Source organism: Amblyraja radiata, chromosome 39 (genome assembly GCF_010909765.2).
Source record: "Amblyraja radiata isolate CabotCenter1 chromosome 39, sAmbRad1.1.pri, whole genome shotgun sequence".
Lineage (NCBI taxonomy): Eukaryota > Metazoa > Chordata > Chondrichthyes > Rajiformes > Rajidae > Amblyraja > Amblyraja radiata.
Window position 1 is genome coordinate 7,492,565 of NC_045994.1, and position 55,275 is coordinate 7,547,839.

At 46.4% G+C, this 55,275-nt stretch overlaps 1 protein-coding gene across 1 annotated transcript; it reads left to right on the plus strand.

Moving 5' to 3' along the window:
• The first annotated feature begins 23,580 nt into the window (after window positions 1-23,580).
• On the plus strand, window positions 23,581-49,026 carry rassf2 (Ras association domain family member 2). Its single transcript, XM_033014090.1, has 11 exons — window positions 23,581-23,713; window positions 29,625-29,698; window positions 34,353-34,428; window positions 36,678-36,829; window positions 37,321-37,415; window positions 37,985-38,145; window positions 42,997-43,098; window positions 45,113-45,164; window positions 45,780-45,898; window positions 46,094-46,191; window positions 46,731-49,026. The coding sequence occupies exons 2-11, from the start codon at window positions 29,637-29,639 to the stop codon at window positions 46,798-46,800; spliced, it is 987 nt and encodes a 328-aa protein (XP_032869981.1). The 5' UTR covers window positions 23,581-23,713; window positions 29,625-29,636; the 3' UTR covers window positions 46,801-49,026.
• Window positions 49,027-55,275: the final 6,249 nt, after the last annotated feature.

The following is a 55,275-nucleotide window of genomic DNA, read 5'->3' on the forward strand; positions in this document are numbered from 1 at the left end:
TCAATGCACCTATTGCGCACCCGGGGTTTGCCTCTGGCTGTTGGTGATAAACACAGCGGATGGTCAGTGTCCCATCAGGGAGTGGAGTGACCCGAGGACGTGGGAGGGAGAGGGTCTCTTGTGGTCGCTCAATACCAACGCACCCATGAAATGAGCCGTTCAAACGTGTAGGAGGAGCCAGCATCCAGCCTCTTGTGTACTGACCTGGACCTGCCACACGGTACCGTTTCACCCGGGTTCAGTCTGCAGCACCCCGGCTTAACACCCCCCTCACCCCCCCCCCCCCCCCCCCCCCCCCCCCCCCCCCCCCCCCCAGTCAATCCCCAACGGTGCCCAGCGCTCCTGGAACGCCACCTGCGTGTTATTTTTCAAGGGATAGCCGGGCGCCGTCGTAACCCCGGAAAACGGGCAGGCAGTCGGCTCGGGTGGAGCCCTCGTCTGCCTGGCGCCGGGACCTACTAATGGCTAATTTACACGGCACAGCAGCACAGCGGTAGAGTTGCTGCCTTACAGCACAAGAGACCCGGGTTCAACCTGGATTACGGCTGCTGTGTTTTAGGAGTTTGCGCATTCTCCCTGTGACCGCGTGGGTTTTCTCCGGGCGCTCCGGTTTCCTCCCACATTGCAAAGACCTGCAATGTAAATTTTCCCTAGTGTCTCGGGGTAGAATTCGTCTACTCGATTGTTGGTCAGCGCGGTCTCGGTGGGCCGAACTGCCAGATCTGAGAGAGATTCACATCGATAGATTACCTCTTGTGTTCTGTCGCTGAAAGAAGCAGGCGGATTCCGACAGCCGAGCAGCGAGAAGCAGCAGAGCGATGCACAGAAGGAGTTTCTGCGGAGGCAGGGAGGGAGGGAAATAAGGAGCTTGATGTTCGACGTGGTTAAGTCACTGAGACTGCAACATGTCCCTGTCACTGTCACCGCGGAAGGCGGCTGTACAGCGATCACCGAGCAACAGCCAGAAGCGCAAAGCTGATCTGTACATACCACGATCTCCCAACCAGGCTGCTTCTCCCTGGTGTCTGAGCGGACAACCTCTGTTGCACTGGCACCGCCTGCAGACTTTATTCTCCGCCTTGGAGAACCAGTCTTTCGGCTTTCATGAATAGAGGTGGAGTCTCGCTGGTCCCACCTTTCAACTCACTGGCCTCCGCAACCTCCATATCAGCGTTCGAGTCATAGAGTCATGCAGCAACGAAAATGCCCCTTAGCCCAACTTACCCGTGCCGACCAACATATCCCACTCATGCTAGTCCCCGCTCCTCCTCCTCCTTTTTCCTTTCATTTCCCCGCTCCCACCCCCCATCAGTATGAAGAAGGGTTTCGGCCCGAAACGTTGCCTATTTCCTTCGCTCCATAGATGCTGCTGCACCCGCTGAGTTTCTCCAGCATTTTTGTGTACCTTCGATTTTCCAGCATCGGCAGTTCCTTCGTAAACACCCCGCTACATGTGTTTGGTCCATGCCCCTTTCAACCTTTCCCATCCATGAGCCCGTCTAAATATATTTTAATGCCATGAGACTTTCTCTCACTGCTCCCCCAATGTGATTCACGCTGCTACACGCTAGGCTTTATCCTGTCCCTGATGTTTTCCAGTCTCCTCCACGCTCAGTCTGAAGTAGAGGCAGTTTCGGTGTTGCACGACTCTAAGTCTTTAAGGATGATATAATTGTTCACCGACATATTTCATCTCTCCATACGTTCTGACGCGCCCACGTGCTTCAAGAAGACCAGTGCCGTGTAAAAGCAACATGCCACTTTTCATTTCACTGCACATCTCGTATGTGTATGTGACGAATAAACTTGACTTGACTGTCCAATGGCCTTGCTATCACCATCATGAAATGCTGTAAGCGACTGGTTAAATCAGCTGTTATATTTTGTGTTACCTTGAGTCTATCTTCAAGACAAAGTCAGTACGGAGACAGTACAATGCGTGGTAGTTCCTTTTACTAATACAGGGTTCCACAAGCATCCCATTCTACGGTTCGCAGGATCTAGATTATCATTATTATCATTTTTTATTGTTATCTTGCAAGCAACAGTTGTACAGTGCAAAATGAGAAGACGTTTCCCAGGAAATACCGGAGCTTCGCACATAAAAACTTAAATATTTCACCATCAAATAAAAACGATTAAAATTTTTTTTTTTAAAGATCTCGACTTAACTGCGTAATACACTTAATTAGCATGTTCCAACCCAGTTTCAATTGTAACAATATTACATTCTCCCCTTCTTTTTAAACAAAATGTGTAACATTTATAACAATCAGTGTAAGATAACTGTTGCAAAACATGACAGTTCTGTTTGTTCTATACTGTGTATCCAGTGTTCGCTCTGCCTTTATTTGTAATCTGCATCACATTATCTGTCTCGTGGTCTTATATTCTTTCTGGTTCATGTAGATGTGGTATTTATGTCAGTTCTGTGTTCTTCGTATTTTAACTCGTTTGTCTTGACATCTGGTGACATTACAGATTGTGTGTTTTGTGGTGATGTTGGTGTTGTACTTGATGTTGTCGGTGTGGCTGTAGGTGTGTTGGTTGTTGGTGGTGTTGATGTCAAACTTCACCAGATCAGGTGTTGGTCGGATGTGACCCCTATTTCTTCTTAACTACGTCTCAATCCCCGTCACTCCACCACCTGCACCTTTTTTTGTTGTAAACCAGCATCTGCAGTTCATTGTGTCTACATAAGGGCGGCACATTTGCGCAACAATAGAGTTGCCACCTGTCCCACTTAGGAAACCTGAACGGAAACCTCTGGAGACTTTGCGCCCCACCAAGATTTCCGTGCGGTTCCCGGAGGTTTTTGTCTGTCTCCCTACCTGCTTCCACTACCTGCAACCTCCGGCAACCACCTGCAACCTCCGGGAACCGCACGGAAACCTTGGGTGGGGCGCAAAGTCTCCAGAGGTTTCCGTTCAGGTTTCCTAAGTGGGACAGGGGGCAAGTGCCAGAGACCTGGGTTCGATGCTCACTACGGGTACTCTCTGTACAGAGTTGTACGTTCTCCCTGTGACCGAGTCGCTTGACGCCGGATGCTCCGGTTTCCTACCACATTGCAAAGACGTGTAGGTTTGTAGGTAAATTGGCTTCAGACTGTGAACTGTGAACGGTGAACTGCAACTGCATGCAGAAAATAACTCATGTACGTGTAATCGCTGGTCAACGCGGACTGGGTGGGCCGAAGGGCCTGCCTCCACGCTATATCTCTCAAACTAAACTATATATTAGGAAAAATAAATGAGTCAGGGTCGGATTCGTGTAAAGGGGCAGTTGATGTTCGGCTTATACCCGGTGGACTGAACTGAAGAGCCCGTATCCGTGCGGCGTGAATCAATGGTTTGCTTCGACTGTACGGTGCCGTTCACCATCCATCCCCATCCCTATTCCCTTCCCTCCGCCAAGCCTCCCCAACTCAGAACCAGATCCAGACCAAGCTTCCCTGTGTCTCGGGTTTGGGACAAAGATGGGGAGAGCCGGTGTCCGGCCCATTCCGTCTACTCTGCCCAAATCCCAACCCACACGGCTCACTCCCTGGCATCGGCGTCACCCACCTGAGCCCTGCGTTGCCAGTTCAGCCGGCGAGGTCAGATACCCAGCTCTGAAGGCGGAGGATTACTTAACCGTCCACAGCATTCACAACCTCGGGGCGAACACACGCAGTGCTGGCGGTTGGAGTTCATCCAACTCTCTGGTAGTTGATGAACGGACCCGTCGACTGAGTCGACGCATTTGTGGGGACGCCAAGCTTTGCTATTTGCTGTTAATGATAAGGAGAACGGCTGCTCAGTATCCCACCTGGGAGTGAAGTGACCCGAGGGAGTGGAGTCCCTTGGTGTTGGTTCAATACCAATGCATCCTGGAAATGAGGCATTCAGACCTTTGGGAAGGGCCAGGGTCTTCCCCGGTGTGTACTGACCAGGACCCGGCACATGGCCGCACGGAGAGAACAAACAGAGTCTGGGGTAACTCAGCGGGATAGGCAGCATCTCTGGGGAGAAGGAATGGGTGACGTTTGGAGTCAAGATCCTTCTTCAGACTTGGCCGCTCGGTACCGTTTAACCCGGGTTCCGTCTACAGTGACCAGACCCACCCCCCATCTACTCAATCCCCCGCGGCGCCCAACGGTCCCGGAACTCCTCCATGGTGCCAGTGGACACTGAGTGTTCGTCCTCAAGGGACAGCCTGGCGCGAACGTAACCTCGGAAATCGGGCAGGCAGTCGGATCGGGTTGAGCGCTCGTCCACCTGGCGCCGCGACCAAACTAATGACCTGGTCCAGCAAAAAAACCATCCCAGGACATCCTCTGATCTACCCACCCCCCTTCTGCACTGGGTGCCCAAAGATTAGGATGATGGGCTTGCAGTGGAGCCAGAAAGCAAGAAGCAGCCCCTTCCTGTAGATCAATCCATAATTGGGTAGGTTTGGCCGTCACCCCTAGTTATTGTGTGAACCGCTGACCCAATGGGATCCCCAATACTCGTCCAGGCTGTGGGTGCCGGGACCAGTCACTGGTTTGGGAGGAACTCCTGGGGCACTAACGCTATTTTCAGGCGAAACGTATCTAACCCGGTGAGGTGTCCCCATTCTTACAGGGAAGCGTGGCTGCCATTGGGTACACAACACGATCCCACACAGCCCAGTGGTTAGCCTGTTCTATCAACACCAGTGGAGAGACAAATACTGGTCATGGATCAGGGGCAGCTCCAAATCATTCTGAGCAATCCATCCGTGGGCAAGGATTAGTGCCACCGCTGAAGTGCGGCATAGGAGCGCACCCTCAGTTAAGGATTGGTCGGGGCATCAACCTTCACTACCCTCAGACTCCAACCCGACCGAGGAACAGGCGGGGATCCCAGGGCGACCAGCTTTAGCTTAGCGCCATGAGTATGACGTCCTGCACAGTCCCCGCTGCCGGCCGGACATGAGAGTGAGATTCACATCGATAGATTACCGCTTGCGTCCTGTTGCTGCTTGAGGCAGGCGGATTCCGGTAGCTGAGCAGCGAGAAGCAGCAGAGCGATGCAGAGTAGGAATTACTGCGGAAAGACGGAGTGTGAGAGAGGGAGAGAGCGCTTTTGATGAGCGATGTAGTCAAGTAACTAACACTGAAATATGTCCCTGTCGGAAGGCGGCTCTGCAGCGACTCAAAGCTGCACCGGGTTGTTTATTGAACACACAGCAACAGCCAGATGCACAAAGCTGATCCGTACATACCATGATTTCCCTACCGGTCCGCTTCTCCTCGGTGTCTGAGTTGACAACCGCTGTTATTACGCTGGCACCGCCTGCAGACTGTATTCTCCGCCCTCCAGAACCGATTCCTTCGGCTGCCTATGTTCTGTCTATGCAGAATCGAGGTGGTGTTCCCCAGGTCCTACCTTCCACCCCACTGGTCTCCACAACCAGCTTATCATCCTGGAGTCATAGAGTCAAGCGGCACCGAAACTTGCGCTTAGCCCAGCTCTTCCATGCCAACCAAGATGCCCCATCGACGCTAGACTCACCTGCCTGCATTTGGCCCATGTCCCTCAAAACCTTTCTTATCCACTGACCCGTCCCGTTGTCTTCTAGTGCCATTGTGAGACCTTCTTTCGCTGCTCTCCGTCTGAGTTGGCATCTGATACATTCCATACTTTGAAGATGTTTTCCTCCTCACTCCGATGGGGGTTCTGTGAGACCCTCGCTCACTGCTCCCCCTCTATGTACACTGCTTCTACCTTCTACGTTTTATCCTGCCCCTTTCGTTCTGGTTATCCCCCACCCCACCCCACCCCCACCAAATTCAGTCTGGAATTCAGATAGTGTCCAATCTGAAACCGTACTTCATGTGCTTCAGAGATACTGCCTGACCTACCGAGTTATTGCCGCACTTTGTGTCTTTTTTGTATTTTATATGTTCTAGTAGAAACATTGAAAGATAGGTGCAGGAGAAGGCCATTCGGCCCTTCGAGCCAGCACCGCCATTCAACATGGTCATGGCTGATCATCTAAAATCACTATCCCGGCCCTGCTTTTTCCCCATATCCATTAATTAATTTAGCCCTAAGTGCTAAATCTAACTCCCTCTTGAAAACATCCAGTCTCCACTGCCTTCTGTGGCAGAGAATTCCACAGATTCACAACTCTCATGGCTGATCATCCAAAATCAGTACCTCGTTCCTGGGTGAAAGGGACATATTGCAGAGTGAGTAACATGACCACGTCGTTCATAATTGTATCTCCTTCTCGCCCTCCCTCCACAGAAACTCCTACCGTGCATCTCTCTGCTGCTTCTCGCCGTTCAGCTGTCGGAAAGTCCCTGCTTCATTCAGATAAATGACAAAGACCGGTGTGAATCTCACTCGCGCATCCGACAGTGATACTCGGCCGGCGGCAGGGCCTGGACAGTACCGTGGCGCAGCGGGTAGAGCTGCTGCCTATTAGCACCAGAGACCCAGGTCCGATTCTGACCTCAGATGCTGTCTGCGTGGTGTTTGCATGTTATCTCTGTGACCGCGAGGGTTTCGGCCGGGTGATCCGGTTTCCACCCACATCCCAAAGACAGGCGGGGTTGTGGGTTAATTGGCTTCTGAAAATTTCTCGCAGGGAGTGGCGACGAGGGTGGACCAATTCACTGGATTCAAGAGAGTGTTAGATTTAGCTCTTAGAGCTATCGGAATCAAGGGATATGGGGGGGGGGGGGAGCAGGAACGAGGTACTGCTTTTGGATGATCAGCCATGATCATATTGAAAGATGCTGTTGGCTCGAAGGGCCGAATGGCATACTGCTGCACCTACACACTCCGGCATCTCTACTTCTACGCCACTGTGTTGCCCTGCACGGCACGAACATAGGCCATTCAGTCGAGCGAGTGCATCACCCCCCCCCCCCCCCCCCATTTACACCCACCCTTCCCAAACCGACTTAATGTTCACAACACGCCCCTCAATTCCCTTCAAATTCTGCCAATCCATTGAACACTTTATAATGGCGAACTAACCCATCAACCTGCACGTCTTTGAAACCAGAGCACAATGGGCTGGAGTAGGTGAGGGATTGAGAAGGGTGGGGGAGGGGAGTGGGTGGGGTGGACGCAGAGAGATGGAGTGCATCGGGGGGAGGGATGGACGGGGAGGGTGGGATATTGATATTGATATAGGGTGGGATATTGAGAGGAAAGTATAGGAAAGAGGAAGGGTAGAGGGGATTGTGGAAACTGTCTGGGAGCAGCGCAGCTTCCATTCAACCAGGACGCACGGTTGCAGCACAATATTCCGCCGACAGGGGGAGGTGGGAGGGCCTGTCCAAGTTGTTCCTTCCTCTGGCCTTGCCGTTGCCCCTCTACAACTGGACCGTCTGGGGATTGTCAATGAGGAGTCGAGGAAGTTATGAATGGTTGTCAGTCAATTCGCGGGACCCATTGGGTCTTCAGCTCAACAGGAAATAACTCAGAGAAGCTAAGGAAGGCCATTTGGCTCCTCCATATGTTGGACCATTCAACGAAGTCGTGGTTGAACCTCTACCTCAAGGTCATTTACCTCTGTCAGAGTTAACTAGTACCTTGGTGACACCATCTCTGGAGAATTGTATCTACCTATTGTCTGATTACCTGAACAAGGGTATAATTGCTACTGTTGGCTTTCAGCAAAGATTCTACCAACTCATGAATCATATTTCATAGACACAGCACTGAAACAGGTCCCCACACCCATCAATTCCATGCCACGTATCAAGACAACCATTGTTATATTTATCCTCCACTAATCCCATTTAATTCTCATCATATTTGCTCCAACCTTCCCCCGAACCATACATCTTGGAGATGTGTGGACTGTCAGAGGTAACTCCACTTAGCAGAAACAGGACATCATTTTCATGCATGAATAAGCTTGCCTGTGTTCCAAAAATTAAAAAAAAAAACTAGGCACTGGAAACTCTTAGCAGACCAGGCAGCATCTACGAGAGAGAATCCACGTTAATGTTTCCACCAGTAGGCTTCATCAGAATGCTTTGGTTCAGTTTCACTCCCCATTCAATCCTCCAAAGGTCTTGGCATGGTGATTTCCTGTGGCTCCTTCCAGCAAGGCTTCAAAAATCAGAATGCTAAAGAACTCAACTGTGGAGGCAAGAATCACCACTTTGATCCTGATGCATGATCTTGACCTGAAGATTCAACATACAGCACTGCTTTTGCCTCTACTGAAGTTGCTTGATCTGCTGAGCTCCTCCAGCACACGCCCTTAGTTCCAACATCTACAATCTGTTTTGTCTTAAAGACAGGCTTCAGTTGGTAAATTTATAGAAGATATATCCATGTTTTATGATCAATAATAAAGTGACAGCAATAGACCATTAACAGTATTAATACCTCAAAACCTGAGAGAACCAAGACTCTCAGGAACCAAATGAGCAGGAAGGATCCACACACTGAGATATGATCTTTATGGAATATGTTTAATGTTTGAAGTAAATGAGACATCATTCACCACTTCGGCTAATCCAAGCGACAAATTTCTACATTGCAATCTTACTATATTGTCGTCCAACTGGCCACACTGCGCATTCAACAGAAGGGTTGTTTCTCTTGTGGACTCGATACCGACAGCTTTGGCGCTCAAAACTGGCCACGCAATCGGTTGGGTAATTGCTGGGCACGGAATAGCTGTAAAAGTAAGGATAATGATAACCAGCATGGAAGTTTAATATGCCGCAGTCCGTAAGAGTTAATGATGTATGGAATAAAATGTAGCAAATGCAGGAAATACTCAGCATAGCAGATGGCATAAGTGGTGGATGGTCATCCACTTGAAAAGTTAACATATTTTCTCTCTTCACAGATGTTGCCTGAGCTGCTGAGTTTTTTCCAGCAATCTCTGTATTTATTTCAGATTTCCAGCAACTGCAGTATTTTGGGTTTAAACAAGCACGGTTCTGGATTTTGAAGATTGTGTTGCCAATTCTCTCCATTACCTGAACTTCTATATTTTATTGCACATACATGACAGATTGGGCTGAGGTATTTGCGGCTGTAGAATGCACCAAAGGTGATGGAAAGGGGAGTATGTCACAGGCTCATCAGTTCTGCTCCACCATTTTGAAAGCCATTGTTCCACCTCATCCTCTCTGTCTTATCTGGTTATCACATCCCTTCAGTTTCTCACTGTCCGCCGAGTGTATTCTTCCTCTTGTGGACCCGATACTGACAATTCTGGTGTTCAACGATGCCAAGCAACCAGTGTGTTGGCTTTTCTAGCGATGTGACATGGGTATCGAGGTGCCTAGTCTTCACTGTTCAATAGGTCTTTGCATGTTTATCCGCCCTGAATCATCTGTTACAAGGATTAACCCAGTTTGGTATGCCTCAGATAAACCCATCATAGTGAATATATCTCACGTCGCAGCGGCCTCTGCAGTCCGTCTGTCTTTTTATTATTTTTTGTCTCGTTTGAATGTAGTTTTTATTATTATTTTTTGTGTATGTGTGTGGGTATGTGTGTGGGGGGCAGGGGGTGGGGAAACTTTTAAAATCTATCCCCTACGGAGAACCCGACCTTTTCTCTGTCAGGTCTCCATTGTCGTTGGGGCCGAGCACCGTGGAGCGGCCTCCAGCAGGAACGACCTGGGGCTCCAGTCACGGAGTTGCGGACCTACTCACCATCGTGGAGCTGGCCGAGTTCGGAGCGGGTGGATCTGTGGTGGCGCTCGGCTGCAACCTGACCCCGGAGTTTCGGAGGCTTACCGCAGGTCTGGTGGACAGTGACACCAGGAGCCCGCGGGTCCCTGCTGGGAGATCGCTTTTCGGGGCTTCCGCAACGGCGACTTCACCCGCCCGAGTTGTGGGGTTGAAGAGTACCTGGAGCGGGGCCTTACATCATCGCCCGGCACGACTTGGAACGGCTGTGGGACTTTGCTAGCGCACGCCCGGGGGCTCCAACAACAAGACCCGGAGCGCGGCCTTGCATCACCCGGCGCGGCGTTAATGGCCGCGGGACAATTACCATCGCCCGCCGGGGGCTTTGACTCTGACATCGGGAGGGGAATGGGGAGTGCAGGGGAGAGATAAGTTTTTGCCTTCCATCACAGCGAGGAGGAGATGCGCTGTGATGGATGTTTGTGTAAATTGTGTTGTGTCTTGGTTCTTTCTTGTGTGTATGACTGCAGAAACAACATTTCATTTGAACCTCAATGGGGTTCAAATGACAAATAAATTGTATTGTATTGTATTGTATGAATAAGAAGGAACTGCAGATGCTGGAAAATCGAAGGTACACAAAAAAGCTAGAGAAACTCAGCGGGTACAGCAGCATTTAAGGAGCGAAGGAAATAGGCAAAGCTTCGGGCCGAAACGTTGCCTATTTCCTTCGCTCCATAGATGCTGCTGTACCCGCTGAGTTTTTCCAACTTTTTTGTGTACCATCATAGTGAATGTCTGGGTCATACAAATGAGAAAAACCACATTCGTTCAACACCATCCAGTCAGCAAACTGTACACATTTTTTCTTTATTTGAATTCCCCTACTATATTAATTATTTCGAAGGTAGAGCATGGGAATAGGCCCTTCAGTCCACTGAGTCCAAGCCAACCGGCAATCACCCGTTTAAACTAAATCTATGTTATCCCACTTTTTCATCTACTCCCTACACATTAAGGACAATTTACAATGGCTACTTAACTTACAGACTTGTACATCTTTGGGATGTGCGATGAAACCGGAGCACCCAGAAAAAACCCATGCCGTCACAGGTAGAATGCGCAATCTACACACTGACAGCACCGGAGGTCAGGATTGAACCTGGGTCTGCGCTGCTGTGAGGCAGTAGCTATACTAACTGTAACACTGTGCTGCCCTGTAACTAACTATATGTGAATAAGACCAGAATTCTGCACTTCAATATGGGGCAATATGGATGCGTGTAAGGTCAAAGCTGTGCAGGAGTACAAAGAGAATTATGCAGAGTATTGCCCCTGTCCCACTTAGGAAACCTGAACGGAAACCTCTGGAGACTTTGCGCCACACCCAAAGTTTCCGTGCGGTTCCCGGAGGTTGCAGGTGGTTGCCGGAGGTTGCAGGTAGTGGAAGCTGGTAGGGAGACTGAAAAAAAAACTCCGGGAAACGCACGGAAACCTTGGGTGGGGCGCAAAGTCTCCAGAGGTTTCCATTCAGGTTTCCTAAGTGGGAAGAACAGAAACAAGACATTAGGACCATCTGATGTGTGCTCATACTCTGCTCTACCTTTGTGTTTCTTGTACACACTATAGGGTTCAGGCATCCAAAATAATGATGACCTGGAGGCCAACAAATGAGTGTTGGTGCTAGCAAGAATGGTACCAACCTATCCCAGCAGGCCACAACAGTATGGAAGCATTTACAGAGCTGGCAGTTAGAGTTTCTCCACTTTGATCCAATCTTGTGCATTGTTCGATCAATCACGTCCTTGCATCTACCTAGAGCAAGAAAATAAGGCTTCAATAATTTGGAAAGCTGGTGGACATCATCCAAGTGGATTCAAATTATCTGATGGTTAGACATGTAGAAACATAGAAACATAGAAACATAGAAAATAGGTGCAGGATTAGGCCTTTCGGCCCTTCGAGCCTGCACCGCCATTCAATATGATCATGGCTGATCATCCAACTCAGTATCCTGTACCTGCCTTCTCTCCATACCCCCTGATCCCTTTAGGCACAAGGGCCACATCTAACTCCCTCTTAAATATAGCCAATGAACTGGCCTCAACTACCTTCTGTGGCAGAGAGTTCAAGAGATTCACCACTCTCTGTGTGAAAAATGTTTTTCTCTACCCAATTATGACGCACCTCATAGTACTCTCTGATTACATTATACTGTAGCACAATGTATTGAGTTTTGAAAGCACTGTGAGCTACAAGCCCTTTCATCTTTAAAATACGTTTTTGTTCCATGATTAAAGGCATGTTGTGTCATTGCAAATTTATGTTTGTATTGCATCCACAGTTGAGAATTTGAGTAACTTTGCTCTTGGATATAGTATGTTTCATTTCTTGCTGCTGAACTCATTATGCTACCATTTAGTAGGTGACATTAAAGTACCATTGAACCATTGAGTTAGAAACTTTGCTCTGATTGAGGCTTGAAGTCCTCTCGCAGTCCTCAGTATTCATTGCAGTTTATAGCCCGAGAACAACCTACCTGAATCTTTCCTGTAGATTACGATCGATGATTCAATGTTTGTGAGGGATGTCAGGAGCAATGCAAGGCAGATGATGAACTTCTGAAACGGAAACACCATGTATTAAGGGCACTTGGTCATAACGGATATCAACGGAAGAAAGTTCTGCCCTGGTTTGACTATCCAATGTGTAACACTTCATACATACAGTATGCACATTAACTCCATAGGCCATTCCGCAACACAATTGCCCAGCTGATCAAGATCCTGCCATAATTCTCGATAACCATCTTCATCGTCCACTGTACCATCTACTTTAGTCTCATCTGCAAACTTACTAATCATGCCATGTACATTCCCAACCAAATCATTGATATATATCACAAACAGCAATGGGCCCAGAGGTGATCCCTGAGCAGCATCATTAGTCACAGGCCTCCAGTCCAAAACAACCTTCGACCACGACCCTCTGCTTCCCTCCATGAATCCAGTCAGCTAGCTCTCCCTGGATCCCATGTGATCTAAACTTCCAGAGCAGCATACCACGTGGAATCTTATCAAAGACCTTGCAGAAGTCCACATAGTCAACATCTGCAGCATTGCCCGCATCAAATTGGTTACTTCTTCAAAAAACTCAATCACATTCGTAGGACATAATCTTCCACAAACAAAACCATGCTGACCATCCCTAATCAACCCTTGTCTGTCCAGGTATTCTTCAGAATCCTCTCTAATAACTTAACTACCATAGATATTAGGCTCACTGATCTATAATTCCTAGTTTTTTTCAATGTGGTCCTTCTTAAACAGAGATATAACATTAGCCAACCTCCAGTTGGAATCTCATCAAAGACCTTGCAGAGGTCCACATAGTCAACATCTGAACCTCACCCACGTCGAATGATGATTCATATATCACAGCCAGGGGTCTTGTTATTTCTTCTCTAGCTTCCCACAGTGTCCTTGGAAATATCTGATCATGACCAGGATATTAATCTCATATGCCTTAGGACATCCAGCACCTCCTCGACTGTGATACGAATGTCCTCAAGACATCTCCATTAACTGCCACCGGTTCCCTGGTCTTCATGCCTTTTTCCGGAGGAAGAAAAGAAGATAAATAAAAAGAAGATAAATACTCATTGAGGAACTTGTCCATCTCCTGCGGCTCCACAGAGCTACTTGGGTTTCTGTGGGGTCCTGCTTTCTCACTAATTACCCCCTTGACCATAATGTACACAACATCTCAGGAATTTCCTCTATTATCTGCCAGAGCTATCTCCTGCTCCCTTTCTGCCCACCCGATTTCCTTCTTACGAATGTTCCTCAGTTCCTAAGGATATACTTAATGCCAGCTGCCTATCCCTGTCCCATGCCTTCTCTTTTTTAATGAGAGCCACTCATCATCCAAACTTCCTTACTCACACCTGCCTTTCCTTTCACTCTAACAGGAACTTGCATGCCTTGAAATCTTGCCATCACACTTTTAAAAGTATCCCACTTCCTGGAAGTCCCTTTGCCCCCAAACAACTTACTCCAATCAACTTTAGGAAGTTCCTGTCTAATACCATAAAAATTGGTCTTTACCAATTCAGTATTTCAACGTGGGCCAAGCCCTGTCTATTTCCATAACTATTTTAAAGCTAATAGAACAGTGGTCGCTGGTCCCAAAAGGCTCGCCCATTGATATTTCAGTCATTTGCTTTTCCCAATTTCCTAAGAGTAGACCAAACCTTGCCCCTCTCCCTTGTAAGGCCCTCTACAAATTGCCTGAGGAAACTTTCATGAACACATTTGAAAATTTCTACCCCATTTAAGCCCTTGGCAGTATGACAGTCTCAGTCTATATTGGCGAAGTTAAAATTCCCTTCTATGACAGCCCTGTTAGTTTTATCCCTCAGATTCTTCTACCGTAACACACCTACCACAGATGTAAGGCTCACAGGACTATGGTTCCAGGTTTTTCATTGCAGTTCTTCTTAAATAGAGGCACAACATTAGCCACCCTCCAGACATCCGGCACCTCATTTGTGTGCAACGATAGTTTATATATCTCAGCTAGGCTTTCTTATTCTGACAAATTGCCAGTGAATACCACTCTCAAATATTTAGATGACTGTGAAACATACAGAAATATTCTGAAAGGGATGCGGGGAGTGCTGTAGAGGAACAAATCCTCCTTTTTTCTTGCAAATAAAACTTCCTCCATCCATGACCAGGATCAATGGCAACATTGATGCAAGACATGGGTGGGAAATGGAAGTTTGGGGTGTTGTGATAAGTTTGGAAACCACGTCATCATTCTGTGGGAGGCGTGGTCATTGTGACCTTCCATTTGCATTGATGAAGACTTGAATATCTCCTGTGAAATGGACAGCTCAAGCCTGCCAGGAGTTCAATGATAGCAGGGAGGTTCACCCTTTGCAGCCTAGTGCACCTGGAACAGCAAGGGAAAGGACTTGGGGGGTCATGGGTTAGAGACCAGGACACCCAGAAGCAGAGTACGAAGGATGTGAATAGGATGTGATGGCAGCACAGTGCAGCAGCTGGTAGAGCAACTGCCTCACAGCACCAGAGACCCAGGTGCTGTCTGTGGGGAGTTTGCATGTTCTCCCTGTGACTCTTGCTGGTGTACCCGCCGATATTTCATCTCTCAATCACAAGCATGATGTGATCTTTCGCACGTTACTCTCTATGGGCTCCTGATGTGTATTGCACTCTCTACATGGCCCGTGCTTTAAACAGCCTCCCTTGGTTGAAAGGGGACCTTGTGAAAACTGCCTTAAAAAGCTATGTTCATGTCATAAGAGCAGAAAAGACCTTTTGGCCCATTGAGCCTACCCCGCCATTCAATCAAGACTGATCTATCTTTCCTTCAACCTTATTCTCCTGTCTTATTCCCATAACCCCTGACACCCTTACTAATCAAGAATCTATCAATCACCACTTTAAAAATACCCAATGACTTGGCCTCCACAACTGTTTCTGGCAATAGATTCCACAGATTCACCACCCTCTGAATGCAGAAATTCCTCCCTTTCTAAAGGTATGTCCTTTTATTCTGAGGCAGTGCCCTCTGGTCCTAGACTCTCCCACTAGTGGAAACATCCAGTCTATCAAGGTCTCAGCCAATCTCTCTGGAAAAGCTCCACAAAACCTGGAGCATGCCAAGAACGCAAATGGAAAAGTAATCACATTCTATAATTCCCAAGCAATTCAATTTAAATCAACACTGACAATTAAATTTGATGTACGTACCATAATTGCTGCAGGGTGTCCGGTGCTCAGTTGAAAGGAGAGCTGGTGCCTGGTGTGTGTGAACTGACCTCAGCTTCACTCCTGGCTGGTTTGGACGAGCAGGGGACTGTGTTCAGAGGAGGACAGGCAGCTGACTGATGGTTGATTAGCCGAACGCAATGACCATAAGTACCAGAAACATACACAGGATGTGATCTTCTAAACACTGAACCTGGTTCCCGCTTCCCACCACTCTATTTACCACAACAGCCACGGATGTAGAAAGGAGGTAGTCGCTGAGTGACTCGATCCATGTCCAAATTGATATGAATATTAGCGCTGTATAGAGCCAAGAAGCAAAGTTGCAATCAATCCCACCATCTTCCCTGGCCTTAGCCTGCCCTAGGTCCTGTTTGGAACACAGCCCACATTGCAATCTCTGCAGTAAGGTCAGTCAGGCAGAAATCTTTCCGAAGGTAGACATGAAATGCTGGGGTAACTCAACTCAATGGGTCAGGCAGCATCTCTCGAGAAAAGGAACAGGGGACGTTTCGGGTCAGGACCCTTCACCTTCAGACTGAGAGTGAGGGGAGAGAGAAACTACAGGCATGAAACGGTACAAAGAACAAATGAATGAAAGGTTTGAAAATAGGTGCAGGAGTAGGCCATTCGGCCCTTCGAGCCTGTACCGCCATTCAATATGATCATGGCTGATCATCCAACTCAGTATCCTGTACCTGCCTTCTCTCCATACCCCCTGATCCCTTTAGCCACAAGGGCCACATCTAACTCCCTCTTAAATATAGCCAATGAACTGGCCTCAACTACATTCTGTGGCAGTCTTCGATTTAAGCTAGCATCTGCAATTCTTCCCTAGACAATCAGAAATATCAGATAACAAATCAAAGGGTGCAACGTGATCAAGGAGAGCTGGAGTCCACAATGGTCCATTGTTGACTGTGGAAAAGTAGATAAAGACTAGATACAAACTGTTAAACTAAGCATGATAACGGAGAAACTATTAGGATGAATAGGGTGGGGGAGGGACATAGAGAGAGAGGGGATGCAAGGGTTAGTTGAAATTAGAAAAATCAAGACTCCTAATGCTAGGTTGTAAGCAGCCCAAGGAAAATATGAGATGCTGTTCCTTGATATTGTTGCTCACAGCAGTATCAAAGGTTTGAGCCCCTGACAACAGACTGAGAAAGGCTTTTTGGTGATGCTCTTCCCCTGGTGAATTGGCAGGGGGTAGAGATTGACGTCTCAACTCAGCTTAGTGCAAGGGTTTTTGTATTTGAATTAAATTCCTACATAAATCATCGTGTAGACGGAACTGTCTCTTCCAGGTTTCGGGTCGGGACCCTTCTTCAGACTTCAGTCTCAATCCAAAACGTCACCTCTCCAAAGATGCTGCCTGTCCCGCTGAGTAACTCCAGCATTTTGTGTCTATCTGCTCTTTCTGATGGTCTGAGCTGCTAAAACTGCTCTGTGCCTCCTTATCATTCTTCTGTTAACTTTGTAATGCGCCATATACAAACACAGCATGGGAATTAGTGACCATCTAGTGCTTCTACACTTACTGGGAGATCAGATATTTCTATCCACTCTGGGAGTGTCACGAGCTCTGAAGGAGAGTGGGACTTGAAAGCTGAATTAACAACCTGGTTCTTGTTAACTGCACTAAGGAAGACTGAAACTAAGATTTTGAGTGAAAGATACAGCATGGAAACAAGCCCTTCATCCCATCAAGCCCTCGCCGACTTGTGATCACCCATTCATGCCAATACTATCTTACCCCACTTTCTCATCCACTCCCCACAAATTCACGGGGAATTCTACTGAGACCAATTAGCCTTCAAACATGAAGAAGGGTCTGAAGAAGGGTTTCGGCCCGAAACGTTGCCTTTTTCCTTCGCTCCATAGATGCTGCTGCACCCGCTGAGTTACTCCAGCATTTTTGTGAGCCTTCAAACATACACAGTTGTTCAAACATACAAGGTTAATGTTCAAATATAATGTTTGAAAATTAACCTTCAAACATAACATGGAAAGTGGCCTGGAGTGCATGCGGAGAGGATGCTTCCATTGGAGGGAGAGTCTAGAACCATAGGGTGTGGCCTCAGAATAAAAGGGCATCTTTTAGTAAAGGAGATGAGGAGGAATTTATTTAGTTAGTGGGCGGTGAACTTGTGGAATTTATTGCCAAGGACAGTTGTGAAGGCCAGGTTTCAGGGTATTTTTAAAGCATAGATTGATAGGTTCCTGAATAGTAACAATGTCAAAGGTTATGCGAAGAAGGCAGGAGTATGGGTTTGAGAAGGAAAAATAGATCAACCATGATCCAAATGGCAGAGCAGACTTGATGTGCCGATTGGCATAATTCTCCTTCTATGTCTATGATTTTATGATATATCCGATTCAACCAACTTCATTTACAGATTATTTGATATTACTCATCACTCCTCCATGCTTTTGTCATTACACCAGTAAGTATTCCACAAACTTCACTCCGGTGGCTGTGTGAAATGAGCTTCCAGTGGAAGTGGTGGAGGCAGGTTCGATTTTATCATTTAAAAATAAATTGTATAGGTATATGGATGGGAAAGGAATGGAGGGTTATGGTCTGAGTGCAGGTAGATGGGACTAGATGAGAGTAAGTGTTCGGCACAGACTAGAAGGGCCGAGATGGCCTGTTTCCGTGCTGTAATTGTTATATGTTATATGTTATATGAAGGTTTTGACCTAAAAAGACATACCCTCCAAAGATACCTAGATGGCCATTCTTATTGGACTCCCCCACCACTGCAAATGTCTACAATTCATATCTACCTCGTAATCTCATCTACATCCTGTTGCTGTGTTGATTGAGCTGGAAGCCAAAATGGTGAATGTAAAACAATCATAATATTTTCAAGTACTGTACTTAATGTTCCAAAACAGAATTGCCCCAGCAATCTCAGAGGCTGTGACTTCAGCTGATGAGGCTCTGAGTTCTGCAATACTCTCTCCAGATTTGTTCATGCACCTGCAGAATGACTGTGCCTCCCACAGATTTTCTTGCAAATCTGCAAAAGCGAGTTCTATTTTTATGACGATCTGGTATTTTTATTTCTGACACTAGCCTTTTATACCAGATGCATAAATGAGTTGGTTGCCATGATGTGATTTAAGCTTCTGTAAAACATTAGCCGATGGGACAGCTAGTGGAATTGCTGCCTCATATCACCAGCGTCCCAGGTTCAATCCTGATCTCCAGTGCTGTCTGTTTGGAGTTTGTATGCTGTCCCTGTAACTATGTAGATTTCATCTGGATTCTCTCGTTTCCTCCTATAGTCCAAAGATCTTTGGATGTTGTAAATTGCCCTGCGTACACAGTTTAAGAATAAGGAGTAAGCCATTTAGAACGGAGACGAGGAAAGTGGTGGGTGTGGAATTCTCTGCCTCAGAGGGTGGTGGAGGCAGGTTCTCTGGATGTTTTCAAGAGAGAGCTAGATAGGGCTCTTAAAAATAGCGGAGTCAGGGGATATGGGGAGAAGGCAGGAACGGGGTACTGATTGGGGATTATCAGCCATGATCACATTGAATGGCGGTGCTGGCTCGAAGGGCCAAATGGCTTACTCCTGCACCTATTGTCTATTGTCTATTGTATGTGACGGTAAAATTTGAAAGGCTTTGTGAGATTGCGGGGAGAATCAATAAAATTAAGTGATGATTGTAATAGGGGGCATAGTAGTGCAACAGTAGAGTTGCTGCCTTACAGAGCCAGAGACCCAGGTTCGATCCTGCCTATGGATGATGTCTGTACGTTCTTTGTACATTCTCCCTGTGACCCTGTGGGTTCTCTCCTGGTGCTCTGGTTTCCTCTCACACTCCAAAGACGTACAGGTTTGTATGATAATTGGCTTTGGTAATTTGGAAAAATTGGAAAATTGTCCCTGGTGTGTGGGATGGTTGTACGGGGTGATTGCTGGTCAGCACAGACTTGAAGGGCTGAAGGGCCTGTTTCCATGCTGTATCTCTAGTCTAAAGATTGCTCTTTGAGACTCAATGGGCTGAACGTACTTCCTATGTGGAACATGGACTCTTTGGGTTACGACAACTCCACTGTACCCCATGAATACCATCATATCTTTGCCTCCCTCCTCCCTTAAGAAAGACTTTACTTCTTTCACTCGAGTTTTGTTCATTCATTCCAAATTTTGATGACATTCCTGTGTTGAACTTTTCGCTGCTTTATAAGCACGGATTGTGTCAGTTGGGCTGAGGATCCGTTCTGCCAGACGATAAATCTGTTGCAATTGTGTTTCGGATGTTCCTCGTTTTGGAGGGGTTCTTTCAATGGACGGCATTCTGTGCTAGTTTTACTTTGTCAAGGATGTTGTTGATTCCCTTTAAAAGGCAAGCGTTCTTTGCGAGTCGACAGGGCAGCCTGTCTCCCCGTTACAATAACAGGGCCTCCTTTTTTGCCAATTAGCTCAAGCTAGTCTGTGTGTTGGTGTCACATGCACTATCTCTCTTCATCCAATAACACTAGCATTCAGCTGCTTCTGTGTAACCCCTTATTTCCCTAATAGGCTGTGTAAAATAAAAGATAATCTTATTAAAGCTACTTGTGGAGTTTTAACACCCAAGATGCTGCAGATGCCAGAAGTTAGTCATACAGCATTGAAACAGGCCCTTTATCCCACCTCGCCCATGCCAACTAAGATGCCCCATCAACGCTAGTCCCATTTGCCCATATTTGGCCCATATCCCTCTGAACCTTTCCTATCCATGTACCTGTCCAAATGTATTTTACATTTTGTTTAATTGAGTTTAATTTATTGTCATGTGTACTGAGGTGCAGCGAATAGCTTCTGTTGCATGCTGACCAGTCAGCAGAAAGACAACACAAGGTTATAGAGAGCCATCCACAGTGTACAGATCCGTGTTAAGGGAACAATGTGAATAATGTTTAGGGCAGGGTAAAGTCATATAAAGTCCAATTAAATAGAGTCCGGGGATCTCCAATGGGGTAGATAGTAGCTCAGGACTGGTAGCTCTAGTTGGTAGGTTGGTTGAGTGCCTGATAACAGCTGGTAAGAAGCTGTCCTTGAATCTGGAGGTGTACATTTTCACACTTCTGTACCTCTTGCCTGATGGGAGAGGGGAGAAGAGGGTGTGACTCGTCCTTGGTTATGCTGGTGGCCTTGCCGAGGCAGCGTGAGGTGTAAATTGAGTCATTGGAAGGGAGGTTGGTTTGTGTGATGCTCTGTGGGGGTGACAGCAATTCTCTGCAATTTCTTGTGGTCTCGAGAAGTTCGTTCCATATACCTACCACCCTCTGAGTGAAATATAAACAGAATTACGCAGCTGGTCAGGCAGCATTTGTGACAGGATAGATGCTTTTAACTTTCATGTCAGTGATCTTTTATCAGAACTAATTGTGAATAATAGCAGTGCACTTGACAGGTCATGAAGGACGAAATGGGCTTCTCTAATGCAACAACTCAGAGGCCTTGGGTGCTGGAACAGGCGGAGCTTAAATGTTGATGCAGTGCTGATCATTTAGTTGAATCTCACATGGCAAATAGATATTTCTATTGTTGCTCCACAGTTCCAAAGTTGATCAACAATTCATTTCAATGTCTTGGATGCTGATCATGAAAAGATTCTAATATTGAGGTTTTTTATTAGAGATACAGCTCGGAAACAGTGTCGGTTTTCTTAGGGCCGCAATACTACAGTGCGGCAGCAGGGGGCAGCTCTCTCCATTTGTTTTCTTGTAGTGGTGGCCTTCAGAGGGGATCTCCACCCTGTGTGCCTGTGAGATCCCGGGTAGATCTAACTGCTCAACCATTATGGAAAGATTTGGTGTCTTGTGCCAGTCTGAAATTGATACAGATGGGCAGACAGATGGACAAGATTCCCTGTATAATCCACGCCCTCCCCTGGGGCGGTGCAGAGCACGTGTTGCTTTGTGTTAAACATTGAACGATGGTTTTAAATAGTAATTTAAGTGAGGGTTTGCTGTTAACCCATTGCACCTTGTCCAATATCAAAGGGCCCTCGACTCTCTCAAGGCTCACTTGTCTGCACAAGGTGTGAAGAAGGGTCTCGACCCGGAACGTCGCCCGTTCCTTCTCTCCAGAGATGCTGCCTGTCCCGCTCAGTTACTCCAGCATTTTGTGTCTATTTTTTGTGCACACCTCCGGAAGTGACTGATGACTCTCGCAACAGACCCTTGCAGCTGTTCACAGCTGTTTACAATACAATCCGGAGGAACACGTGAAAGTGACGCAGGGGTGCTAAACTTTGCTCCCCAAAATGCAATTCAGTTTGCAAAAACATAATAACTCAAGTTATACCCCTTTTTAGGAGTTAAAGTATATTGTAAAAAAAAAACAAAGTAATGATTTACTTTTGCATGTGGACCAGTACATTGATGGATAATCTTTCAGTTTTTTATGAGACTGACATTTCTGTTCTGGGTTTCCTTCATTGTCAGAGTGAGGCCAAACCCAAATTGGAGGAACAGCACCTCATATTGAATGAATGAAAACTTTATTGTCATTCAGATATACACCTAGACACAGTGCACCTTGAACGAAATTTCGTTGCATTTGACTCTCCAATCAGGTAAATAGTAAAAGTAAAAGTGCTAGGTGCGTCCATAAAAATGCCTCATGTGCATGGTTCTGTAAAATAAATATATATAAAAAGTTTTTTTTTTAAAGTGTCGATATTTTAAAAGTTCTAGCCTCGGTTGTGTTGATTGTTCAGTAATCTTATGGCCTTGGGCAACTTACAAGTCAGCAGTATAAATATTGATTTCTCTAACTTCAAGTAACCCTTGCATTGCCTCTCCGTCCATCCCCCCCCCCCCCCCCCCCCCCCCCCTAGTCATTGTACTACTAGTTTCACTGTTTGTATCACTCATTATCACCTTCACCACTGCCAACAATGGACCATTGTGGGCTCCACCTTTCCTTGATCACCGTTGCTTTTTGCATATCCTTCATTCATTTGTTCTATGTACCTGATATATCTCTCAATTCCCTCTCCCCCAACTCTCAGTCTGAAGAAGGGTCTCGACCGGAAACTTCACCTATTCCTTTTCTCCAGAGATGCTGCCTGGCCCGCTGAATTACTCCAGATATTTATTTCTAACTGCACGTGTATAAATATGTTTGTGCATATAATATAAAAGTATAAAGTATAAATCAGACATTTAAAAGACATTTGGCCAGTAACATGCACAGAAATGGATTAGATGGATATGGGCCAAACATGGGCAGGTGGGATAGGTTTAGATGGGGCATCTTGGTCGGTTTTGGCAAGTTGGTGAAAAGGGCCATGCTGGAAGACTATTGCTCACAGGTTCACAAGTTATAGGAGTAGAATTAGGCCATTTGGCCAATCGAGTCATGGCTGATCTCTGCCTCCTAATCCCATTTTCCTGCCTTCTCCTTGACACCCATCAAGAATTTGTCTATCTCTGCCTTAAAAATATCCACTGACTTGGCCTCCACAGCCCTCTGTGGCGATGAGTTCCACAGATTAACTACACTCTGACTAAAGAAGTTACTCCTCACCTCCTTTATAAAAGAGCGCCCTTTAATTCTTAGACTATGATATCTGGTCATAGACTCTTTCACCAGTGGAAACATCCTCTCCACATCCACTCTATCTATGCCTTTCATTATTCTGTGAGTTTCAATGAGGTCCCCCCCTCAACCTTCTAAACTCCAGTGCTGTCAAACGCTCATCCCTGTTTTCACGAGGGAGTTAGATTTAGTCCCTATGGCTAAAGGAATCAAGGGATATGAGGAAAAAGCAGGAACGGGATACTGATTTTAAATGATCAGCCATGATCATATTTAATGGCGGTGCTGGTTCGAAGGGCCGAATGGCCTACTCCTGCACCTAGTTTTCGATGTTTGTATGTTTTTATGATATGCTAACCGATTCATTCCTGGAATCGTGCTTGTATCTGTATGTATGTATGTATGCTTCCATCAATGTACATAAAACATATTCTTGAGTGCATATATATGTGTGCGTGTTATACACATTTTCTACAGAGAGTGTGTGCCTTTAAATAGCAGCTGACACATCCTGTCTCAACGGTGCCCTCCTCTAATCCTCGTTCATTGGTCGTTCGGCGTCACCGTTACAAGCAGCGTCTGCTGCATTGATTGCTCGCCTGGCTCATCAATCACCTACAACGCGCCCGGCCCCCGCTGTCTGTTTAAAAGGAGCCGGAGCGATGGCTTGGAATTCTTGAAACAACTTATCAATCGAGGTGCGACTGCTGGCTCGGCGCATCGAAAGAATAAAGAGGCTTCCAACCAGGTAATAAAAGACGGGGGTCTCCCTGCTGACGCTGGGATTAAACTGTAGGACTGATGTGTCTTTAGCTGAAGTCTGGACCCAGGGAGAAAAAGTGAACGCGCAGTAATGTCACGGGTTTCCCTGTGAAATTAACATATCTGTGTGTCTCTGGTTCACGTTGGTCTCGGGAAAGAGGAGATCTCCCGTTGCAAAGACACTTATTGCTTTCTGAAAATTGTATGTTAAGCAACTGCAGCTGACTGGCTCTGCAGTAAATACCAAGGGTGGTTTTAATTTTGGTTTGGGTGGGTGGGAGGAAGAGTTAACCGTTCAGTAACCAGTCCCGATGCTGATGTTCTCTCCTCTCCTGCTTTGTGGAGCTGAGGTTAACGGAGGTTGTCCGTTGCCCAAGGGTTGCATAATACTGGCAGCGGCGGAACCATACAGCTCTTGCTTGCTGCGGCTTAAGCAGGCCCGCGACACCCGCAATACACGAACTCGCACAAATAATATATGTAATAATTCTGAAGGAAAAAAAAATCAAGAAACGAATACTGGTGCCAAACAAACAAACAAAAACTGCCCCCCTGCGCTGGGGCGAAGAGGCAGAGAATTGGGAATCTAGGCACATGGACATTTTAAGGGAACATTCTTTGAGCCCACCAATGTTGCCTTGGTCCCAGTTTAAAAATAAATAAAAGTGCTGTCGTTGTTTTAAAAATAAAACAAAAAATGAACTAACTGGCTGTTTGTGTTTGGTGGCGCTGTGAAAATTATCTCCCCCCCCCCCCATCCCCAAAGCAGCAGCTGCATATTTGCATCTTGCCTGCTGTCCGCCTTAGACCCCACTGACTCCGTGGGGAGGGGAGGGGGGTGGGGGGGGGGGGGTACATTGTGGTGCTGCCGCTGACAGCTGAGCGGCGGCCCCTGAGATTGTGAGGCAATACTTCGGGCACAGAAGGGCCTCTGTTGATTGAAAGATAAGGCACCCAAAACATCCAGCCCACTGCGCCCTTGAAAGGTGGCGAGTTACTCCAGCACTTTGTGTCTTTTTTTAGTCTGCCTGCATCTGCACGTTCGAGTCCCGTTCCTGACCCGTGGTTGGTATTGGTTTATAAAAGGGTTGGAAGCCGCATTCGAAATACCGATTGTTGGATCGAGTGTAAAGAAGGGGCCCGATCCGAATCATCACCGATCCTTGTCCTCCAGAGATGCTGCCTGACCCGCTGAGTTACTCCAGCACTTTGCGTTAAATACATTACCTTTATTTGTAAAGGTAGGAGCGGGGTACTGATTGGGGATGATCACATTGAATGGCGGTGCTGGCTCGAAGGGCCGAATGGCCTACTCCTGCACCTATTGTCTCTTATCTATTTCTACACTGATGTTTCTAATGAGTCTAAATAAGTCTGACCCTAAACGTCCTCTGTCCATTTCCTCCAGAAAAATTCCTCACCAAGTTCCTCCAGCACTTTGCTCTTTTTTTCATGATTCCAATTCCAACATCTGAAGTGTTGGGTTTTCCAACGATTCACTTATAGTTCCTTCCGTCCCCACCTCTGCACTGAGGATCCCAATATTGCTGGCGTAACTTGATGGATCAGGCAGCACCCCTGGACAACATGCATAGGTGACATTTTAGGTCGGGGTTCTTCAGACTGAAGGATCAAGTGAGCTTTCCTGATCACTGAACCCAACAGTGGTTAAAGAGTAGACATCTTGTCGCTTTACCTCTTTTCACCGCCTCCTACGTGACCCCACCACTCGCCATCTCCTCCCCTGTCTGCTTTCCGCAAAGACCGCTCCCTCCGTAACTCCCTTGTCAATTCTTCCCTTCCCTCCTGCACCCCCTCCCCGGGCACTTTCCCTTGCAACCGCAAGAGATGCTACACTTGTCGCTTTACCTCCCCCCTCGACTCCATTCAAGGACCCAAGCAGTCGTTCCAGGTGTGACAGAGGTTCACCTGCATCTCCTCCAACCTCATCTATTGCATCTGCTGCTCTAGATGTCAGCTGATCTACATCAGTGAGACTAAGCGGAGGCTTGGCGATTGTTTTGCCGAACACCTCCGCTCGGTCCACATTAACCAACCTGACCTCCCGGTGGCTCAGCACTTCAACTCCCCTCCCATTCCAAATCCGACCTCTCTGTCCTGGACCTCCTCCATGGCTAGAACGAGCACCACCGGAAATTGGAGGAGCAACACCTCAACTGCCTGCTTGGGCAGTCTGCACCCTAGCGGCATAAACATTGAATTCTCCAATTTCTGGTAGCCCTTGCTGTCTCCACCCCTTCTCAGATCTCCCTCAGCCCTTGGGCTCCTCTTCCTTTTTCCTTTCTTCTCTCCCCCCCCCCCCCCCCCCATCAGTCTGAAGAAGGGGTTCGGCCTGAAACGTTGCCTATTTTCTTTGCTCCATAGATGCTGCTGCACCTGCTGAGTTTCTCCAGCACTTTTGTCTACCAACTGTGGTTGTAGTCATATTGTTCACCTCTGTGCTACATCCCCAAACGTATGATCCTTCCCCTTTCCCTCCAAGCATCCAGTGAAATATCATCAATCTTTGTCTATATATTGCAGGTCCCTACTTATACGCAAGGTGGGAGCACCAACAATGGCTCACCTTCTCAAGGGCAATGAGGGGTGGGTAGTAAATACTGACCTTGTTCTGTCTGGAAGCAGGTTAAAAAAACATAGGAGTGAAAGTTAATTTGGTTTATTACGGCTAGATCACAGAGTCAGCAGCTCGCCCTCTCACACACAGAATGGACCAGTGCACACTCATTGAATGCAAGTCCACACTAATCAATAGGGACAAAACAGCAGAAAAAGACAGGCTGCCTGCAACGTATAATGATGCCTTGTGTTCAGGCCAGGACTTCAATGTGATTCAATGTCAGGCAAGAAATGACAAATGACTTTGGGGATTCCAGCCATCAGTCGGTCCCACTCCCCCACCCTCGAGACTCTTGCTGTCTCATTTCAATGTCGTCTGATAGGCAGTGTTTGCTCAATTAATTCTGTTCCACCGAGCTGACTTGAGCAAGAGGTTTTTTTGGGGGGGGGGGGGGTGGGTGGTAGTGATTCTGCTTTAAGGAGAAGAACACAGTCCTCTGAAAGTCCCTGGCAGATTGGGGCTGGGAGTCAGCACTGCTAAGATAGGCTCGTTCTCAGAGTCTGTGGAGGACGTGTCTTGGCTCGAATGCCAGACGCAGCTGGGACAACGGATTACAACAGCAGTCGAGCGACAGCAGTGAGGCAAGGTCGACCGTTTCCCTTAAATTATCGGAAGATGGTTGGCAAATGAGGATCTGAAAGCCTCGATCGTTTGTCCATCTCAAACCAACTGCAAGGCTGCCACTGGGTTTGAGCCCCCCCCCCCCCCTGCCCCCTTGCCTTTTGTTCTTTCTTTTTCCAAACTAATTTCCCTTTCCTTTAGTCTGGGTTGTGTGGTCTGCATAACACTTCCAGCCACGGCAGCACAGGGAAGCAAAGTGTCTCTGTTACTCGATTTGCAGAGGGTTGGGCAAATTTAAGGCAGGGTTTAAATCTCCACAAAAGCTGGAAAATTCAGATAGTTTAAAAAAACATTTTTTTTTTAAATAGAAACACACAATCTGGAATATAAGTATCAGTAACAGTAGCCATGAGACAACTAGATCATCTTCAGTATACATCTGGTTTGCACATGTCCTTCATGGAAGAAAATCCGCTATTCCTTTTATGTGACTGCAGGCCCAGAGCAATGTAATGGGTCCTGGCAACTCGTTCTGTTCAAGGGACTTGGGGACAGTCAATAAGAGCTGAAGATAGACACAACATGCTGGAGGAACGCAGCAGGACAGGCAGCATCTCTGGAGAGAAGGATGACACTGAGTAATAACTCTGGCACTGGCTCTGGCCACTTAAATCAGCTGCCCTGGACATTTTATCACTGTTTTTATTTTTATTTTAATGTTGCTGTTTTTACCTGTTTTTAAACTATTCGTACTGTTTTATCTGGAACGGGATTTTTTTTAATTGTTTTTATTTTATGCGTGAAATGTTTAAGTTTTATGTGGGATGCTCCGGTATTCCCTGGGAAATTTCTTCTCATTTTGCACTGTACAACTGTTGCTTTGGAAGATGACAATAAAGGATGATGATGATGATGAAAAAAGGAATGGGTGACTCTTCGGGTCGAAACCCTTCCTCAGACAGTGGAGGGACAATAAGAGCTGGGCTGGTTGGCAATGTCCATTTCCCTTTCACGCGTAGCTGTCTGCAGATTAGGCTGCTCTGCGTTTATCGTTCGTGTGGGTTTTGACGAGGTCCTGTCATGGGATGGCTTCTTGGTCACACGCTGCATTAGTTCAACACCCAACTTTTGCAACATCCAAATCTTGCTGTGGCAAGGGACAGGGGGCTGAACCTACTTGTGTCAATACTTTTGCCTTGCATGAGAACAAAGAGAAATACCAGAGTGCAGAATATAGTGCTCGAACATTGTAGTTTTACAGTTACTGCAAAGAGCAGATTAAAAACAAAATCACAAGGGTGAAGTTTGAGGTAGGTTGAAAGATCAAGACTACACCCCTAAGCTTAGAGAGGGGTGTTGCTAGTAGGAGAAAAGCTGTTCTGTCATCTGGTGGTATGTTTACAAGCTTTTGTATCTACTGCCCAATGGGAGAGGAGTGAAAGAAGGAAAAACAATATATTTAAGGCAGTCAATAATAAGGCCACAGATTGCTATTATACTTGGTTGAGTTTAGAAATGCAGCATGGAAACAGGCCCTTCAGCCCACCGAGGCTGCACTGACCAGCGTTACCCCACGCATTAGTTCCGTCCTACACAATTTACAGAAGACAATTAACCCATAAACCTGCACGTCTTTCGAGAGTGGGAGAAAAGCAGAACTCCCGGAGAAACCACACATGGTCACGGGGAGAATGCACAAACTCTGTACAGACACCACCCATGGTCAGGATCGAAACCAGTTGCTGGTCATGTAGTGAAATGTCCCCTTGACAATGATCTATAGGCAACAGGAAGTGCAAAGCCATTGTGGAGAGATAACTAGCCTGGATCATTTTTCTTGTAAGGTTTATGACTGTATGGCAACTTGCTCTCAAAATCCCAAACAACAGCTGCTGGAAATCTGAAACCAAACTGAAAATGGCATGTCGGGCAGCACCTGTGGAATGAGAAATGGTTATTATTCCTGGCTGAGCGCACTTTGTCCTCTTTTCCTTTCCATAAGTACCGCCTGACCTACAGAGTGCTTCCAGCGTTCTGTTGCCCCCAATCTGACAATGTCTAGTTTCTTGCTCCTGACCCAAGTTTGCAGGATCACAGCACTTGAGCACCCAAACCTGGCCGTGATAGAAAGGGGTGGCTGCACTGTAAGAGATACTGTGTTGTGTAGGGAAGAACTGCAGATGCTGGTTTGCATCGAAGATAGACACAGCGGGACAGGCAACATCCCTGGATAGAAGGAGTGGGTGATATTTCGGGTCGAGACCCTTCTGAAAAAGGGTCTCAAGCCGAAATTTCACCCATCCAGAGATACTATGTTTGACATCCTATCTGCAGATATATGCATTCATGGTGACAGTGGCATTATTTAAGGGACATTTTGGATATGGAGGGAAATGGATTGCATACAGAGAGTTAAGTGTTGATCGTGATATCATGTTTGGCAGATGTGTTGAATGTGCAAACTCCACTGATAATGTCATTGGTCCATTGAGCAGTACAATGTAGGGCTGAGGGTGAAAGGAAAGGTTGGTGCTGGCTAAAATGAAGATCTTCAACAATGGTATCGGCTCCTGGAAGACTCGTTCAGAGTTGTGATATTCGTAGAGAAAAGTCACACTGGCAGATACCTGGGGGCTTTGTGCCCACCATTGTTTCCATCCTCTCAAAGTGCCATCTTTTGTGTCTTTCTCCCTAGAGCCTGCTCGTGATGACAGTCCCACCCATGATGGAGGACCCTGTGCGGATAGGGGAGGACAAGTACATTCCCAAGTGAGTCTCCTGGCCAGAGAGTTGGCTCGATGCTTACTGACCATGTGTTGCAGCCATTTGTATATGCGTGGGTGGTGGAACGAACAGAGGCTGTGGATGGAATGTTAATCACCAGGGGTGTCATACGATGGCAGCCTCTGTCAACAATCTGTCTGTTTTGTCTTTTTGTTATTTTTGGACTGTTTAAAAAGTATGTTTTAGGAGGTTTCTTAGTCTTTTTATGTGGGGGAAGTGGGGAGGGTAAGGGGGAAACCGTTTCTCAGTCACTTCCTGGTCCAGGATGTGTCTATTCTTCAAATCGCGTTTAACATTCCATCCTCGTGGCCTACCATCTGGATTGGCACGGCCTTTCCTGCCAGAGACTGACCAGAGCTTCAACAGCGGCGCAGCACTGATTTACCATCTCGGAGCGGGCGATGCCTTACTGGGGATCGCCGTGTTGAAGCTCCGGAGTGTTGGGCCTGCTGCTTTAACATCGTGGGGCTGTGGTTGTGGAGCTTCCAGCCGCGGGCGGCGCTGACTTTAACATCGCCGAGTCCTGGGGTCCCTTTGCTGAGGGCCGCCAGTGTTGAATCTCCGCCCAGCTCAGCCTGTAGACTTCGGGAGCCGCAGCCTCCGGTAAGAAGTGGCCGTTTCGGAAACTCCAAGCCGCTGAAAATAGTCTTGCATTCCGACGTCGGAGTTCTGATCATCCCAGCGAGAGGGCCTGAACATCGGGCCGCCGTAGCGACGACTGCGGTGGACTCAAAAGACCCTGACCACGGGTGAACAATGAGGAAGATGACTGAAGTTTATTGCCTTCCCTCACAGGGGGAACGTTGATTCCGCTGAATGGGGGATGCTCATGTTAAATTCTATCGTGTGTTGTGTTTTTTATTTGTATGTCTGTATGGTAACTCAAATCTCACTGTACCAATTGGTGCATGTGACAATGAATGTAACTTGAACCTAATTAACAGGATTGCTTTATCCTGGGTGGTGTTGAGCTGAGCCTGAATGTAACAGTTGCCCTCACCATGTATCTGGATGGACATCCATAGCTGGGAATCATCTCAGCCCCGGCTACTGTAAGGTTGTTTCCTTGGATTGGAGGGATTAAGAGATGAGGTCTCGGTCTCACACTGAGAAAGATGTGTCCCTCACAGTTGCAATGAAGAGAAACCCCTCTGTTTCTTATAATGCCTTGTTTGCAATCTTAAGAAACGTCTTATAGAAAAGTTAATTATGAAGACAATGGGTGGGGTGGGGGGTTGACAGGAAAGTTGGGGCTGGACTATCTGATTCAAAATAACAAAACAAATTCCAGCAAGATTTTCAAAATCAAATATCTTGGACAGAACTGCAGATGCTGGTTAAATCGAAGGTAGACACAAAATGCTGCCATGCTCAGCGGGCCAGGCATCATCTCTGGAGAGAAGGAATGGGTGATGTTTCGGGTCGAGACCCTTCCTCGGACTGATGTCGGGAGGGGGCGGGACAAAGATAGAACATAGTTGGACACAGTAAGACTAGTGGGCAAATTGGAGGAACAGCACCTCGTATTCTGCTTGAGTAGTTTACACCCCAGAGTATGAACATTAACTTCTCTAACTTCAGATAGCCCGTGCTTTCTCTCTCCATCCCCTCCCCCTTCCCAGTTATCCCACGTCTTACTGTCTCCAAAATTCTGACGGGCATGCTACTGTTTAACAACTTTAGGCTTTAGTTTAGATATAGCGCAGAAAAAGGCCATTCGGCCCACCGAGTCCACACTGATCAGCGACCCCTGTGTACTAGCACTTTCATACATACTAGGGACAACTTACAATTTTACTGAAGCCAATTAACCTACGAACCTGCACGTCTTTGGAATGTGGGAGGAAACCGGATCAGCCAGGGAAACCCCACGCGGTCACATGGAGAACGTGCAAACTCCGTGCAGAGAGCACCTGTATTTGGGATTGAACCTGTGTCTCTGGCGTTTGTAGGTTGGAGCTCGGACCGTGTGGAGTGTGACCTCTCCCAGGCAGTGAACACTGAAGCGGAGGGGAGCAGCTGGCTCTTTGTTTAATTATAACCGGGTTAATGTCATTGTTCAAGGTCCTCTGCTCTGGGACTTGTTTTCTGTGACAGTGCGGACCAGTTCCTTAAAGCAGAGTTTTCAGTTCCCCTTTTCATTCTGAGCTCACAGTGGCGTCTGTAATCACAGGCCCGTGCTTTTGAATCATGAGCTCCGTGTGACAAGCCTTTGCAAAGTACAGACTGAAAACTGATCAAGCAACTCCATAGGCTGCCCTTTGTCTGGTCCCTGACTCCATGGCAACAGTTGACATCAAAGACTTGACCGTTTCTTCTTTTAACAAATTCTTGAAACCACAAACCATTTGATATTCATGCCTTGTAATCCTGACTTTTTTTTTTTTTGCGTGCCCATTTTAAATTGTTGTATCACTGGTGGCTACGTCTTTACTGCTCCTTTACTCCAAGCTTTGAAACTGTCTCCAAAAACCATGGCAGCTTTCCTAATATTTCCTTAGTATCTGATTCTGCCCATGTGAAATGTTTTCGATGCATTGTTGCTGTTTGAACTTTGAATCGTGGAGTAGAATAACATTTGCTGTGCGACAGGAATGAGTGGTGTGAATGGGTGCAGAAGAACACTGGGAATTAGTGGCCTTGCTGTGGTGGGAAGACCACAACTGTTTGTAGCTCAGCTAGAGTAAAGATATGTTTAACATTTAGAAGCAAAGAACTGCAGGTGCTAGTTTACACCAGCACTTTGTGGCTATCTTTGGTATAACTCAGCGGGTTGGACAGCATCTCTGAAGAAAAACGATGGGTGCTGTTTTTGCTGCCATTGCTGTTCCACCATCATCCCTGCTAGGGTCCCTTTCCAGTCAACTTTGGCCAGCTCTTCCCTCATGCGGTCCCCGTGCTCAGCTGCATAATACTGACACATTCGATTTCATCTTCTACCTCTCTCAAATTGCAGGTTAAATCTTGTATTGTGGTCACTATCTCCTAGTGGTTCTTTACCTCGAGTTCCCTTGTCAAATGTGATTAATTACACAACATTACACTCAGAATTGCCTTTTGCCTGGTTGGCTTCACTACAAGCTGCTCAAAGAATCCACCGTGGAGGCACTGTGCAAATTCCTTTTCTTGGGGTCCAGTACCAACCTGATCTTCCCAGTCTACCCATGCCCACTATACTATTGCCTTTCTTGGATGCCATCATCTGCAGCACTTTGGTACTTCCACCTATCACCCAACCTCTGTCACTATGTCCACCCATCCCTCCTATCAACCCCTCAGCTGGGATCCATTTGCATCTCCCCTTACTAATTTATACTGGCCATCTCCCCTCAGCTTTTTCAGTCCACATTAAGGCCCAGGACCCAAAATGTTGTCCGTCCATCCCCCACCACAAATGATGCTCACACATAGATCCTTCCTCCAGCTGGCATGGGTTTTTTCTGGATGCATGTTCTGACCCAAAACTTGACTATTCCAGAGATGCTGCCTGATCTGCTGAGTTACTCCTATTTTATTTATTTTTTTGTCTTCAATGGGCTGGCAATTTGTTTGCTCTTGCTGCATTCAAGGCACCACATGAATATAATGTGTTATTGTCTATGCGTGAACAAGACTACCCTGTCACCTCTACAGGCTAAATAATTGGGTGCAGAGCAGTATGTGCTGGATGTACAAATCTTCTGTTCCCTTCTCTCCAGTGACGCTGCCCGTTTTGAGTTAAACCAGCATTTTCTATCTACCTGTCTGTTCACTTCTGCAGTCGCAGTTACATTGTGCTTCATATGGTTAGTGGTGAAGCTGGGATGTGTGCTGCTACACTTTGGGATGCGAAAGACAAAATAACTAGCAGTGTGGAATAATGTTGGCGTGTTGTTGAGATGATGGAGGTGAGGGTATGAATAGTTTTCAAATTGGGGATAAATGTTGAAATAGAAGCATTTCCTAGACTGTATTTGGTGTCATCAGGAGACTCGGGGGGGGGGGTCCATGGGGAAATGGGTCTGACACTGTGACAATTAAAGGGGTACCTACATCTCCAATGGTGCTGTCTCTATCCAAGCCTCTGGTTGTCCCAAAGTACTTTCCAAGCTTCTTGTTATAATGCAATACACCACCCGAGTTGGACAGAGCAAGCATTTGCATAATAATTCAATAATGGCAAGCTTTATGTTTTAATTGTGGTGCTGATTGGACAAATATTAGCCAGGGCACCAGGGTGCACTCTAGATATGTTCTGTGGAAGTGTTATGATTCATTTACTTTGTTCTGAGATGCTCACCAGGGCCACAACTTTGCTCCTCGGAGGAACTGGTGATGGTGTTGCGCTCCCTCTGTTCTGCACAGTTAATGCCTGGTCTCTGGAGAGTAACGTTACTCTTGGAAGGGAGGCTGGCAGCTGCTGAGACCTCTGCTGTGACACGGTGGTTGTACCCAATGGTATGAACACTGAATTCTCCAACTTTGGGTAACTCTCTTCACCACCCCCTCCTCCTTCTCTGTGCCTCACCAGGTGTACATCCAATTCATGGTGTTCTCCGACAATCGTGATCACGGGGATATAACCACAAGATCTGGGACTGTCATTTAAAACCTAAGTTAATAAGCAAATAAGGTTAAGGCTGTTTCTTCTCATTCCTAGGAAGGAGCTCCTGGGCCACTTGAAGATGTACAACTATTACCATGAGGGGCAGACAGCTCAGCTTCGTCACAGGGAGGTAAGCTCTCCTCAGCACGGTTCACCCTCTCCCAGCTAACAATGGTCTATTCTACATTTTCCTTCATCTCCATTTCTTTTTAATCTCTTACTACTTTATCTCTGTAACTCCCTCTCCCCTGACGTTCAGTTTGAAGACGCGTCTCGACCCGAAACGTCACCCGTTTCTTTATCCAGAGATGCTGCCTGTCCCGCTGAGTTACTCCAGCATTTAGTGTCTATCTTTAAATGCAACTGGATTGATGACGGTGAGGTGTGGTATTTAACCTGCATTTGCACACTTGGTGAATCTTTGTCCTTCATTCATTTAGTTTAGAGATACAGCGTGGAAACAGACTCTCCGGCCCACCGGGTCAGCGCCGATGAACAATCCCCATCCACTAACATTATCTTACACACTAGGGACAATTTACAATTTTACCAAGCCAATGAGCTTTCAAACCTGTACATCTTTGGAGTATGGGAAGAAACCAGAGCACCTGGAGAAAACCCACACAGGTCATGGGGAGAACGTACAAACTCTGTATAGACAGCACCCTTATCGGGATCGAATCCGCGTGTCTGGCGCTGCAAGGAGCAACTCGACCACTGCACTACCACTGCTGACAGGGCCAATATGGTCACCCATTCTTAGATTCCCTTGAAGTTTTGGTCAGTGAAGATCTTGAACATAGTCCTCCCACGGGCACCTCTGAAAGTGAGTGAGTGACTCATAACTGTCTCAGTGGTTCAGAGGGAACTGCGCACACAGTGTGAATGGATATAGAACAGAAAATCGTCAAGCTTGTGGAATGGGGGTTGGATGAGGGATGGTAATGAAATTTAATGTATATAAATATGGTGGTAATTTATTTCTTCGGGAAGCATAGAATGGGGAGAAACTAAAGGGCCCAATTCCAAATGGAGATACAAGAGAGGTCGTGGGATATAGAGGAGGCAAAGCTGCAGATTTTAGGATCTTCAGCAAAACTAAAGTGCTGGAGAAACTCGGTGGGTTAGGTAGCATCTGTGGAGGTAATAGACAGATTACTCTTCTGTCAACAGTCCATTCCTTCCACAGATGCTGCCTTGCCTGCTGTGTTCCTGAACACTTTGATTATTGAAAATGTGTTTTGATTTATTTTTAACCACTCTACATATAGAAAGTAGGTTAAAGAGCGCCTTGGCTTTGGGAATAGTGGCAAAAGCAAGTAAGTCATGGCCGTCCTTTATGAAATGCTGGTTTGGCTTCAACCGGGGTATTGTGCCCAGTTCAGGGCACCACACTTGGCCTCCTTCAGTGTTAAGCCAGGATCCAAGGAAAGGGTTACAAAGCGTGGCCAATTAATTGATGAACTGAGCAAAAAAAAAAAGGCTTCCTGTTCACTGTGCTGCTGACACGCCTTGTGAATTTGTGGTGGTTTCTATTTTAAACATGCTGCCTGCGATGAAAAGCAGAACAAGCAGCTTCAAGCCACTGACGACTTTGCCCAAACCTCTCAGATCCATGCTGCCTCGCCTACTATGGGTACAAACCAGGCTACCAACTTCCTCTCTAACTGCCCCCCACCCACCCCCTTCCTGTGAAAAACTGAACATTGAATTCTCCCAATTTTGTTAGCCTTTGCTGTCTCCTCCCCTTCCTATCTCTCCCTCAGCCATCGGGCTTCTCATCCTCCTTTTTCCTTTCTTCTCCTTTCCTCCTACATCTTAAAGACATGCAGCTTTGTAGGTCAATTGACCTCTAAATTGCATTTGCTGTTTGGGGAGTGGATGGAAAAAGTGTGCATAGTGTGAATGGTCAATGTGGACTTACTGGGCCAAAGGACTTGTTTTCACCTCTAACCTCCATCTATGCATTGAATTAAGAAAACTGAGACACTCTCTTATTCTTGCAAAATCTTCCAGGGACTGCTGGAGACAATGTGTCAACACTGTTCTCGTGCCTTCTCCCTGTAACCTTCAACACTCTTGCTAATCATGAACCTATCTCCGCCTTAAAAATACCCTCTGACTTGGCCTCCACCACTGTCAGTAGCAATGAATTCCACAGTTTCACCACCCTCTGGCAAAATAAATTCCTCCTCTCCATTCTAAAGGTGTCCTTTTAATCTGAGGCTGTGCCCTCTGGTACTAGACCCCTCATCCTAAACTCCAGTGAGTACAGGCCCAGAGCCATCAAATGCTCCTAGTGCGTCGATCCAGTTGGGATGGGGGTGATTCTCTGAAAATGAGTATTGTGGAAACAAAGAATGTGCTCTTCACCATCAGGAGGAGGAGGAGTTGATCATTGAGGGTCTCCTGAACATCTCGTGGGGCCTGCGGAGGCCAATCCGGTTACAGATGCAGGACGACAACGAGCGAATCCGGCCCCCACCCTCTTCAACCTCCTGGCACTCTGGGTGCAGCGTGGAGACACAGAGGTAGGTGTTCAGCACGGTGGCGCAGCTGTAGAGTTGCTGCCCAACAGAGCCGGAGACCTGGGTTCAATCCTGACTGTGGGTGCTGTCTGTACGCAGTTTGTACATTCTCCCTGGGACCACGTGGGTTTTCTCCGGGTACTTGGGTTTCCTCCCGCACTCCAAAGACGTTAATTGGCTTCTGTAAATTGACCCTAGTGTTTAGGATGGTACAATTCGATTGCTGGTTGGCGTTGAATTGGTGATCCGAAGGGCCTGTTTCCATGCTGTATCTCTAAGGGGGGTGGGGGGGGGGGGGGGGGGGGGGGGGGGGGAGAAGAGTCTGTTCCTTTCTGGGCCTGGAAGGGCAGCAACAGAAGGTGGAGATAAGGGGCACTTGTTGGAAGCAATATCTGTTTCTCGCTGTGGGGTCGGTTTTGTGGTTAATTGAACTCCAGATCCTGACCGGCTGTTTGAATCATTGGTTTCCTTCTCTTTGCTTTCCTCTTCCTCAGGCCAACTAAGTTGACGTGGGTGCTGCCAGACATCAAGGTGGACGAGTTGGACAGTCCACCTGAGACCAGTGGTTCTACTGCACCTGATGATGCTGGTAAGCCTGCTCGCAATGCAGCGGATGCATTGGGTCAACTTGCCATTCACACCTGGACATCATAAGTGATCATAAGTGATGGGAGCAGAAATAGGCCATTCGGCCCATTAAATCAACTCTGCCATTGAACCATGGCTGATATATCCCTCCCTCCTAACCCCATTCTCCTGCTTTCTCCCCATAACCTCTGACACCTGCGATGTCCATGATGTTTAATCTGGTTCCTGCAGTTAAATTTGGTTTAGAGATGCAGCATGTAAACGATGCAGCATCAACCCACCAAGTCCACACTGACCATTAATCACCAATTGACACTTGTTCTCTGTTATCCCCTATCTGATCCACTCCCTACACACTGGTGGTAATTTAACCTACCAACCCATGCGGGCCAGTGGTAGGGCCTGTTTCCATGCTGAATATCACTGGTGAGGTGTTGACCAAAACTGAACTCCATACTCTAAATGTGGCCTCACCAATGTCTTGGACTGCAACACGACTTCTCTACTCTGACTGATGAAAATGCTCTGTACACTCTGAGCCAGTGAAAGCCTACTCTGTTGCTCCACCAGATGCGCAGGACAGCGGCTCCAGTGACCTGTGCAGCTCGCAGCTCATGCGGACAAAGAGCGACGCTGGCGTCCTCAGGAGGGACAAGTTACGGACGGCGGGCGACCAGCGGAGGCTCAGACGCCACCGGTTCTCCATCAACGGCCACTTCTACAACCACAAGGTAACGGCACAGCTCCCTGCAGTGTTACAGCTGTCCCTCATTGCCAGTGTTCACTGAGCACGGGGCCATCTGAAACTGAGCTGTCTCTTGGTTTGTGAAGTCTGGTGGAATACTTGCTTGGAGCCTTTAGCCTGTCTGCAAATAACATCCTTCTGAGAAAGTCTTTGACCTGATACATTTGCAGGGCAATCGCTCTATAAAGCCTTGAGTGCACTGGGCATAAACGGAGTGGCGAGGAGAAAGGCCATCAAGAACACCACAGAGGCAGCGGAGAAGGCCTCGAGATGGCTCTGGATCAGGAGAGGAGGTCCATGGGGAGGAGCGAATGCCACCTGAACACAAGTCGTGGTCTGATCAACCACGGCTGGGTCGTCTGGGTGAGGGTGTCTGAAGTTGAAAGACCCGAAACACCCAATGACCCAGGTTACATCACTGATGATGTGTTCAGGAGCATCTATCGATGTATTTGTATCAATCACTTTTTTTTTTCTGCAGGTGCTGAGTGTTGCGATGGTTTTCTGTTTGTGTTTGCTTTCTTTTTAAACCCTTGTCTGTTTCATTACACTTTTTTTTGGCCCTCATTGTAGGGTCCTGCCAATTAAATTGCAGATCTTGGGAGATTATAGCACATGATACATAGATGAACTCTCCAGCTCAATTACTGGGCTGCCTTGATGGGGAAACATTAGATGTGCCGAATGTGTTAGAAGTTTAAGGTGTCTCCACAGATGCTACCTGACCCGCTGAGTTCCTCCAGCACGTTGATTTGCTCAAGATCCCAACATCTGCGATTCCTTGGGTCTCCAAATTAAAATTGTGCCTTGGCACTTGCTTATGCTCACTGTTCCATGAAGAAAGTCCACCTGGAGTGGTGTACGGTCTTGTTGATATTGGAACAGGATGAGGCAATTTGACCCTCCATGCCTCCTCCAGCCAGCTGTACCATGCATGCTCTAACTTTCACCCCATATCAACTGACAACTTTGTGCTGGTATTGATGATAAAATTGCAATGGATTAAGATGTTTTAGCTATAGTAGGGGATTTGAGAATCAAAGGCCCAGAATAAAGAACCAAGGACATAGATGTAAGGGGAGGATAGTGTGTGTGTGTGTGGGGGGGTGGGGGAGATTTAATAGGAAACTGAGGGGTGACATTATAACACAAAGGGTGTTGGGTATATGGATCAAGATGCCAGACGACGTAGTTGAGGCACGTACTATCGCAACGTTTAAAACATTTAGACGGGTATTTGGATACCACAGGTTTAGAGGGGTATAGGCCAAACGCAGGAAGGTGGGACTAGTGCAGATGGGACATGTTGGCTGGTGTGGGCAAGTTTCCAGTTTGTCGACTCTGAGTAGCTGTGGAAGAGTTCCGCATTTCCACCACCCTCTGTTTCCTAACCACTTCTGTGAATATTTTTGTTCTACTGTGCTGCATTGTTCTGGTGCCAGCCAATGGGGAAGTGCTCCAGTCACCATTCATTGGCATCAGTTTATGAAGGGCATGTGCTTCACCAGTGTGGTTAATCCTGGCAAGTGCTGCCACCCTCTGGAGGAAACAAGTACATGTAAGGCATTGGAACTGGGTTAGAGACTGAATTGTTTTTCACTTCAGACACTTCTTGACCTGGAAGGGGAACCACAGGTGTTTTCTCTCAGGGGCAGAGTCTAGGACTAGGGGGGGCGCAGCTTGACAATGATAGGCTGGATATTTGGGCCTGAGATTCTTGATTAGTATGGGTGTCGGGGGTTATGGGGAGAAGGCAGGAGAATGGGGTGAAGAGGGAGAGATAGATCAGCCATGATTGAATGGTGGTGTAGACTTGATGGGCTGAATGGCCTAATTCTGCAATAATCACATGAACTTATGACCTGATGAAGCGAAACATCTTCACTCAAAAGGCAGTGAACCTTTGGCATTATCTTCCCCAATGGGGCTGTGGGTTTAAATATGTGTTTTCATTCAAAACAAAGGTAGGTTTTGGGCAAAATGAGCATCGAGGGATAGGGCTACAAAAATGTCTTGTAGGTCGTCTATAATTTGGTGAATGGCAGAGCAGGGCTCAATGGGCTGGATGGACAAGTGACTACATCTTTTTCCTTTTCTCACATCCCCTGTACCACCTCCCTCCTCCCCGCTCCTGCACTACACTGGTTGAAGTGCCCTGATCCAAAACGCCACCAATCCATGTTCTCCGGTGAAGCTGCCTGACCCACTGAGTTGATCTAACACTTTGTTTGTAAGTCGGCATCTGTGGTTACTTGTGTCTACAATGTACTCCTACATCTTGGCTTCACCCCTAAACTGTCTTGGCAACTCGGCTCAACCCCAAATGTGAAGGAATCTTCTCCAACTGAACAATTCATAGTTAAGGCATGCACTTCCATTGAGTCCATCCTTGTCCCAGGCCAACTGCACCTAAGCTAGAGGGGGTTGTTCGCTTGTCTGTACCATTATATTAAAAAAATAAATAAATAAAAATAAAAAATTTTGTTGGACTCTCCTTCAGTCCATGCGAAAAATATTACTTGTCACTTTTTTCCAGATACCCACTCAGTAAAGCTGTGAGCACATGTTCTGAGATGCACTGCCCACCTCTCACACTACTTTGTGCTAATCAACTTGCAGAACGTCTTTAACTTTTTAAAAACTAAGTTGTTGCCCTGTTTGCAAATGCTTCCCACCCTTGCCTTCCTCATTGCTGTAAATTCCTCCAGCTCTACAACTTCCAAGATCTCTGCAATCATTCATATCTGGCATCTCGCCTGTGCTGCAATTTGATTGCCCTGCCGTTAACCCTTTCGGCTGCTGAAGCTGAAACTGCTCGAATCCTGGATCACTCCAATCCTCCGAACCCACCCTCTTTGAACAGGCTCTGCTCTGTAGTCTTTTATGGCTGCCTGTCAAGTTAGCTGCCCCCACTGACTTGCAGCAGCAGTAATCCAGGTTCAATCCCCTCCTCTGCTCCAGCATGGAGTTTGTGCGTTGTCCTTGTGAATATATGGGTTTCTCCAGAGCTCTCCGATTTCCTCCCACGTCCTGAAGGCAGGTAGGTTAGTAGTTTAGAGATACAGTGTGGCAACTGGCCCTTTGGCCCATCAAGTCCCCTCTGACCAGTGAACACCCATCCACTAGTTCTGTCCTACACCTGAGGGACAATTTACAATTTACAGAAGCCAATTAACCTACAAACCTGTATGTCTTTGGAATGTGGGAAGAAACCACAGAGAATATTTAACAGGTCAAGCAACATCTAGTGAGAGAAGTCTGAAGAAGGGTCTCCACCCGAAAGATCACCATTCCTTCTCTCCAGAGATGCTGCCTGTCCCGCTGAGTTACTCCAGCATTTTGTGTCTACCTTCGATTTAAACCAGCATCTGCAGTTTTTTTTCCCCCCTACACATTGATGGAGAGAAGCTGGGAGAATGTTTGAGTCTGAAAAGTAATTGAACTGAAATGTTGGCACAAAGTCGAATAATTCAGCGGGTCAGGCTGCACCTCTCCAGAGACTCACTCCAGACTCGCTGAGTTACTCCAGCGCCCATTGTAACCAGGACCCGCAGTTCCTGGTTTCTGACCTGAAATGTTAACTGTTTGCCTCTTCACAGATGCAGTCTGATCGGCTGAGTATTTCTGGCAACCTATTTCATTTCAGATTACTGGCTTCTGCAGTTTTTGCTTGACAATATACAGTAAATGCTAGCTATTGTTTTAGTTTGAGATGTTGAAGGCTCTTCTGCATTGCTCTTGGGCACACTATCTGACTGCATCCATACCATATAACCATATAACAATTGCAGCACGGAAACAGGCCATATCGGCCCTTCTAGTCCGTGCCGAACACGTATTCTCCCCTAGTCCCATCTACCTGCACTCAGAACATAACCCTCCATTCCTTTCCCGGCCATATAACTATCCAATTTATTTTTAAATGATAAAATCGAACCTGCCTCCACCACCTCCACTGGAAGCTCATTCCACACAGCTACCACTCTCTGAGTAAAGAGGTTCCCCCTCATGTTACCCCTAAACTTCTGTTCCTTAATTCTCAAGTCATGTCCTCTTGTTTGAATCTTCCCTACTCTCAGTGGGAAAAGCTTATCCATGTCAACTCTGTCTATCCCTCTCATCATTTTAAAGACCTCTATCAAGTCCCCCCCCCCCCCCCCCTCAACCTTCTGCGCTCCAAAGAATAAAGACCTAGCTTGTTCAACCTTTCTCTGTAACTTAGTTGCTGAAACCCAGGCAACATTCTAGTAAATCTCCTCTGTACTCTCTCTATTTTGTTGATATCCTTCCTATAATTAGGCGACCAAAATTGTACACCATACTCCAGAATTGGCCTCACCAATGATTTATACAATTTTAACATTACATCCCAACTTCTATACTCGTCATTCATGATGATTCCAGCAGGCTCGTCTGTAACTAGGTGCTTTGTGGGGCAGCACAGCAGTAGGGTTGTTTTCCTGCACCAGAGACCTAGGTTTGATCCTGATTTGGTGTTGTTTGATCTAGTTTTGGTGCTGTCCTTGCCGAATTTGTACATTCTCTCTGTGACTGCATGGGGTTTTCCCCAGGTGCTCCAGGTTCCTCCCACACTCAAGACGTAAGGGTTTGTAGGTTAATTAGCTTCGGTAAAATAGTAAATTGTCCCTAGTGTGAAAGATAGTGCTAGTGTATGGGGATAGCTGGTTGGTGCAGATTAGGTGGGCTGAAGTTTGTGTTGTATGTCCCTTAAGTGTGTAAGTGGTAACTGATGCTCACAGGGTTGGCATAGTGTGATCTGCCAGCTAGATGTGTGTGTCTCCTTCACAAAGCCTCTCATGGAACTTTTATTTTGCAGACGTCTGTCTTCACCCCGGCTTTTGGCTCTATCACCAACGTCCGTATCAACAGCACCATGAGCACTGTTCAGGTGCTCAACCTCCTCCTCAACAAGTTTAAGGTAAGCTCGTTGATCAGGCTGTAAACTGAGACTTTGACTATATTAGCAAGACACACTATTCCCTTTTTCCCTGACTCCTGAAGCCACTGCTGGCTGTTTAACATCATCTGCCTCCATTCTCCATGAACTCCTGCCTATTCTGTACCCCACTGCTTGTATCCAATCCCATTTGTTTTCTTAATCCTGCTAATTTCCTGAAGAGTGGTGAACAACCATGTGGTGCGTACACTTCCCTTACAATTGTCAATAAACACCACAATTGTCCATGCATAGACAACAGACCAAGTATTGATTAGTGGGATTGGCATATAAAGTTTATTTATGGTGATCATGGACATAGTGGGCAAAGGTGGCCTGTATGATTCCAAGACATGATTGTTCAGTTTATTGTCACGTGTACCGATGTACAGTAAAACGCTTTTTGTTGCATGCTAACCAGCCAGTGGAAAGACAATACATGATTACAATCTATCTATTTGCAATGTATAGATACCTGTAAAGAGAATGACAGTGCAAGGTAAAGCCAACAAAGTCTGATCAAGTTCTTGCATCCGCTGCTCTAGATGTCAGCTGATCTACATTGGTGAGACCAAGCTGAGGCTTGGCGATCGTTTCGCCGAACACCTCCGCTCGGTCTGCATTAACCAACCTGATCTCCCGGTGGCTCAGCACTTAAAACTCCCCTTCCCATTCCGTATCTGACCTCTCTGTCCTGGGTCTCCTCCATGGCCAGAGCGAGCACCACCGGAAATTGGAGGAACAGCGCCTCGTATTCCGCTTGGGGAGTCTGCATCCTGGGGGCATGAACATTGAATTCTCCCAATTTTGTTAGGCCTTGCTGCCCCCCACCCTTCCTATCCCTTCCTCAGCCCTCGGGCTCCTCCTCCTTTTTCCTTTCTTCTCCCCACACCCCCCCATCAGTCTGAAGAAGGGTTTCGGCCCGAAACGTTGCCTATATCCTTCACTCCATAGATGCTGCTGCACCCGCTGAGTTTCTCCAGCATTTTTATGTACCTCTGATCAAGGATAGTCTGAGGGTTATCACAGAAGTAAATAGTGGTTCAGCACTGCTCTCTGGCTGTGGTAGGATGCTTCACTCCTAAATGGCTACCTTTTCATTTTGAAACTTTTCTTTCTTTGTCCTGTTCCTCAACCAGGGAAACATCTCTACTGCACGTGGCATATTGATCCTTTGGTTTTGTAACTTGCACTTCAATCTTTCTCATTCTTTTTAAAATCTGGAGAATACAGGCATCTGTTCTCCTCCATGACAAGCCTACAGGCCAGGAGCCAGTTTGGTGAATCTTCAATGCACTCACAACACAATACAGTATATCCTTTGAGGAATATATAAAGATGGCAAAGTACTTCCACCATTAAGGCGATCTACAGGAAAGGCAACCAATATTGTGTAAGACCTACATCACCATGGCCACGCTCTCTTCTCACTACAACCATCAGAACTAAGATGGAAGAGTCTGAGAACTGCTACCTCGAGAAGAATAACTTCTTTCATTGGAAGCATCCGGTTCCTAAACCACCCTGCGCAACCTTATCTCAACATCAAACCACTACAGACTTTGCACTGCTTTAGTTGCTCCACATACTTTGGTTTTTGCACTATCATAGTCCAGATCACTAGAATAACTAATCATTTAATGTATTTATTTTGGTGCTGTTGCATCTAATGTGATCAGGATTAGAACGGATGTCAAGGGTTATGGGGAGAAGGCAGGAAAATGGGATTAGGAGGCAGAGATCAGCCATGATAGAATGGCAGAGTAGACTCTATGGGCCGAATGGCTTAATATATTCTACTCTTATAACTTGTGAAGCTGCAGTCCTTCTGTTTCATTTCCATTGCATATGACCATAAAACACTCTTGCCTCCAAGTAAGAAAATAAAAACAGCTCCAGTTAGTCTTGTAGACCCTCTACAAATGCAAATATTTGTGAATGTGACGAAGAAAATGATTTTGATTGGAACTTCAACAGTCTCTCTATTCGTTTTCAGATTGAAAACAGCTCTGATGAGTTTGCACTTTACGTTGTTCACGCCAGCGAAGGTGAGTTGGTGACTGATGTTTGTGCCGTCTGTACAAATGTCTTCTAATAGCACAAGTATTTATGCTGGTAAACACATTCCCAGAGACTGAAGTGGTGGTTATTATCTAGAATGCGATTTCAGACGAGAGTGGTGCAGCTGGAACAAACGCTGCCTCTTAGTGCAATCTGTAAAATAAAACATCTTAGAAACATAGATACTAGTGGCTGTAAATCACCCCCAAGTGTGGAGATTGGTGGTAAATGGTTATGTGGACAAATAAAATTGGATTAGTGTGAATGAGTACTGGATAGCTGGAGTGGAAAATGGGTTCGAGTGGTTTGTTTCCATGTAGTATGATTCTGAGCATTGCAAGCACCAGGTCTGATATCCTACAGTCACTGGGCTTGGGGGCTGAGTTTTTGGGGGCTGAGTTCCGTGTGACAGCTGCCCATTTACTTCCTGGGAGTATTAAAGCATTAGAAATAGAATATTGTTTTGATGGCAGAAGGAATGTATTGATTAACTGGTACTTCCATTATAAATGTTTGTGACCAGATTTTATTATTTTTGAGGGGGAAAAAATATCTCAAAACCTCAGTAATTTTTCTACCTTGTCTATTCATTAATTTTGCAGAGAGAACAAAATTGAAGGATTCGGACTATCCGCTCATTGCCCGCATTCTTCAGGGGCCGTGCGAGGCGATATCCAAAATCTTTCTGATGGAGAAGGACCTGGAAGAGGTCACGTATGATGTACGTTACTTCAACAACCTGAACTGTAATTTGAGCTCAAGGGGGCCCTCTGGAGTTGAACATGTGCAATTACCTCAGCTATCCCATTGTGAATGCTGGTTAACTGGACCAGTTGGATTGCCACTGATGCCTTGGGAATATTGTTAATTCAATGGAAAGGGTTTGAAGTTTTTCCTCTTCTCCGCTCTTATTCAGGTTGCTCAGTACATCAAGTTTGAAATGCCAGTTCTTCAAAGCTTTATCGTAAAGCTGAAGGAAGAGGAAGACCGCGAAGTAAAAAAGTTAACACGCAAGTGAGTTCCATGCAACTTTTCTTGCATTCTATTAATCGAGCGTTGCCTCTGCACCAGGGAATCTTTTTATCAACACTGTCTTTGCATAAGATGAAGGATGAGGGGGAATCTTATAGAAACGTATAAAAGGACTGGACAAGCGAGACTGGACAAGCTAAAAAGGACTGGACAAGCAGGAAAAAATGTTCCCAATGTTGGGCGAGTCCAGTACCAGGGGCCGCACTTAGAATAAAGGGGAGGCCATTTAAGACTGAGGTGAGAAAAATCTTTTTCACCCAGGGAGTGTGAACTTGTGGAATTCCCTGCCACAGAGGGCAGTGGAGGCCAAATCACTGGATGGATTTAAGAGAGAGTTAGACAGACCTCTAGGGGCGAGTGGAATCAATGGATATGGGGAGAAGGCAGGCACGGGTTCTTGATTGGGGACGATCAGCCATGATCACAATGAATGGTGGTGCTGGCTCGATGGGCCGAATGGCCGCCTCCTGCACCTATTTTCTATGTTTCTAAGATGGAGACTAAGATGTTTTCTTTTACAGATACTCGGTGTTGCGAGCAGTCATCGAGACTCGTGTACAGGAGCTGACTGAGTCCTGGGCACAGATATGAGATTTGTTCTAGCCGATGGAACGATTGCCACAAAGTAACTTTGGGCCAATGTTCATTGTTGTTGGCACCTGGGTGATCAGAGACTACGCCTACCCTCAAACGAGGTATTCATACCCCATTCACATCCTCCCCTGCGGCAATATAATGTGCAAGGGCTCCAGAATAACATTGCTAACCCTCTTGGATTGCCCTGGAGATGAAGAAATTGAGTGAACAACCTTCAGGACTCTTCTGAGTGAAACTCGGGAGGAAAACATTTAAAATATTTTTCCATTTTTCTCTTAACACATTTTTGTTTATTAGTTGGAGAAATATAGAAGCTGGGGCAGACAAAAGAATAGATAAACTGCTTGTTTCAAATTGAGATGGGAACCTAGGGAGACCTGATGATGGATGTATCAAGTAACCAAATGGTGGCATGAAGAGGGTGGGATAATTTGGTCTTCAGCTCTCTCTCTCAGTGATGGAACCTCCAAGGAGATATCTCAATCATTGCTGGCAACTCTAGTTCTGAATCTTCCCAGGATTTTCCTCCCGCAAATTATTCGTTTATTTTTAATAATTAAGGGCAGGCGAGATGCCTGGGAATCTCTGGAACACGACCATTTGTGAATCCCTGTTACGAAAGCAAAAATGTTTTATTGAAATGGAAGCACAAGTAAGATTGGAGAATTATTTGCAGCAACGACAGCTTGTGATGACAGAATGCTCTTGGTCTTGCATTTGAAATGTTTAAGTTGTAACTATTGATGAAAGAAATCTAGTTGATCTGTCTGCCCTCCCTGCTCTTTTCATTCTTTATTGTTACATATTGTCCAGTTGACCTTTGCTTCCTCACCCCTGGTTCATAAGGCCATGGGCCCGTCCCACATCAGATGGTGTTGTCAATAGACAATAGGTGCAGGAGTAGGCCATTTGGCCCTTCGAGCCAGCACCAATTGTCATTTGGATGAGGTCTTGTCTCTCTCTTTCTCTCAGGTAAATTCCATGGTTGTGAAGAGCATGGGAACTCTATTTGTCCTAGGTCAGTCTTTATCTCTCACTCGAGGTCACCAACATTATCTGATCATTATTGCATTGTTGGTAGGAGTTAGAGTTCAGTTAGTTGCTGTATTTCCACTAAGTCCAATGGTTTTGGGTCTGGTAACGAATCATTAAGTTTGCATATTGTCTCTCTCTTGTACATGAGCATTTGTTTTTCTCATTTGTGGTAATGTAAAAGAATTACCCAAGACAGGCTTGCTTCTCCCAATAACTGTTGTACACCTTCTTTACACTCATTCATACTATTATAGGCACAGGGGTGGATTTAATGGATGACAGCCCTGTTCAGTACCACTGGCTCTCAGTGCCCATGTATAATAGAGAGTAAACAGGTTTTTGCCAGTGATATGAGTGTTAAGATATCGGCCAATTGCTGACTTCATGTAAAAAGCACACAATGTTTCATTCTGAATACAATTGCACTTTTGATGTTTGTGATCCAGTGTTGGACTTGAGATGGAGAAATCTGATTTCAAACAAATGTTCTTGAAGTATTCGGGTCTGAACTTATCACAATTAGCTAGAAACTGATTTTCAAAAACAAAATGGTTGCAAATAGTCGGGTTTATTTCCCCTTTTTTTGGGACATGGTTTTTTTTTGTTTTTTTTTGCAAGGTTAGTGTTTTAGTTCATTAACGAAGCAGTATGATTATGAAGAATGACTGTGGTAAGTTTTTGGTACAGTTGTATTATCAGGGTGCAGATTTGCAAGGCAAACACTGAGTCTTGCCATTGATGATTCCGGAAAGCACAGATGTAAACGGCCAAAGTTGCTCCTGAGGTGAAGGGAGTTTGCACCACTGGTCCGGCGGGGAAAAAAAGGTGTCGCGCTAAAGTCCCAGTTGGATGTATAAAGCTTGCAGACGGCCGGCTTTTTTGCTGTACCCGTTTCAGAAGTTGCTGTAGTTGCACTTCAGTAATTGTGTTCCTTCATTGTTGCGTTCCTTGTCTTGAAGTGGTGTCGTGTTTAATCCTGAGTGAACAAATGAATTGGCTATTTGCCCTAGTCTTGGTGCTGACTCAGTCCCTGGGCAGTGATTCTACTCGAGTTGAAATGGTGTTTAAAATAAATAAAATCTATTTTTCTGTCTTGCTATTCCACACACAATTCAGTAGCTAAAACCTGTGGAGCTATTTTTTAAAAGAATGCAGCTGAATAAAGTCTTCATGAATTAACATTAACTAATGTGACTTTGACTTCTTTGTGATGGGGGTGAGGTATGGTCATGAACGCACAATTTTGCTGCCCTTGTGGCAAGCAACAAGATAAATAGTGAACCAATGGGTTTTGATTGAAATAGCTGAAAATAGAACAGTAAGCATAGGAACAGGCCCTTCAGTCTTTTTTTTTGCCGACAATTATGATTACTGAACTGATCTCATCTGCCTGCCATGTGATTCATATCCTTCTGTCCTGCACTTCCATGTGCCTTTCTAAAAAATCTCTTAAATGCCAATATTGTATCTGCCTCTACCACCCTTTGCTTATAATTTTAAAAATCTTTCTCTGCATATCTCCATTAAACACTCACACCCCCTCTCATCTATTGAGCTATGTCCTCTAGTATTGGATATTTCCACTCGGGATTAAAGTTCTGACTGTCTACCTTATCTATGCCTCTCATAATTTTATATACTTCTATTAATTCTCCACTCAACCTCTGAGTGGTTCCACAGAAAACAATACAAGTACGACAAACCCTCCCTGTAACTGAAACCCTTAAAACCCAGGCTGCATTTGCCATCTTTACCATCCAGGACCAAGAGTGAAAAACTTTGTATGCTATCCAGTGAAATAATACCATACATGAGTGCAATCGGTGAGACCAAGCGTAGGTTTGCCGATCGCTTCACCGAACACCTCCGCTCGGTTTGCAATAACAAACCTGATCTCCCGGTGGCTCAGCACTTCAACTCCCCCTCCCATTCCGAATCTGACCTTTCTGACCTGGGTCTCCTCCATGGTCAGAGTGAGGACCACCGGAAATTGGAGGAGCAGCACCTCGGATTTCGCTTGGTATTCCATACCTGTTTTTGTATACTAGCCCTCTCAAAATAAATGCTAGCATTGCATTTGTTTTCTTAACTACCGATTTGACTTGCAGATTAATTTTTGGGGAATTCTGCAGAGATGCTGCCTGACCCGCTGAGTTACTCCAGCTTTTTGTGCGTCTTCAGTTAAAAAGCATCTGCAGTTCCTCCTTACACATATTCATACTTTTGTTTCATCTTGATTTTCCCAGTGCCTCCCAGCTTCCATCTTACAAAGTCAAAGTATCCTTTATTGTCATTCAGACCATTCGGTCTGAACGAAATTTCGTGCCTTGCAGTCATACATATAATAAAAAAAACAAAACCACACAATAAACACAAATTTAACATCCACCACAGTGATGTCACTGATGGAAGGCTAAAGTCTTTGTCTCTTCCCTCCTTGTTCTCCCTCTGCGCTGAGGCGATCCAGGCTTCCGATGTTCCACTGGGCCCGCGGCCGAGCCTCCGAAGTCGGGCCGCCGCCGCCGGAATGCCGCCACGGCTCTGAAGTGAGCACGTCCAATATGACAGGGTCATATCCAAATGCAGACCCAGCCCAATTCACCCATCACTCTTGGACTTGTTCACCTGCATCAGTTTATCATTAAGCAATGCCTCAACTTTAATTTTTTCTATGTTAGTTTCAAAACTGTTCCAGCTTCCCTTCTCCTCGCTGTCGTAACCTCCAGATTTACAAACTATTACAGTGGTGCGGAGTAGAGCTGCTGCCTCACAGCACCAGAGACCTAATTTCAATCCTGATCTCGGGTGCTGTATGTGTGAGGTTTGCACGTTCTCCCTGTGACAGCATGGGTTTCATCCGGGTGCTCCGGTTTCCTCCAACATCCCATAGATTTGTAGGTTAATTGGCCTCTAAATTGCACCTTGCGTGTAGGATGTGAAAGTGGAATAAAATATGTGATGTGGATAGTTTGCGTGAACTCGGTGGGCTGAAGGTCATGTTTTCATGCTGTGTCTTTCAATCAATTAATTTCAAGAGAGAGTTACACAGTAGCTCTAAAAGGGCTGCCACGCTTGGGCGACCGAGTCCAGAAGAGTGTCTTCGACCTTCAAGCTCGAGGGCACGCGCCTGGAAAGCCTCGAGCTGGATCGACCACACACACACGCACACACACACACACACATCGCAAAGGTGGGGTCCAGGGGGAGCGCTGTCTGAAAATCGCACCCGCGATGAAGAAGGTAAAATGGCTGCACAGTAACAGTAAATCCTTTAGAGAGCGCGGGGGGGGGGTGGGGAAGAAGGGGGGGAAAGGAATGGAGACACTTTTAAGAAGTATAATGAAGCTTAGCGGGCATTTTACCTACCAGTAGGTCTTCCTTGGTCCTGAAAACTCCAATGAGCCAATCAAAATGCCTGGTCAGCAAAGGAGATTGCCTACGGCAGCCCTCGACTGCCTGTAACTAAATAGCGACCCCACTCCACTGCACTACGAGTTAAAAAGACCCATGCCGACCAAATTTTACTCGCGGAAAAATTTTCACCATGCTGAAAAATTTCCCCCGACCTAGCTGAGGCCACGAGTATTCGGGAACTTCCCTCGAGCATGAAGGAGAGTTCCAGCGACCTCATAGGACCTCCTAGGACCACGTGTCGACCATGCTGCAAATTTGAAGGTCGAAGACGCTCTCCTAAACTCACAGATTAGGTTGCCCAAGTGGGACAACCCCTATACGGAATCAAGGGATATGGGGAGAAAGCAGGACTGGCTCGAACATGCCGAATGGCCTGCTCTTGCACCTATTAGTGTGTCTATGTTTCTAATTCAATCTTCAGATCTTTGGAGATTATGAGACTATAGGGTCCTGACCCGAATCGTGATCCATCATTTTTCTCCAATGATGCTGCCTGACCCGTTGAGTTACTCCAGCGCTTTGAGTCTATCTTTGGCATAAACCAGGAGGACATTTGCAGTTCTTTGTTTCTGCTGCCAAGCTTGATGGGGGCCAGCAGAGTCTGAAGAAAGGTGAAATACCACCTGTCCATGTTCTGCAGAGATGCTGCCTGGCCCACTGAGTTACTCCAGCACTTTATGTCAAAGATACTAGAGGAGCTCCTCTAGTATCTTTGCTTTATGTCAAGCTTGCTATAGGATCTTTGCTTTGTGTCCTTTTGCTGCAAGCCACACAGCCACAGCCAGAGGAGGCGATGTAGGGGGAGTCGGTTTTTAAGTCCCCTTGCCGGTTCCAATGCGTTGGTCCACCGCGCCGCCGCAGTAGGAGGAGATTGTAACAAGTGGAGCCGCTGTAACAAACCGCAGTGTATCTGTTCCCGGGCTGACATTGGAGTAGAACCGCACCTTTCCCTCGCTCACGACCTCGCAGATCCCCCACCGTGTGGCTGACAGAGAATATCATCAGTGAGTTATACATTATAATCAATTATGTTTCAATATTTACACATTCTTGCAAATATCAACGAGGAGGGTTGTGTTTTTGGCGCTGAGACACGGGAGTGGTAAGCTGGTCACCTTTGTGGATGTATTCAGCCTGAAGAAGGGTCCCGATCCTAATTCTCATCTATCGGTGTTCTCCAGAGATGCTGCCAGGCCCACTGAGTTACTGCAGCATTCTGTGCCTTTTGTAAATCTGCAGTTCTTTGTTTCTGTATTCAAGGGAGCACTGTTTGTGAAACGTCTTTGCCTCATGAGATCTGGCATCTTGTGATCAGTCAGTGTTACCTTTTATTCATTCCATATGCCCGGAAGCGAGTACATTGTCCATAGTGGTCTCATGACTTCTATGGGGAAAAATACACAAAGTGTTGAAGTCGTTCAGCGGGCCCGGCAACATCTCTGGAGAACACGGATAAGTGACATTTTAGGTTGGGACCCTTCTTCAGACTTGTTTCTGCTCGATTGATTTAGGGGAACTGTGTCTTGTCTCCTGGGGTGGGCTTTTCTGATGAGGAGCAATGCAGTCAAGATTCTCTGGAGAAGGGTGCCCGACCCAAAACGTCACCTGCCCATGTCCTCCAGAGATGCTGCCTGACCCACTGATTTACTCCAGCACTTTGTGAACTTCTGTGTAAACCAGAATCTGCAGTTCCCTGTTTCTACTCTTCTCTGGAGCACTAATCATCGTTGTCTAAAATGCAGTGGTAAGGTCTTTGTTTGTATGGTCGGTTAATTGCCTATTTAAATTATTGCAAATGGGAATTGATGGGCTTGTTTGAGAATGAATACATTGCAGTGGCCCAGGAAAATAAGGAACTGCAGATGTTCGAACCTTGAGCAAAATGCTGGAGTAACTCAGCATATCAGGCAGTATCTGTGGAGGGAATGGATAGGCAACATTTTGGGTTGGTCCCAACCAGAAACATCACCTATCCCTTTTCTCCACAGATGCTGAAAAGGGGAACTGCAGATGATGGTTTACAAAAAGTGAGACAAAGTATTGGGTTACCTCAGCAAGTCAGGCAGCATCTCTAGAACATGGAGAGGTGACATTTTAGGTCAGGATCCTTCTTCAGGCGAATGCAAGATCCTGAATTGAGACATCTCCTATCAATTCGCTCCACAGATGCTGCCTGACCTGCTGAGATAATCCAGCACGTTGTGTCTTGTTGAGGCACCTAAGGAAATCATGGGGAAATGGAAATATTAATTTGGGAGCTGACATAGATCTGATCGTCTGAATGGTCTCCATCTTGGTTGTTAGAAGATATGGCTGGGCACCATCACTTACTTGGAGCTGCTGTGGCTGATAACCTCTGTGTGTGGAGTGAGAATGTTCCCAAATAATCATCGGAATAAACCAAGCACTTAGAGCGATGCAGGGTTACATGGTAGGATACTCACTTGAGTTTCGAAGGATGAGGGGGAAATCTCATTGAAACCTACCAATTAATAAAAGACTAAGATAGAGTGGATGTGGAGGGGATGTTTCCATTAATGGGCAAGTCTGTGAGCAGAGGGCACAGCCTTTGAATAAAAGGATGTACCTTGAGAACGGAGACGAGGAGGAATATCTTTAGCCAGAGGGTGGTAAATCTGTGGAATTAATTTCCACAGATGTTGGTGGAGACCCAGTTATTGGCTATTTTTAAAGCGCAGATTGACAAGTTCTTGATTAGTAAAGGTTACGGGGAGAAACATAGAAATTAGGTGCAGGAGTAGGCCATTCGGCCCTTCGAGCCTGCACCGCCATTCAATATGATCATGGCTGATCATCCAACTCAGTATCCCATACCTGCCTTCTCTCCATACCCTCTGATCCCCTTAGCCACAAGGGCCACATCTAACTCCCTCTTAAATATAGCCAATGAACTGGCCTCGACTACCCTCTGTGGCAGGGAGTTCCAGAGATTCACCACTCTCTGTGTGAAAAAAGTTCTTCTCATCTCGGTTTTAAAGGATTTCCCCCTTATCCTTAAGCTGTGACCCCTTGTCCTGGACTTCCCCAACATCGGGAGCAATCTTCCTGCATCTAGCCTGTCCAACCCCTTAAGAATTTTGTAAGTTTCTATAAGATCCCCTCTCAATCTCCTAAATTCTAGAGAGTATAAACCAAGTCTATCCAGTCTTTCTTCATAAGACAGTCCTGACATCCCAGGAATCAGTCTGGTGAACCTTCTCTGCACTCCCTCTATGGCAATAATGTCCTTCCTCAGATTTGGAGACCAAAACTGTACGCAATACTCCAGGTGTGGTCTCACCAAGACCCTGTACAACTGCAGTAGAACCTTCCAGCTCCTATACTCAAATCCTTTTGCTATGAAAGCTAACATACCATTCGCTTTCTTCACTGCCTGCTGCACCTGCATGCCCACTTTCAATGACTGGTGTACCATGACACCTAGGTCTCGCTCCCCTTTTCCTAGTCGGCCACCATTTAGATAATAGTCTGCTTTCCTGTTTTTGCCACCAAAATGGATAACCTCACATTTATCCACATTATACTGCATCTGCCAAACATTTGCCCACTCACCCAGCCTATCTAAGTCACCTTGCAGTCTCCTAGCATCCTCCTCACAGCTAACACTGCCCCCCAGCTTAGTGTCATCCGCAAACTTGGAGATATTGCCTTCAATTCCCTCATCCAGATCATTAATATATATTGTAAATAGCTGGGGTCCCAGCACTGAGCCTTGCGGTACCCCACTAGTCACTGCCTGCCATTGTGAAAAGGACCCGTTTACCCCAACTCTTTGCTTGGGGAACGGGGTGAAAGGGAAAAATAAATTAGCCGTGATCAAATGGTGGAGCAGACTTGACGGGCCCAATGGCACAATAGTGCTTCTATGTCTTATAATCTTATATTGGAACAAGATGCTTGGTGTTCCTGGTAAGGTATCCATAATGAAATTTAGAGTTATACATTATTAAAAGCAAAATTCACTTGAATTAGTCATTTGAAGCAAGCTGAATTGGGTCA

Bases quoted from the DNA above. Each gene is read 5' to 3' on its own strand.
- rassf2 (XM_033014090.1), top strand. From the start codon at position 29,637: ATGACAGTCCCACCCATGATGGAGGACCCTGTGCGGATAGGGGAGGAC. The intron at 36,830-37,320 runs GTAGGTGTTCAG...CCTCTTCCTCAG, and splicing joins TGCAGCGTGGAGACACAGAG to GCCAACTAAGTTGACGTGGG. The intron at 45,165-45,779 runs GTGAGTTGGTGA...TTAATTTTGCAG, and splicing joins CGTTGTTCACGCCAGCGAAG to AGAGAACAAAATTGAAGGAT.